This window comes from Dermacentor silvarum, chromosome 1 (genome assembly GCF_013339745.2).
Source record: "Dermacentor silvarum isolate Dsil-2018 chromosome 1, BIME_Dsil_1.4, whole genome shotgun sequence".
Taxonomy (NCBI): Eukaryota; Metazoa; Arthropoda; class Arachnida; order Ixodida; family Ixodidae; genus Dermacentor; species Dermacentor silvarum.
Window position 1 is genome coordinate 274,032,552 of NC_051154.1, and position 72,089 is coordinate 274,104,640.

Consider the following 72,089-nt stretch of genomic DNA (forward strand, 5'->3'; position numbering starts at 1 on the left):
AAATTCCCACGCCAATTCATAATGACAGTTTGTGAAAGAAATAATATAACAAAAATAAAGCGTAGTCACGCGCAGTTCACATCCACAGCTCAAGTAAGCTCATTGCGTAACGCAATACGTACACTGTACACCACGAGCTGCAATAAATTCGCGAACATTTCAGGCGCACTTCGCATGAACCTTAAACTACAGCGCACGAACATGCACATAAAATAGCCCACACAAAACGTTACAACATCGCTCTAGCTGTTCCCAGCAGCGCTTGGCAGGTGCGTGAATAGTTTCCAGACGCTAATGCATACTTTGTAAGTTCAAATGTTGGCCATTGACTATTATTTTTTGTAGAGTGTCAGGGCACCCTTCTGGGCGGAGCGCTGAGTTTGACGGTAATTTTTTTTCTATTTGGGGCGTGATTGGTGCACTGCAGCGTCAGAATATATTCAATATCTTATGCACGATAAAGGTCTCACGCTATAGAATTATTCGCAGGAGTGAATTTAATCCAATCCTTATTATGGACATCTTGTTACGGAGAGTTGTAAAGAATTGGCTTTATTTACAGATAGGGGATGATGGTGACCGTGCAATCCGGCCTCCAGGCACTTCGTTCTTATTCAGCGGTTCCAGCGGTTATTATTGTTATATAACGGGAATGGACCCAAAAAGTCCATGCCTACTTGCTCGAAAGGTGTACTGGGCGGTGTCAGTGGCCGCAAGGGACCTGGTGATGCGGTGGTTGGTCGCTTGTGACGTTGACATGTTCGCAACTAGCGACATAGTGTTTGATTGTCCGGTACATGTTGGGCCAGTAAAATCGCTCTTGCGTGTGGTGTAGCGTTCGCACGAAACCGAAATGATCACGGCCAGTATTTCGTAGGAATGTCTTATGACTTATTCTATAGTAGTCTTATCTTTCACCGCTCAAGGCCGGCTGATCCGGTTGATAACGCGAGCGGACCTCGCTCCAACCACTGAAAAAGCGCGATAAGCGCGAAAAGGCATTAGCACCGGAAAGGCATCGCTACAATATACCGGCCCTGGGCCGCGATTTTGTAGCGATGCCTTATGACTTATTTTAGAATAGTCATATCATCCACCGCTCACGGCCGGCTGATCCCGTTGATAACGCGAGCGGACCGTCGCTCTGACAACTGACAAAGCGCGATAAGCGCGAAAAGGCATTATTACTTTAAAGTCATCGCTACGAAATACCGGCCCTGATGTCGCATCGTCATGCCTGGCGCGTAAGACGTCGAAGCGGAGACTCTCGGGAACAACTGGACGAAAACGCGCTCCATTCCCGGAGTCATTAGACAGTTTTAGCTGAGCGCCACTTACGCTCCGCTCCGCTCAGATTTCACGCTCTGAGATACTGCAGGGAACTGCGTAGATTTCGCATTTGATAAGCGTGTCTTGCCGAGACGCGAGCGACGCGCTATCATCTCAGCTACAAAACGACGAAGAGGCCAAGTAGACACGCTGTCACGTCCCGCTCAGTCGGCTTTGTAGAGGAGTGATGGATGTGGTCGTCGTTCCGCTGCCGGTATGAGCGTTGTGCGCAAGCGAACTAGCGTTCCCACTAAGCGGTTGTGTGACATTTGCTAGCATATGCCGGTCTGAGCGGAGCGGCCAGCAAGCGCTCAGCTAAAACACTCTATTGCTCTGATAGAGCAACTCATCACGAATGGTGAAGCGACCGCTGCCTCGAGAAATACGAGCGGCGGCAAACAGCGGATCCAGGTTGAGATCATAGTGTTGCTCTCTCTGAAAGTCGGCCTCGTAGGGAACGTACCAGTAATGACAGCGAGACAATCATCAAAATTCTCAGCTTCGCAGTCGGAAGTCACAAGAGGAATGCGAGAAAGGCAGCTGCGTCGGCATGACGACGTCCGCTCTTGTATGACACCACGAAGTCATATTCCTGAAGGCGCCGCGCGCACCGCGGAAGTCGACCTGAGGGATCAAGCAAACGAACCAGCCAGCATAAAGAGTGATGATCGGTGACTATCCTAAATGGGCATCCGTAAAGATAACAGTGAAATTTCTGCATGGCGAAAACAGCTGCCAGACATTCCTGCTCCGTAACCGTATAATTGCGCTTCTACTTGATCAGACAACGGCTGGAATATGCGACGACATTTTCGGCGTCGTCGTGACGTTGTACAAGTACCGCTTCTATTCCGATTCCACTATCATCGGTGTGAACTTCAGTCGGTCAAGATGGGTCGAAGTGACGCAAGAGGTGTGCTGAAGTTAGTATAAACGTGAGTTGCGTCACACTCCGGTGTCCATTTGAAGGCTGCATCCTGTCGCAGATTACATATCAACGGGTGAACAATATCGCCAAATCGAGGTACGAAACAACGAAAATGGGAAAATAGACCAATGAGGGAGCGAAGTTCTCGTACTGTCTGCAGTGGTTTGAAGGAGCTGAGTGCTTCAATCTTACGAGGATCGGGTCTGACGCCATCCTTGTCGACTAGATGTCCCAGAACCAATGTTTGACGCTCGCCAAACCGACACTTTTTTTAGTTTAAAACTAGTCCAGCTTTTTCGATGCAACTCAAAACAAGGCTCAGGCGGGCGTTATGTTCTTCAAACGTGCGGCCAAAGATTACAACATCATCCAAGTAACACATGCATATCTCCCACTTTAGGCCACGTAATATCGTATCCATGAATCATTTAAAGGTGGCGGGAGCATTACAGAGGCCAAAAGCCATAACGTTAAATTCGAATAAGCCATCTGGGGTCACGAAGGCAGTCTTTTCCTTGTCTTTAAGTTCCATAGGTATTTGCCAATACTCCGATCGTAGATCAAGCGTCGAAAAATAAGAAGCAGCATGTAAGCAATCGATGACGTCACCGATTCGTGGTAGTGGGTAGACATCCTTCTTCGTCACAGCGTTTAGGCGTCTGTTCTCTACGCAGAATCTCCAGGAGTCATCTTTTTTCCGGACGAGGATTACTGGAGCTGCCCGTGGGCTGGACGACTCTTGAACAACACCTTTGTTCATAATTTCCTTGACTTGTTCTGCGATAACCTTGCGCTCGGAGGAGGACACGCGGTAGGGCTTCTGGCGAATGGGGTTTGCTGAGCGGTATCTATTCTGTGGCGAGCTCGTGATGATGGTAAATGAAGTGGTGCATCTCCGGGAGTAAAGTCGAATGTAGCACAATGTCGGGACAGACTTGTACCAATGCTTGACGTTCAGATGTAGAGAGCCTTGCTGATCATAAAGAGAATCAGCTCTTCAGAAGGCCGATAACTGCAAGGAGAGCAAGCAGGAAAGCGTTCTGCTGTGAGTACCATTATTGAGCTGCATGAAGCTTCATCGAAAAGGGCAATTTTCATGCCTCGAGGAAGGACAACTGGCGTGGCGGAACAATTCAACGCCCACAACGTTGCGACTCCTCTCCTCATGCATACGACAGAGCAAGCCACGAGTATACATTTTTTAGCGCAGTTGATGCTGAGGGGCCTAATCACGAGGTCAACGCAAGCAGCGTCAACCGTAGTAGCACAAGCACAAACGAGTGTTATGCACCATGACGGGGCAAGTACTTCATCAAGCACACTGAGTGTGTCTATTTCTTCGCCATACGCGCTTTGTCCAGAAAGCGTGGGTAAAACCACCTCGTACACATGTATTTCACCAATATCACAGTCCATAGAAGCGCCGCAATGTTGAAGAAAATCTGCGCCGAGAATACCATCGTGCGAACAGCGGGCAAGGACTAAAAACTCCAACACAAATACTTTCACTACCGACGTAACACTTACAGCGCAAACACCAAGGGGGTGGTGCCAATCGCCGCTCACTCCACGAAAGGTAACGGTACCGTCCCATGAAAACATATTTTTGTGGCCTAGGTGGTTCTTGGAAGCGAGGCTCATGAGAGACACATTCGCACCCGTATCAACTAAAGCAATGGTCGGTAGTTCCGTTAACTAGCACATTCACTTTGTTTTTCATCATCACAGTAGGCAGAGGGATTTCTTCCAAAGACCGTCCGGCGACCTCACCTCCATCGGCCGCGGATGCTAGTTTCCCGGCGGGGGCGAAGGTGCACGGCGCCGAGGGGATGGAGAACGACGGAGACGGTTAATTGGTGGTGTCAGGCTGCGGTCAGAGGCTGGCGAATCGCTGCGTCTGATCTCGCGCGACAAACGGTCTCTGGGAAGTGAACTGGTCCATGGGTCATGCGATGTACGGGTTCCAGGTGGCGAGAGTATCGGCGGTGTCCTTCGTGACTGACGGCGTTGGCGACAATAACGAGCTATGTGTCCCGTGGAACCGCATGCTGTAGCAGACGGGAGGTCCACGGTTCACTGTATGTTCCTCAAAACCAATGATAGTTCTCTGTGGGCGGTAAGCGAGTTCGTTCTCTTTGGGGTAACTCGCCTCTGGTGTTCGCTGGGATCGGTTTCTCGGTCGTAATTTGGGTCCTGGTAGTGGGGTCGACGTTGCTCTGGTCGCGTACCGGCATCATAAGTCACGGGGCCATGTGGATAATAACGTGGCTCTGCCCATCATAATCGAGCGTCAGATGGAGGGCCTCTTTTGTGGACAAGTGGTGGCTTTGGAGGCGAGAGTCCATAATCCGCTGGATACTCGGAGAATGATGAAACGGTTGTTTCAACAGCTGGTGACGAGCATGAGTGATACGTATCGCGGTGAGTCACTTGTGAGTGCAGGCAGAGCTCTTCGCGAACTATTTGACGGATCGTTGAAGCAAGATTGAGCGACTGGTCATTATCTATGCTTGCAATGGTCGTAACGTTGGCTAACCTGCCAAACTTCGGCGTAACGCGCCTCGTCTTAGGTTTCTCGAACGTGCGGTCGTGCCGGATGACGTCGGCGACGTAGGCCAGATTGTCTTTACCGATCAGAAAGCTATAAACATCCTCGGCGATTCCTTTTAGGATGTGCCCGACTTTGTCTTCCTCGGACATGCTGGAGACCACCATCCTGCAGACTTGTAGCACTTCCTGAATGTAGGTCATGCATGTTTCGCCCGGCACTTGCGTCAGTTTTAATAATCACACTAAATACCTTTTTTTTTCTTTTTCTTTTTCGTCACGGAGTCACCGAAGCACTCTTTGCTTTGCGAAACAATTCTTTTCCATGTAGTGAAGGTCTCCTCGTTGTTATGAGCTACACCAACGCGGTATTTGTAAGAAAGAACACAACGTTGGAGAGCTGAGAAGCCTTATTCCACTTGTTGTAGGCGCTCATCCGTTTGTAATGGATGAGCCATTGCTCGACGTCTTCGCCCGGTTTTCCGGTGAATGGACGTGCATCTCGTAGTTGTTGGACGGAACTGGAACTGGCAGGGGCTGGGACAGGACGTTGCTCTTCAGCGTCGCGGGACATCTCCAACTCCGCTGGGTTCGGTGGAAGTCCACCGAGGCGGTGGCTTCGACGAAGAACTTGCGGTCTAACCTACGCCTTCGGGTGTCGATTGCCCAGTACCTTCCACCACAACTATGACGGAGAGTTGTGAAGAAATGGCTTTATATGCAGGATATGGATGATGGTGACCGCGCAATTCGGCCGCCAAGCACTTCGTTCTTCTCTTCTTCCCAACTGCTTCTTGTATGTTCGTTATAATATTATTAGCACAGGCGGCCAGCCAATGGCGAAGAGCCCTTACAAACAAAGACCTTTGCGAAGTTTGCCCGTAATCTCTGCAGGAGCATGGCGCGTTTTTGGCCCAGCCTGTTCACCCAAGGAAACCCATGGCGTGCGCGGTGCCTACGGTCTAAATGCGGTAATGGATATAAAGGCACAACGTATTCACATTGTTATTGATAGCCGTCCCTCTATATGTCGAAATGCTTATTATACGTCTAAATGTATTTTCCTTTAAATGATGCTAATGTACGAGACCTAATATGATGTGTACGCTTGAAGCATACATCAATTGGAGTAAAAATTTACAAGAGTCAACAAGATGCAGCAGCGGCGCCGGGTGTCACGTTACAGCATGTATAACATGACACCTGGCTTTGAGGTTGCGCTTATTGCCCACGGAAATTTTCTCAACATAAATGCTACCTTCAGAGAACTGTGAACACTTAAATATTCCAACCCAAGATGCTGTTGCTGCTATTTACGCCGAAGAGCATCTCTCACCTATAAGTACGCGAAAACGTGCACATTTATTTATTTATTTATTTATTTAGAACTCCATTTATAGATGCTCAAGGCTGCATTGAATAAGGGGGGCAGTACATAAAGTGTGTGTCTAATGTACATTGAATGTCCTACAAACATCGGAAAGAAATAAAAGCAACGAAAACTAAGAATACAAATGAATTCATAAATATTTGCAACAATGGCAATGATTAAAGCTTCATAATAGGTCAGTTTTAATAATCACACTAAATACCTTCTATCTAGCACGCGTTTTCTATTCCCTATTCCCTATTCTCTCCCATTCCCCACGGCCTTTCGCGCGACGGAAGAAGTCGCGTTTGCTCCCCGCCTTGCGTTCGCTCGCCGTGAAAGCGCGCGTCCCTCGCGCGCTTTCCCTCTCATATACTGCGTATGTTATCGCTCTTGGATATACGGAACCTCACGGCGACGGCGACTGGCGATGGCGACGACGGCGATGGCGACGCTGACGGCAGAAATCCGCTTAGAGTGTGCATATAATTGCTATCGCAATAAAAGTAGCGGCAGACGCTGAGCGCGCTGCACTGGTGGAAGAAGAAAAGCGGTTGAAGGCGGCGGCACCACAGGCAGCAAAAGACGTCATATGGTAGTCATTTCACTCTCGATTACGGGAGAGCCAGTATTTTTTTCTGGGGGGGGGGGACAAATAAAAGAAGCGTACTCAAGCTGTGGATGAACGAGTTTGATAAGCCAACTTGCGAACATTGGAAGGGGCATTTTTTAAGATGGGTCGCAAGTATGCTAGGGACTTGGAAGCGTTGTTGAAATGGACGTGATATGATCGGACCGAGAAAGAATCTGTGTGAAGGAAACACCTAGGTACTTATATTGTGTGGCCACTGATACAATGTAAATATTGATACGAACAGAATACTGCAAAATGGTAGGTTTTCGCGAAAACGACATTAATTTATAGATATTTAACGCCATTAGCCATTTACTGCACCAACTATTAACATGTTCGAGGTCTTTTTGAAGATCCAGATGGTCATCTGTGCTTATAAATGAGCGATATATTATGGGGTTGTCGGAAATTATTTTTATACTGAAAGATACGTCGTGTGGCAGCTCGTTAATAAAGAATAGAAAAAGTAAGGGGCCGAGGACGCTACCCTGTGGCACACCAGCAGATACGTCAATTAAAATAAGAAGTTATTTAAAACGGTAAACTGCTGACGATTGGAAAGAAAGTTATGAAATTATGACGAAGGAAGGCAGTGCAATTTAAGAGCCGAGAGCTTTTATATTAGGTGACATTGTGCAACGCGGTCAAATGCCTTGAGAAAGTCAAGGAACAAGCAGTGTCGGTTATTGTTTATGTTAGCATGCAGACCTATCGTAAATCCAATCAACTAGGTTTCGCACGAAAGGCACTTCCTAAAGCCATGTACATTATGAAAAAAAATTATTCTTGAGGCGCCTGTAAATCTGAGAAGCGATGATATGCTCCAGCATCTTATCAAATGCGTGTCAAGAGAATGGGACGGTAACTGTCACACGAGTTTTGGTTGACACTTTTTTAAATACTGGTATAACTTCTGCCATTTCCCCTGTCTGTGGGAAGACCAGTCGCCAGTGACTGTCTGAATATGTGAAGCAGAATTTCGTTTCATCATTGATTAGAACCTTTGAATTTGTCATCTACACCACATGAAGAATACAGGTTGAGGTTGTTTATGAGAGCAACAACACCTTCTATAGTGTGATTTCAGTGGGTTCCATGTTCTGGTAGTTGAGTTCAGAAATACAATGTATGTTCGAGTTGTCCTCCCGTGTGAATACAGCAGTGAAAAATTATTTCGATCAACACTCGCTGTATGAAAGAGGGACATTGCTGCTGTTGTGTAAAGCGACGTGATTAGATATGGTACTACGACTTACTACTTTCCATAACTTGCCTGGATTGCTTTTGAACAGTTCAGGAAAATCATTGCGTAACAATCATTTCATACCAGTTGTGAAATTTTGGCAAGAAACCACGATGTTTTTCGAGAGTATATATTTCACGTACAGGCTTTTGTGACGCATGCTGAACCTGAAAACACAAAAAAAGAAAAAAAAACTTCCGGGGAAGGGTGGGAGGCGTTACAACAAGCCTCCCCCCTCCCTCCCTTATTCCTTTCCACATGCTCCTCTTCACTGTCACCCTCCCCCCCCTCCTTTTTTATAGAACGAAGCCATTTGTTCTTTCAAAATATCTACAAATATGGATCAGCAACATCGCCTTCAGTGTCGACAGGAGTTCGCAGGGATCTGCGCTGGCAGCGTTGCAGCTTGTCTCCTAAAGGCAACAGGAAAAGCACTGCTTCTCGCGCCCGAGCTCCTGTTTTCCCAAGACGTGAATCGGCTCGCCAGGTGCAACGTCGCCTCGCTTCTTTTTTTCTACGGATGCGCGTGGCAGAGGGTTCTCGCTAACGAGAGGGTCCTCTCGAGGGTTCTCGCTAACGCGAGAACCCTCGAGAGCTTAGACTTAGGTGCGCGATAAAGAACTTCGGGTGGTCAATTATTCTGGTGCCCATCACTTCAGTGTCCCGATAGCCCAATTGTTGCTTCGCAGCTTTAAAGCGATTCAATCAATGCATCAATCATGCCTGACAAAGATGTCCGAGAATGACATATGATCGCTGAAGGGATGAGCGGTGCTCGTTAACAACTGCTACTTCCACATTTCTTAAATCTGGAAGGTTTCTTAAGAGTGAGCGAGCTTTCTTTTAATTGTTGAGCTTTAAATTTTAATAAAGAAACTTAAGTAACCAATAATTGTGATGGATACTGTTTTTCACGTAGTAGTAATAATAATAATGAGAAGGAACAAATATTGGGAAACAAGATTACAACGTCGTTCGGAATATTTAGAGCGGGGAGTGATAGGAGATCTATCACTCCCCGCTCTAAATATTCCAAACGATCGAGCAAATGAGGTCCACATATAGTCGTCGACGCACTGGAACACATAGAGAGAAATGGGGAGGACAAGTTGCACCATACATTAAACGGAGTTTAGACAGCAGGAGCTTGATGTGGGCGAGTTGGTGTAAAGTACTTGGAGAAAAAACACCCCCATTTCAGACACATACGCGCATGATGAGTCTCGAACACGTACACAAGGCTGCGATGCGGGCCAAGGTAAACAGACGTACGGATGCAGAAAACACTCAGATGACACAGAGGTGTCCGAGCTTTTGCTATAGCCAGTAATTGATGTTCAAAAACGATCACCCAATGGTGGTCGCCTATAGGCTACCTAACTGGGGCTGGTGGCGAGTTGGCGTTTCTAAAAGTTAGCGAGGATGAAAACTGCACAATAACTATAATCGCGCCTCGTGTAACGTCATCACTGATTCCGCCAAAGGTCGGAAAAAAGCGGTGGCCTTGAAAGCCGCAAGGGACAGCATGTGATCTATTGATGCGAGATTGTAGGTTCTCTGCTGCATGCAGCGGAATAATATTTGGCTCGTATGTTCATGGAAGCATTGTCTCCCGGGGGTTGAATTAGCATCTCGTTATAGCCCCTTTTTATATACTATCTTGGCTCGCGTTAGCTGGGATACCCATGTATGCATGAAAATAATGTACATATCTGGGCAAGTTCCTTCCATGGTAGCTTTCATCCCAGAAGTCACTCGAACCACCTCAACAATTTCTTTTTAAATGTAATATCGCAGACAATGCACTATCTTCCAACTAATTGTACATGTGTTGTCTCTTCTGCTAACTATATACGGGGCCTCCCAACTTTCATGCACCGAGATTTATAAATACGCAAATGCCACGTAGCTGGGCAGAACCAGGGTAATGTTATTTGCCGTCACTCGGAGATACTCAGTTTATTTTTTGCATTCCGCCTAATTACATAATTAGTCCTAATTACGTATTCAACTTCTCACACAGTGTAATTAGATGAAAAGTGTCAATGGGAAAATCGTAGAGCAACATAAAAAACTCGCGATACAGCTTTTCGTTGCTCCATACGTGCTACATGAAAGTGTTCATCTGAGCGTAAAAGAGGCCGCGAATACAAGGAAAATTGCCGCGCGACTGGCCGCTCGAGGCACTTTGTCGAGGCACAACATCCCTACCCAACCCTAACTTCCCTGCCATCCCCACTACGGCGTCCCTCACAATCGCCTGCGCCGTTTCCAAACGTTACACCACACATTTTGAATTTCTGGATTATCACAGTGCAACCTGCGGCGCACTATTCGACTCACGCTGTGCTTCGTAAATGTCGAGGATATAGCGCTCTTGTTAAAGGGCATTTGCATCTGAGCTGAGGATGGCAGAGGTGCCCCGTGCAGTTGTGTAGATCTGTGGAAATGCCCTAACACGGGCTACAGCGAATGCTCCTTACTAGGGCCGCCTGATATACAGCCGAGGGTAAACGTATGCTGAGGAGTAAATGCATGACATGCGGGCTTCTCCATGAGTTCTGTAGCGCAAGAAACCCGAGATCTGGGCAGTGTTATCGTGTTTCCCAATGAAGAGGTCACTACGGGCAGACGAAAAGCGAGTTACGACACTTATCAGATTCGACAAATCTCTATTTCTAGCTTTCCAGTGTTTACAGCGCATCTATTTTTTGTCTTACGTTTCGCAGTGTGACCTGGGGCCTCAAACAAACATGGAAAATGGTTTATGTTCAATTTGTGCATTGTGATGAATATATAAGTACATCAACTATAAGTGGAAACGTTGGAATGTTCGTTCTTTTAATGTGTTGCAAGAGTTCATACTCTTCCATGCCAGCACGAGTTAATGTGCATTCTTTTTTTTTGCAGTGGATGCGAGGCGCAAATAAAACCCTTTCCTTGGTAATCATCTATCACTCTCTTCTCCTCCTCTTTTTTAAACTGGTATTATCCGTAAACGATCAATACTGCAAAAAAATTTACAGGGCGCATGTATAATAATCCTTCTAAGGCAAAGCGAAAATGAGCAACCCGCATTGCCCACGACGCCAACGTCTCCCGCACGTACGTTTAATTCAGAAAAAGCTAGAGTAGAGATGAACTCCTCTGTAACTTTGCAAAAGGCAAATGCGAAAAGAAAGTTGCAAGAATAGGCAAAGGGTGTAGGAAGCGGGAGAGATAGGACCACGGTGCTCATGAAACTCGTTTCTACGTCACGTCGCGAAGCATTTCCAACTAATGGGCTCCTTCAAGCGATTAGGGCGCACCGCGTGCCCCACGTCCGTCGATGTAATCAAGATCGACACGCCCTTTACGGTGCAAGCGTAGGTTCGCATTCAAGGAATGTCGCCGGCAATTGACATGGGAATGTCGGTACAACTCCACATTGCCCCAACAATCGCGGTCCCGTCTCGCCTACTGTAACTTGCTGGCACGGCTATATACTCCTATATTGCCAACTGCACGCACCAGAGTGGTACAACGCCGTCTGTTCTACAACTCTGGGAATATTCTGACGTTCTCTGCTGTAACGTCAAATGGAAGTTTTTCGCGCAATATCCGCCCTTATTATTCATTCTGATATTTTATTGGTGCTCAGTCAAAGAACGAAGAATACCGTGTAGTGGGAGGCTGCGTTGAGAAGTAGGCTGTACCTGACGTTCCTTAGCGTGCACCGAAATCTAGCTGCACAGATACTTATAGATTCCGCGTCGAGCCAAATGCGGTTGATTAGGCATGGCGATCGATCGAGTCTGAGACCTTTGTGATCTGCAACAAAACGCCGCGCCAATTCAACACTTCCTGCCCACCCTTTCGCCACCCTACCACAGGTGATAAAGCCGCGCGTCTGCCGCATTTCTCTCTTTCGGCAATGTCGCTGTGCCCCGAATGTCACACCGCCCTTCCGAAGCTGGAAGCTCATTAACACTAGACAGACTTGAGGCCTTAGATCGTGCTAGTGCACGCAGGAACCCGATGTACTGATGGCGCAATCGATTGAGCGCAGGACAGAGAACGTGTTTTGTTCTGTTCTCAGCTGTTAGAGAGAGAGAGAAAGACGTTTATTAAATAATAAAAAATAGAAAATTGTACATGTATGAAAAGGCAACCCCAGTGGTTTTTCCGGTGAAGTGCCTAGATTAGGTCAATGGTTTTGCTTCTCATAAGATAGATGAGCAAGCTGTCATATATAGCTTTGCGGTGTTGAGGGGTCCCTCTTGGAAGGATTCAGTCATCGAGTGTGACGATTGAGCTCTACAGCCCAGCAAGGCAGATTCTTCGCAGTGAGGATAGGCCACGACATGTCCAGAAATAGGTTGCTAGAGAGGAACCCAGGTAGCTCCAGTTCCGATATGCCTACGTTTATTCGCTCTTTACCTGTATTACATTACTCTTAGTGCTTCCACGGCAACGCTCTCGGCTACGTGTGCAATTTCTCAATGTACACGTCCTCTCATCTGAAACGTAATTGCTGTAACAGGTTTCTCCTCGCAAAGGATCTTATTGTAACAAAACCAACTCTTGGGGGTGTTCATATAACTGGAATGGTTATACACACTCCCTCGTGAATTGCTGCTGAGCATCGCCCTAAGCGCACAGAATACAGGCTTTGGCTCGTAACATAAGTACAGTCGACAACTTTGCACATGAACGCGCTCTTAACGAGAAAACGAAGGAAAGCGCACGTCTGCATTTTATTGCGAACTGTTACATCGTAGAGAAACTCGCCTGTTGTATACATATTTATTAAAACTGGCAGTACAAAAGATACTTTTTACAGAGAAGCTGTTAAGGGCTCAGTCTTGGATATTCGCGTCCGGATGTAGAAAAAACTCTCATTGGTCGTATGCTGTATGTGCGAGTGAAAGCGCGTGAGAGAGCCGCGCGCTTTCACGGGGAGCGAACGCAAGGCAGACAGCAAACGCCACTTCTTCCGTCGCGCGAAAGGCCGTGAGGGGACGGGAGGGAGGGAGGGCAGGCAACGTTTAGCTGCGGCACCAAATGCGTATCTTGCGACCGGGTGCAAGAGCAAATGGCGACTCAATCTCCCACGCGGAAAGGACAGCGGGATGGCAGCGCGGGAGAGAGGGATTGCGGCTTCTGCTCTGCGAGCAACTTGTACTTTGCAAGGCGCCGGGCGGTCGCACGCACCGTATCTTGAAAATGATCTGCAACACGGCTTCTACCATTGTATGGGCTGTGCTTTCGCCGCTCAGTTTCCGTTGAAGCGATAGATCGCATGAACCTTCGCTCGCTGCTGCTGGCGCGCTTGCTCACGCCAGCGTTTTCACAGCGGTTGTGTGCGGTCACACAAACAGCGCGCAGAACTGTTGTCGACGGTGGTGGCGTTTTGCCCGCGTTCGCACCGAGCGCACCCGGCGTTGGTGACGTGTTTATGAACAACGTGCCAACCTTTGCCATACACCCTATGACCATGTACCGTAGCGACCATAAGGCCATGGTCCCTGTGGTCACTAAATAAAGAAAACCACCGGATCATATATATTTCTCATTCTTTAATATAGCAGGGAGAGGCCTTCGTCCTGCAGTGGACATAAATATAGGCTGATGATGATGATGAATTCCCACCATAGTACAGCTTCGCTGGTATTCCATCTCCACCCCAGTGGAAGGGCTGTCAGTTTTTTTTTTCTTTTTTTAGAGAAGCGACGCTTGATGAAGATTTAATTTAATATGTGGGGTTTTAGTTCCCATAGCCATGACTTAGCTATGCGAAACGTGGCAGTATAGGGCACTCCGGAATAAAATTAACTACAATAGGTTCTTTAACCTCTTATAGCCGGAATTTCTTTAGCAGAAGAAAAATATTCGCAATGCACTTAGAAATGCGTGGGTGCTGGGTAATTAAGCACATCCAAAATTACTCGCACGTCATTTGCTACCCCGGATGAGATTTGCAGACTAGTTAAAAGAAAACTGATACAGGCATCTGTATAAGAATAAAACAATGCCTTTATATTCAAATGTGTTTACATTGATCAAACTCATATTTGGCAGGTGAATCGTCTCGCATCCTATAGCAATCTGTAAAACAGTGCAAAGATGGTGACTTCAATGTATGCACCTTATTCGATGCAGCCGTACTAGTTTCTAGATGTTCGCCCACGTTGGAAGCGCCATACGCAAAGCGTTGTTTTCTGAGTCAGAGGTGGCGACATGTTGGCGCGTCATTACTGTGTGACCACAGATGACGTTAAAATCAGGGTTTCTCTGGCTTAAGCGTCACTTTGGAACTATGAGCTCCGATTCAGTATGTCGCAAAATAGCGACGACAGGCTAGAAGAGTTTGAATGGCCCCAATGCTCGGTAAAAATATTTTTTTCTCAATTTCCGCGCACAAACCAATTGGACCATCGAATCCGCGAATCAAAACCTAAACCTCGTACTCAGCAATAGGATCTGATAGCACATGAGCTACCGCGGCGGGTGCAAAAAGTTTACAATTAGATGGTTCTGCCGCATTGAACAAAGCACCCAGTACCGCATTTGGGAATTGACATCGACACGGCCCGGCTTTCTCTGCACTTGGCCTCTCGTTTCGCGGTGCCGTCGCAGAAGCGTAACAGTGAACTGGGCGATACCGCCAGGGACAACACGGAACTCTACTCGGCCAGCGGAGAAGACTTCGAAGACGGTTTCGAATCCGTGAGAAGCCGCAAGGCGAAGCGGAGGAGCCTCAGGACACCTTCGCCTTCAAGTACGTCTACAGTGCAGGACATAAGCCGTCCTCGAACCCCCGCCATACTCTTGATGAGAATGGTTTCCTCGGACAATCTGCGGCGTCTGAATAGGCAAGCTGTCTCCACCTTCCTTGAGAAATTAGTTCCCAATGAAATCACGGACATAAGAATTAACACTCGCAAGAGCATTCTCGCCGTAGATGTCGTGCATTTAACCGCATTTGACATCTTGTGTACAGTGACCAATTTGACGGGGATCAAAGTGCGTTCCCACATTCCTGCCGACAAGTATGCAGCAACAGGCGTAATCTATGACGTAGATATCGCAATACCGAATGAAGACTTCCCTATCCTAGTCAAGACAGCCACTCCTGATACTACCATCATGCAGGTATCTTGGATTGGCAATTCACGGTTCGTGAAGGTAGTCTTCAAGGGCGACACCATACCATCTAATGTCAAGGTGGGGCCGTTTTCGCCACATCGTAAAGCCGTTCATTCTGAAACCTCTGCAGTGTCACAAGTGCCTTCGGTTGGGTCACGTCAGAGCTGTTTGTAATAACGCTGCAGTATGTGCACGCTGCGCGGAGTCCCACACCACGGAGTCCCGCCAAGCAACTGAATTTATGTGCAGAAACTGCAACGGATCACATGAAGCCACATCCAGAACTTGCCCAGGAATCAAGGAGTGGAGTATACTTAAAGAGATGCTAAGGGAAGGTTCTACGCACCGGGAAGAAGGCAATTCTGTGAAAAAACGACGCTCCCGCCGCCCCCGCCGACGTTCCCCAAAGAACGCGAATGGCCCCCACAGCGCCAACCTAGTCCAGCAGCGTCATCACCTCGAATTTTGAAACAGCTGTCCTTGCGCGAGACCAGACTCAACGTTATGAATGACAAAGAAGCCCAGAAAAGTGCTTATGAGATTGCCTGGCCTGCACTGCCAAATGCACGCCCACCTGCTGAGCTTGATCAATACTCCTTTTTGGGCGAGTTGGTACATCTTAACTCTTTGGGTAACAGCGCAAACAGACGACCACAAGAAGGGAGACACGTACACACAGGCGCTGAGCTTGAGCGGCGTACGTCGCCTTCATCGAACGTACCTCTTGCTTACGACAAGTTGCCTGAACAGGATGTACAGATGGTTATTTTGCTGAAGTCATTAATAGCATTAATAGCTGTGATTCGCACACTTTTGGGAAATGCACAAACTTCGACTGCTCGATGCGGTTTACAAGTACTGGATGCTCTCGCTCCTGTGCTTGAAAGCTTGCATTAGAAACATGGCTCGCCCACTTCTGAAGAAGCGACATTTTCAAGAAGACGTCAAGAATTCGTCAATTTTTCAGTGAAATGCGAGAGGCCTGATATCACAAATTTCCTATTTCCCCAATTTGCATATGTAAATCTGTTCCCGGTGCTAGTCATCTGTGAACCAAACGTGAAAAATATCCTCAGATTATCAGGAGACGAAACTTTTACCTCCGCCACATGTGACAAAAGCAGGAAGGTCATCGTTTATGTTCGCAAAGAGCTCACCTACGTGGCCCATTCCGTGCCCCCATTCTGTGCCTTAGCATAAAGAAGAAGAGACTCCTTCACACTCGTCGCTAGCTACGTTTCCCCATCAAGCCGTTTAGTCTGCAACAGGCTTGGAAATGTTTTGACGTCGACCTCCAGTCCTTGGGTAATCACAGGAAATTTTAATACTCATCATTCACTTTGGGGAAGTACAAGAACCAATTTAAGAGGTCAGACTCTTGTATCTTTTGCTTCGGACCATGACCTCTGCCTTTTGAATGACGGCAGTCCAACATTCGTGAAAGGGTCGCCGTACAGCAGCTGCCTATATAGACCTGACTTTGGTGTCTCGGTACCTTACTTCGAGCGTCTACTGGTTTACTGACTTGCAAACGCGCGCAAGTGACCATATTCCTACTCACGTTGCCATCAAAGGCCTAAGCAATATGTCTTCCCCTGTGGTCTCTCAAACAATTGATGGGCCCGCATTTCAAGCCTCTTTGAACGCCGAATGCCAGGGCGGCCTTGCACGTAGCATAGAGATTGTGATTGCGGATGCGATGCATGCTGCAACACTGGTGCTTCTCATGGTCACCTACTCGCACGGACTTCGACATTGAATTAGAAAGGCTTCGTGCAGTACGTCTGCGCGCCGAGCAGAGGTACAGACGCACAAAGTCGATTCTAGACCTTAGGGTCTAGAAGAAAATACGTCGTCACATGGACAAATTAGACAACGAAACATGACAATCATTTTCTAATTTGTTGGACCCCCGCAAAGCACTATCTCGCGTATGGCGAACTCTCCAGGGCCTTCGCTTTTCTCCTCAGTAACGCCACCCCTTTAAGGCACTGGTTCTCTCCCAAGGCTGTCGAGCAGTGGATGTTCGAGAAGACTTTTGTGAGGCAATTGCAAGTGACAGAGTGCTACTACAAAAGGATCTTGAATTGTACCAAGTTCCCTTCATGCAAGTTTCGGCAATGGACGAACCTTTCTCCATGGAAGAAATGGAGGCTGCTCTAGCCATTTGCAGGCGTTCCTCTTCGCCCGGACCCGACAACATAACGTGTGCTGCCCTCCGCCAACTTGACCATGAAGCACGAGATGTCCTGCTGCATCATCTCAATGTTTCGTAGAGTGATGGTGTTGTTCCCTCTGTGTGGAAGCGTAGCCGTCTTGTACCCATCTTAAAGCAAGGAAAGTCTCCCCTTGAACTGAAATCATATCGGCCTATTGCTCTCGCGAGCTGCGTTGGAAAGTTGGTGGAAAGGATGATACTGACGCACCTCGAGTGATTTCTTGAAGATAACAATGTTTATCCAGACGCGATGACAGGTTTTCGACGTGGTCATTCGTCGGTCGACAACGTCATTTATCTTGTGTCTTCGATTCAATAACAGAAATCATCCAAACGCCTCTCTGTAGCGCTGTCTTTAGACTTGAGGGGCGCTTATGATAATGTCTCCCATGAAGCAATTCTTGACGCGTTCGTGCCTGCTGAAATTGGAGGCCGCACTTCTTGATAAATTAGAGCTACCTGACTCAAAAGAACTTCTTTGTATTCACCGAAGATGGTCAAACTACCGACCACTACACAGGCCGTGGGGTTCCACAAGTTGGCGTTTTAAGCCCAGTTTTATTCGACGTGGCTCTGATTGGGTTGGCGGAATCCCTGTCACAGTCTGTCAGTCTGTCAATTTACGCAGACGACATCTGCACCTGGGCTTCCGGAGTAACTCTCCCGCAAGTTCGCGCAAGGTTACAAAAGGCTGAAACGATGACGACTATTTATCTTCAGAGACGTTTCTGCAGAAAATGCGCATTAGTCGCCTTCATGCGAAAATCGATGGCTGAATACCCTGTGTCTATTATTGTCCAGCCTATCTTGTATCAGCGCGTTCTATGCTGAAACTATGCAAAGTGCTCTTCATGGGTTTCCTGCCTTACTGCACTCCGGTGTTGCCAGGCGCCTGGAGGACAAACCTCAGAGTGCTTGAGAGCATGCAAGCTCAGGCACTCAGAACTTGTCTTGGCCTACCACGATGCGCTTCAACAGCCGCAGCAATTGCCATCGCCAGGTAACATCCCATAAGAACGAATGTCGCCACAGACACCCTTCGAAATCATCTTCGACACCTTTCGTGACTACAATCTCAACTGCTTGCTTCTCTCTCGGAAAGTAGACCAGCTGCAACTTTTTCGGGCATTGTAACCTCCTATCGATCTTCTCTTCCATGAGACTTCACGCTTGCACCAAGACCACCTTCTCCTTTGTGGTGTCTCCGGCAGCCAGAAGTGCGGCTCTCCATTCCAGAAGCTGCAAAGAAGTCCGACTTGCCTACTTGTCCTCTGAATCAAGCCGCTCTACATCTGCTCCATAATTCCTACTCTGATCGAATTCACATTTATACAGATGGCTCTTCGACTCTGACCAGCTCTACTGGTGCGGCAGTTATTCCGTCGGCATCATTCTGCAAGAAGTTCAGCATCAGCCACGTCACAACATCGACAGGGTCTGAAATTACAGCCCTCTGTAGCGCAGTGCTTTATGTGCACGAAAAATCACCAAATCAATGGGCTATATTCTGTGACTCAAAGGCAGCCCTACAGTCACTCTTATCGCTCTGCGCCGCAACCCACATGAACAATTGGTAGCAGAGATACGATTACACTACCATCAAGCGGTGGACAGAGGCCACGACATTGTATTTCAGTGGCTACCTGGACACTGCAACATCACTGCAATGAATGTGCCGACAAAGCTGCCCGTGTGGCACATAAATAATTTGAAAGAATCCCAATAACATTGTCAAGAACGGATGCAGCGTGGCACCTCAGCAGTCTTGCCCATATTATAACTCTAAGAAAATCGAATACACCGGAGTTTGCCAACCAGCGCCTATATGCCATGGAACCACAGATGCAATTACAACTTTTACCGGGTTTTAACCGACGAGAAGAAACATTGCTGTGCCGCCTGCGAATAGGAGTTTCTTTTACAAACTCCTATTCATTCCTAATTGGAATGGCGAACTGTGCCAACTGCAGCACATGTGGTGTTGAGGCAACCGCCAGACATCTCTTATGTGACTGCCCCAGATACGAAGATGAGAGGAGTGCCCTTCGGACGGCTTTGGGGCACTCAGACGACAGACCTTTTACGGAGGAGATCTTGGGCCCGTAGGCTCGTGCGTCTGCTATGTGCAGGGCTACAAAGGCGCTGCTGCGTTTTTTCAGGTGCACTGGCCTGTAGGACCACCTGTGATGAAACTCAGCGACGAACGCTTGACTGTGTAAATGTGCCGGGTGTGAACTTCTGTCTTTCTTCTCCTCTTTCAATCCTTTTTCCCCTTCCCCAGTGTAGGGTAGCCTACCGGGCTCAGCCTGGTTAACCTCCCTGCCTTTCCCTTATGACTTTTCTCTCTCTCTTTTTATAGCAAAGCATATAAGAGACCCACTCCACCGATTTCTTTATCGGCGTCCGGAGCCGTTCCTGTTGCTTCAGTCACACACTCGGCAGCGCAATCGCAAGAGCTGTTGGGAGCTGGTGATTGAGAGTGACATTAAGGTCGCTAAAATGGGCATTGTGACGGGCTGGCCGGAGCTAGGTGCTGCACAAAATTGCGATGAAACGTGGCGGCTGTCTTAGGTGGCACTGCATGGGATGAGAACGTCTCCACCGGGGCGGCCCTTCTTGCCTTTTCATTCAGAATTCTTCAATTTCGCTTTAAATTTCGCATGCACGGAGTGCATATGTGATTTTATGAATTTGCCAAGCTTTGCGTATGCGTGCGAAGAATGCGAGAAGCAGTACAATGACAGCCGGGAGTGTGTTGTATATGTAATACCGCTACATGACCTCGGCAACGTCTGACACATGGTGTGCTTAACCTTTAAATACGTAAGCATTTCTATGCCTACCCAATGAGGAAACCGTCAGTCTGTCTATCACGTAAGGCGAATCGCTGTAAAGAAATAATGCATGAAACAAAAATTAAGCAAGTGTTACAGGTTTGTAAAACGTTAAGGCGAAAGCCTGATTGCACACTTGGCACACTTTTTGTCAGGATTAAGTCACGTTTATGAAGAATTGTGGCAACTGTCCATTGCAGCGCACGGCAGAACTTACCGAAATTGCCGCTCCTATATACTGGTAGTGGGCTGGTACAGTCAGCGCCTTTGCGAAGGGAGGGGCAGTATGGGGATGCTGGCATGATGAGCGGCATCGGAGCCAGCTGTGGAAGAAGATGACGTCGAAAGCGCAAGCACGAGCGCGTCTCTGTGACTACGTGACGCGTGCAATCAGGCACGCACTAGGCACACCCTTAGTAAGCCAAAACCATGGAGCAGCCGTGGCTTCGAAGAAGTGTGCTCGTCGTGCACCCTGGAATCCTGGGTTCGATTCCCACCCAGGCCGAAATGTACCAAACTTTCTTTTCAACGCCACTCATTTACTTTGTTTACAGGGGCCTCCCTGAGAAAGGTGACGTCAATCCGAGCATTTGTTGACGGGATTTTACTCTTTGCGGCGTCGGCTATTTTTCGTCACGGAGTAGTTTCGCGAAGGTCACCGCCAACATATAGACACCTGAGGTTTTCGCCTTAAAAACGTTGGCGGTGGTGATTTAGAACCTACGACGCCACGCTCAGAAGCCGAGCGTATATTACCCACTGAGCTAAACACCCACGCTTGCAGAAGGTGCATATATCTGAACCACATGAATGTGTTGTACCGGTGGTACAAGACAAAGGTGAATAGTTTCTGTGAAGGCTTTTGTTGAAAGATTTGGTGGCGGTGGAATAAAAGTCATCTTTAGGACCAGATGTGGAGCCGACTTAGAGCATTGTAGACATTAGGGAAATTCCGACTTTGCGATAATTTAATGCCAAACACGGCCCATTCCCGACACGTTTCGGCGGTCGCATTATGTGCCTTCCGTTGGGCGTTCCTTAAACTACCGAAATGCCACCAATCTACGAGTTCTCGTGTGCTTTGCGTCACGCAACATGGAACAGATAAGCAGTCGATTAATTGTTAAGGATGATAAGGACCGATTAGGGCTGATAAGGGCCGGATCATGTCCAATAAGGTTCATAAGAACAGATCAGAGGAGATAAGGATCGAACCGAATGCGATAAGGTTGATTGCAACCGATAAGAGCTGATAAGGGTCGGATCTAGTCCGATATGGTTGATAACAACCGATAGGAGTTGATAATTGTTTATACTGGTCAGATAAAGTTTGATAAGAGTGATAATGAGAGCAGGCTGCCTGGAGAGGAGCAAGTGGCACAATGCTTACGCAACATAGAGAACTCATGTGGAGTTGCTGCGTGAATTTTTCTTTTCACCCTTACGCGCCGCGTTAGATAGTGCTAATAAATCTGAGTAGTAAATAAAAGAATCCTAAATCTTGTTTCAGTTTAATCTTATACGGGAACGGCGCCACTGAAACCCGAAAATTTTGTAAACTCGGACTTGGCAGTGCTATCGTGCCACACTGGCTGCATTTCAATATTTGCGGGTACCAAAATTGTTTTCCTCCACACAGATCAGCTGACGATCCAAAGAACTGAAGCACATTCTATGAAACACAAAAGCTCAGGTTATCTTAGTCAGCCGTCAATTAGTCTGCGAGAAAAATAGTGTCACGCGGTTGGACGACAAGGCGAACAAGGTGACAAGGTGGTTTAGTCCTGGCTCAAAACCGTTCAGTCAGATCCTCTACATTCTCGTCTTCTCCGTGTGTTTTCTCCCCAAAACACTAGGTGGCATTAGTCCCCCCCCCCCCCCCCCCCTTCTGAAAGCATCGACTCGATGCCTCACCGGCACGAGAGCTACTGTGTGAAGTACGGCTTACGCCGTACGACATGCACAATTTCGGGCCGACGCTGTCGACGCGAAGACAATGCGCCGTCCGGAAATACCTTGTACGTAACGTCACTGACACGTTTCAGAACCTTGTACGGTCCGAAATAGCGGCTTAAAAGATTTTCCGACAAGCCGGGACGTCGAATAGGGGTCCACACCCAGGCTTGGTCGCCGGGGTGGTAGGCAACGTCTCGACGGCGGAGGTTGTAACGTCGTGCATCGGCACCTTGTTGGTAACTAATGTTAACGCGAGCCAGTTGGCGGGCTTCTTCGACGTACTGAGTGTAGTGCTAGGCGTCTGGAGCAATCTCATCGTTTGTGTCCCACGGAAGCATAGCGTCGAGCATGGTTTGCACGTTGCGTCCGTAAACAAGACGGAAAGGTGAAAATCGCGTTGTTTCCTGTATTGCCGTATTGTAGACAAACGTGATGTATGGAAGAATCTCGTCCGAAGTTTTATGCTGCACGTCCACATACATTGACAGCATGTCTGCAATGGTTTTGTTTAACCTCTCCGTCAGTCCATTCGTTTGTGGATGGTAGGCTGTTGTTTTCCAATGACTCATGCAGCTCAGTCTGAAAATGTCCTCCATCATGCGTGCTGTAAAGGATGTGCCCCTGTCCGTGATCACACATGACGGGGCGCCATGCCGCAGGACGATGTGGTGTACGAAAAACTGCGACTTCGGAAGCCGTGCCGCGGGACAGTGCTTTTGTCTCGGCGTAACGAGTGAGGTAATCCGTTGCAACGATAATCCATTTGTTTCGAGCGGAGGACAAAGGGAAAGGTCCTAGAGGGTCCATTCCCACGAGGTCGAACGGGGTCCTAGGTGGAGAAATTGGTTGTAGTAGGCCCGCAGGCTTCACAGGTGGTGTCTTGCGGCGCTGACACTCGCGGCAGCCTTTCACATAGGGGTGATCACGGTCGTGGCCAGTAGTACTGCTGGCGCACCCACGCGAGAGTTCGCGAATAGCCCAAGTGTGCTGACGTGTGTTCGTCGTGGCATGCAAAGAGGATGTCGTCACGCATGTCAGTAGGCACAACAAGGAGAAAGGTTTGGTCACTGCCACGGGCATTTTTCTTATACAGGATGCCACTTCTGAGAGAGAAGGTGGATAACTCGCGAGCAATATGCCGAGGAAGTTGAGATCCTCGGCCTTCCAGGTATAGTCGATAACAGGCTGTAATTCTTTGTCTGCTCTCTGCCTGGACATGAAGTCAGCATCAGAAATGGCCCCGAGGAAACCATCGTCATCCTCAGAGCTCAGAGCAAGGTATCCCACAGGTGCGCGGGAAAGCGCATCGGCGTCTTCGTCTTTGCGCCCGGACCTGTAGACAATAGTGATGTCAAACTCCTGCAAGCGCAAACTGCACCGAGCAAGACGGCCAGACGGATCTCTGAGATTTGCCAGCCAGCACAGCGAGTGATGATCAGTCACCACTTTGAAGGGACGGCCGGAATTGTGTCGTTGCCCACACGACTGCCAGGCATTTCTTTCTCTGAAGTAGAGTAGTTGACCTCGGCTCGAGAGAGAGTACGACTGGCGTAAGCTATGATGGTTCTCAACACGGCCATGTTTTTTGTACAAGGGCAGCCCCTAGTCCGACGTTGCTAGCATCTGTGTGGACCTCTGTATCTGCCTCCTCATCAAAATGGGCAAGTACAGGTGCTGTCTGCATGCGCTGTCGTAGCTCTGCGAAAGCTGTCTCATGCTCTGTGGTCCAGAAAAAAGGTACATCATCTCGGGTGTGTCGCGTACAGCAGTTCGGCTATCTTGGCGAAGTCGGCAATAAATCGACGATAGTAAGCGCACAAACCAAGGAAACGTCGCACTGCTCTTTTGTCTGATGGTACAAGAAAAGCGGCGACGGCTGCAGTTTTGCCCGGGTCGGGGCGAACTCCGTCTGCACTCACGGCATGTCCAAGGAACTTCAGCTCTTCATAGTCGAAATGACATTTTTGAGGTTTCAGCGTGAGTGCAGCTGAGCGAGTCGCTTCCAGTACCACTCTTAGGCGCTTCAGGTGTTCTACGAAGGTGTCAGCGAATATGACTACATCATCGAGGTAAACAAGGCAGCTTTACCATTTCATGCCCGCGAGAACGGTATCCATCATCCTCTGGAAAGTGGCCGGAGCGGAGCAGAGGCCGAAAGGAAGACCTCGGAATTCATAAAGGCCGTCTGGGGTTACAAACGCCGTCTTTTCTCGGTCGCGCTCATCAACCTCAATCTGCCAATAGCCACTTTTTAAATCAATGGATGAAAAGTACTTCGCATGCCGTAACCTGTCGAGAGAGTCATCGACCCGAGGGAGCGGGTAAACGTCTTTTTTGTGATGCTGTTTAGCTTCCTGTAATCAACGCAGAAGCGTAGTGTTCAATCCTTCTTCTTCACTAGAACCACTGGCTATGACCAAGGGCTGCTGGATGGTTGAATGACTCCATCGTCGAGCATCTCCTTTATTTGCGTCTGAATCACCTCGCGTTCTTTAGCAGAGACACGGTAGGGATGTTGTCGGATAGGGCACGCATCATCCTCGGTAATTACTCGGTGCTTGGTGAGGGGTGTTTGGTGGACTTAAGACGAAGAGGCGAAGCAAGACTGAAATTCCTTTAAAAGGTCGTGAAGTGCAGCTTTCCTCTCGTCCGAGAGCTTCGAATTCACGTCGATACGGTCAAGAAAATTGTCATCACCATTAATTTCCTCGGATGCGAAGCACTCTGCGACGTCGGTGACAGGATCTGCATAGGCGACGGTAGTGCCGCGGAAAAGATGTCGATGTTTGTAGTTGAAATTTGTGAGGAGTATTTGCGACCGCCCGTCACGAACACGAACCAGGCTTAGGCAGCGCATACACCTTGAAGCAACAATAGAGAGACGTTGTTTTCGGCGACCGCGTCCCCGTCGAGGCTCTCGCACGTGACTTCTACTGGAACAGTCACTCGTGGCGGCAATGTCACGCTGTCGTCAGCAACACGCAGCGCAGCTTTACGGCAGCTATCGGCGTCTTGCTCTGTGGCACGTAGTGTCGAGAAGGTCACGCTGCGCCCACGAAGATTTATAATTGCGCCGTACTCGCGAAGAAAGTCCATACCGAGGATGAGTTGACGCGAACACTCTTGGAGGACGAGGCAGGTGACTACAAACGTCGACGCACGAATTTTTACTCTTGCAGTACAGCGGCCCTCCGGAATAACAACGTGACCTCCAGCTGTGCGAATGCGCGTTCCATTCCAAGGGGTCATGGCTTTCTTAAGAACCGTTGCCAATTTCCCACTAATAATTGAATAATCGGCACCTGTGTCCACCAATGCGCTGACCTGTCGACCGTCTATCAGCACAGGTATGTCAAGCGAGACTCGGTCACCAAGTTCAGATGGGGTAACCGGCGATTCTTTGCCACTGCACTCATACAGGAATGTGAACGATGTGTTGTCTTCCTCAAGCGTAGAACCTGCCGTTTTCAGTGAATCTGCGACATTCCGTACAAGCGTCAATGAGAGGTGTTCTGCACTTTGAGTTCCAGCGACCTCGCCCCCGAAGGCCGCTGCCTTCAGTTTTCCCGACGGGGGCTTGGCGAGCGGCCCTGTGCCGTCGCCCCGAAACTTGGACGAATGGGTGAGGGTCGCCTCGGAGATGGTGACCGCGATTGACGTCGTGTGAAAGGTACCCGTTGCTGGGCCAGATACTCATCAATTTCCCTTGGCCTCTGGCCAACCTGAGGACGAGGCGAGTTGATGGAGAAACCGCGCAGCCCAAGTTGTCCATACGGACACTCGCGGTAGACGTGACCGGCCTCACCGCAATGGTAGCAGAGGGGTCGTCTGTCCGACGTGCGCCAGAGATCAGACTTCCGCGGGGGTGCACGGCGACCGTCGACGCCCAAGCCAGCGTGCGCAGGTTGAATTGCGCCTGGCGGCGTCGTCTGAATTGAGACTGCGGGGCGAGAAACAGGCATGGAGTTTCGCAAGCATTCCGCATACGTACGGGGCTGAATATCTGCGAACATGGGGGCCGGTCCCGCATCAGTGGGCACCACGTTGGGCATCTGTGGGTATCGGTGGCTGTGCAGTGCTTGTTGAACCTCATCGCGGATAACACTGGCGATGGAGCCAACCATTGGCTGTCTCACTCCATGCAGCTTCTCCATTTCCTCGCGGACGACAGAGCGAACAATTTCGCGAACCCATTCGGTACTACTGCTCCCGAAGGTGGCCAACAATTGGGGAGCTGACGTGGCATTCACCTGCCGGTTGAAGCGGGCAGACCGCTGATGAAGAACTTTCTCCATCGTCACAGCTTCAGTGAGGAACTCGGCCACACTTTTTGGAGGGCTTCGCACCAGACTAGCAAAAAGTTGCTCTTCACACCACGCATCAGATGGTGGCGTAACTTTTTGTCCTCTGGCATAGCAGGATCCGCTCGTTTGAAAAGTCGAGTCATATCTTCGACGTACATGGTGACGGACTCATCCGGCATCTGAACGCGGGATTGTAGTTCACGCTCAGCGCGTTCGCGGCGGTCGGTGTTCTTGTAGCACTCCAGAATGTGATGTCGGAATTCACGCCAGGATGTTAACACGTCTTCCCTATTTTGGAACCACGTGCGGGCGGCGTCCTTTAAGCTGAAGTAGACGCGCCAGAGTTTTGTGGCATCATCCCAGCAGTTGGTCGTAGCGACGCGTTCAAACTCACTCAGCCAGTCATCCACGTCCTCATATAAATCTCCATGAAAGGCAGGGGGCGACAGCGGGCTCTGAAGGGTACAATATGTCGGAGGAGGAGGCGTCGGAACTTCCGTGGTGATTTGAGACGACGTCATAGCAGGCTGTCCTGGTGTCTCTGGTGGTAAGCCTCGTTGTCGACGGCTTGCTCTGTGAACTGGGGTGTTCACGGGCGTAGGACTCGGGTTCCTGCTGCCGGACGAGGTCTTGCGCATGGAATGCGTCGTCGTCGTCGTACCCCGCATCTCCACCAGTTTTGTCACGCAGCTGGACGACAAGGCGAACAAGGTGACAAGGTGGTTTAGTCCTGGCTCAAAACCGTTCAGTCAGATCCTCTACTTTCTCGTCTATTCCGTGTGTTTTCTCCCAAAAACACTAGGTGGCAATAGTTATGATTCTTCGATCATGTGATTAGGTTTGTTTGTTAGTGGTCTGATAGTCGTTTGGCGCGCTGCATGGCTTCATTTGTTCTTTTCACATTTCTTGATTTATTTTGTATGTATTTGTCATATTTATTCGTTTGCGTTCTGCAGTCACGTTCACTTCATTGCATTTACAAACACGGGTGCTGTAGAACCGATATCGCGAACCCTCTTCGAGAAGAAATTCGTGCCAGTGCTCGCGCTCTGTCATTCGAATTTATCGCGCTCTTAATTTTTACGATAAATATCAGGCATGGCATGGAATGTTTTGCGAAAGAAAGTCAACAATGTCAGCTCACACAAGTTTCTTGTTCGCAGAGTTTTCTTTTCCTTCGTCTGACACTCCGGCGTATTCGCAAACAAGAGACGACGTTTTACGTACGCAGCGGCAGATAACGCGGCATTTCCACAGCTTCACTATTGATTATCCGGCAATAAGTGCTTTTGATGAACGCTGCCTCGGAGTTCGGTTTACAAACGATGCTGTCGTAAGTTCTGCGTATCTCCGTTTTATTTTCCGTGGCAAAGCAACCTTCGGAACTCGAACAAATCTTTTCCACACACGATTTGTACCATTTTTTTCAGCCATGTACAAACCCCGCGTACCTGCTTTTCAATTAAGGCATGGCGCTGCTGAATCTCTCTCCACCGAAGTTTAGTGAACAGTGCACTTCGGGAATCATGTCAACATATGTTGCCCGATGGAACGCAGCCTCAACGCGCACGCCGACCCCTCTGCGGATCGCATGCATGACAGCGCTCCTAGCAACACTAGCGGCGCAAAAAAAATTAATCTTGTTCTGTGCGCTCATCTCCCATGGCGCGCATGCGGTGCCCGTCACAATGGCCCTTCTTGCCACCACAGTGAGGTCAAGCCTTTTCTCTCTCACCCGATCTCGTACGAAGCAAATGTTGCATCTATAGTTCAGCCAAGGTCAATTCACATGGTTGCGAAGGCGAGGTTGAAATGCGATTCCAAACCAATGAGCAGTGGCATCAACTATGGTCGTACGATTAAAGCGCGACTACATTTCGCGGGGCAATACACTAGTTGATGAAAATTATGCATTCAATATGTCACCAATGGAAACAGTTGAAAAAGTACAGAGAATCTCATTAAAATAGGAAAATGTTAAGTCACAGGCTGTTTTCTTCCATCTACGAATAAATATGAGTACGATACTTTGGAACATTATTTTTGTATGTTTGTGTTATGTGTGGGCGTATTTGTGGGGAAATGTGATGATTCAACTTAACTGTGTCTTGGAATGGCCACCTTCAATGTAGCCTACCTTCCCATTTGTCGGCACTTATTAAACAACATCAAAAAGAAGAAGAAACGTGTCTTACCTCAAGCACCTCAAGCTTTGCCACTCATGCCAACGCATGTCGAGTGCATCGCAATTAGGCACTCTGGCACTTGAAAAGTTTGTCTGGCGCTGTGTGAGAGTGCTTCAACAATCGCAAAGTACCGCAAAGGCACCAGCTCAACACCAGCAGCCAGATAGAAAATACGCAAGTACACGCAAAGCGAAAACATCCAATGCGTTGTGCAGTCGAGCGCTTCGCATTAACATAGATTGCCACGCGGCGTGGCCTCTACATATGTTTTTTTTTTTTCTCATCAATTTTGGTGTTTCTACCTGCAGTGAAGGAAAACAATACAAAATCTTCGCACGAAGCAGCGATTGCGGCAGCAAGCTCGGAAATTATGGCAAGGTGTCATTACCTTATTGTCGCCTCCTATAATATTTCGCATTATGAATATGGCATTTACTCGGCTTAAGCACGGAGGCGGTTTTCGTTGTTCAGTGTGGTCCTAAAAACGTCATGGTACAGGGACGTTTCTAATCTGCAAAATTTGGAACGGAAACAACGGTGTCTGATGGCGACTCAAATTGCGCGCAAAACATCACATCTAAGCAATGTCAGGCAGACATACGGGAGCCAAAACTATTTAAAACACTGCAGTAACTAACACTAGAATTTTCTTTTACGATAAAAAAGAGTCTTAGTGTCGCCCGAAAGGCGAATCATCGATTGCGATAGCAAACTAGTAGAGAGCTATACGTAGCAAGGTCCCGGAACAGGACGACTTTTTACCCGCCGTGGTTGCTCAGTGGCTATAAGGTGTTGGGCTACTGAGCACGTGGTCGCGGGATCAAATCCCGGCCACAGCGGCCGCATTTCGATGGGGCCGAAATGCGAAAACACCCGTTTACTTAGATTTGGGTGCACGTTAAAGAACCCCAGGTGGTCGACATTTCTGGAGTCCCCTACTTCGGCATGCCTCATAATCAGATCGTTGTTTTGGCACGTAAAGCCCCATAATTTGATTTAAATTTTTATACGAAGCAAAGATGGCAGTTTCATGGGCCGTATTAAGTTCTGAACATTCGCTTACTAACTAAAAAGACAAGTACGGTGTCACGCTTGCACAGGTAAACATGAGCACATCTCCCTCGATGACAGCGGAAGCTCGCTGTGAAAACACCGGAATGAGAAGCGCGCCAGCAGCAGCGGGTAAATTGACCTTCGCGTTGTCTGTCGTCTCGCTTTAACGCGAACTAAACGTCGAAAGCACAGCCCATACGATGGTACCGGCTCTCGGCGCATGCACTTTGTCCCCATTGCAGATCGCTTTCAAGATAGGGCGCCCGCGCGGCCGCGCTGTGAACAGCAGCCGACTAAACAGCCGACGGAGCAGAACCCCCCTCCCTCTCCCTCTCCGTCGCCTCGCCCCCGTGCCTCGCGCGCGAAAGAAGACCCGACGCTTCCGGCCTGCCTTCCTCCCTCGCGTCCGCTACATTGAACCACGATTGCCGGCTCATCCTCATACGCTTTCACTCGCACACACAGCGTACGGCGCGCGGCGACGATTATATCAGCGTTGGACTTTATACGGAAGCTCACGGCGACGACGACGCCGATGGCAGAAATGCGTTTGGAGTACCCATATAATTGCTATCGCAATATTATAGGAGCCTTATTAGGGGTAGACTGTGCAATTTAGAGGAGCTTACACAATAAGGAAAAACTGCACCCTTAAGGGTGTTTTCTCGTGTATATAACTCACGCCCTTGCACTCATAGAAAAAATATTTCAAAGTGAACTGACACACCCATTTGATAAGGAAATTTTTCGAAATGGCATCCTTTCCCTCAATGTTGGTTTTGCCGAAATGCAAACTATGTTTTATTTTTACAGCGACATTATTTATTCTATCATTACCCTGTTATTTCGGACGCCCGCCAAAGTAATGTCGAAGGGTATTTCAAGATGTTCTTTTTTAATACAAAAAGCAGCGCAGCATGGATTCGATCTGTAAACCGAGACATTGCCAGTCGGAAGTGTTGCCTCTGGACCACTGCGCCGACAACACCGCAGTGAATAATACATCACCTTCAGAATGCAGTTGCTCCTCTAGCTGCTCTGATTGGCTGACACCACACTCTTCAGTGCTTCAGTTTATCTGTAATACAGCACCAACGTGAAACAATTTAAATCGAAGCTAGCAGTAACATGTGAAAGGCAGAAAGCGGGACGGGACAACGTAGTTGCGTCTTTTCATTTTACGACCGGGGCACTCCAACTCCCCAATGAATGTTGTGTTCTTATCGGTAGTAGATACCTACGCCATACAGCTGCGAATGTTTATTCGAACCGATGCAGCATGAAACATTGCAAGACCTTCTGCGCATAATCTTGCACCGGCCCCGGTGCTGCACCAGAAAGAACATGCGCCTAAAGAATTATGGATGACGCTTAATGATTAGCCTGACGATTGCCAGCTGATCTATTAAACAACACTGAGATGGGACAATTTAACCGAAGCTAGTGGTAAACAGCAAAACGCAAGGTAGAAAATGAAAGAAAAAAAAAGCTATCTCTGTCCACTTTATCACCGGGGACGCCATGTACACCCTTGCAATTTTTTAACAATATCATGCGAGCGTCGACCACAAGGCGTGTCAGTGGTCTTGTAGCGGTGAGGGGCACTCTTGAAGCGAACAGCGCAGCAGAATACATCGGAACTAGGATTCACCTTGCAAGACCGCACATAAAGTTGCCAATCCCGCCGTCCTTCGCCGCTACAAGACCGCTGACACGCCGTCCGGTCGACGCTCGCGTGATATTGTTAACAAATTGCAAGGGTATACATGAAGTAGCAGCTTGATATTCACAGCCTACTGTGACCCTAGCACGTGCTCGAACAACGACTTTGCGCAGACCCCCAGGAAATAGACATTTATGGCTTGTTACATGCTTGAAATGTTGAAGGTTCCGAGTAGCCCTAAATTCTCCGAAATGTGTGTTTCACTCAAAACACCCTTTTAGCTCCCTGAAATTAATGAAAGGGTTCACTATGGTTGTTCTGCTGACAAATGCACCTGTTTTCGAAAATTTCAGGGAAAGTAAGCGTGCACAAAGGGTCTTTCGACATTCAAGCCGTGTACCTTCGAGGGTGTAAGTTTCCTGAGTGTGTTGTTTTCTAAGTAGATGAATACAAAGAAATACCAACCAACAAAACAATCAAAATGGCGCTTTATAAAGTAGACAATCCAACTTCATACCAGTAGTTTTTATGTTCTAAAAGCAACCCTGATGTGAAAATGACGTTAAGCATTTTCTGTGGAATGCACAACCTATACTGTACAGTCGAACGCCTTTATAACGAAGTGTTTGGGGCCTCTCAAACAATTCGTTATACAGGTCACCTCGTTGCAAAGATCGCGCACCACACAGCCCACAATATAGAACCGGTACAGAAATATCCTTTCGTTATAGGCACCCTGCGCTAAAGCTTCGCATAGTAGACAGCAGTGCCAGAACACACAGCCTAACGACTGATAGAAGCAAAACTGGAGGGACGCTGCATACATTCGCCGTGACACTTTCGATCGCTTATCACGGGGCAAGAGTGTCCGAGTTGCGAAAACGTCGCAAGTGCGCATGCGCAGGGCATAACACTCAGAAGAACGACGAAATTACCGCTATCGTTTGGAATGGCGTAACATCCATTTTCATCACCTCTCTAGCGGCCGGTGTCGGCGACGCTGGGGTGAAAAATGAAAAACGTCGTAGCGCCCTCCGAACAGTGCAGGGGGCCCATACAGGTCATTTCGTGGTAGAGGCGTTCGTTGCAGAGGCGCTCGACTGTACCTGGTTATCGCGTTTGTGTTATCAGCTAGTAGCGCTGCACTAATAAGAGTTTTAGCTTTTCGTGATACGTTGGACCAGCTGCGCATGCGCCGCCTGTCCGCGGGACAATGGCAGACATGCGGAGTGATCATCGTTTTATCATACCGTCATCGTTTATCGTGCTAGTACGTAGAATCAAATTAATGAGGCAGTGAAGAATATGGTTTCTAGAGCGTTCCGTCTCGCCAGCGCATCCCGAACGCTGATGCTGTGGCGCCATCTACTAAGCGAAAATCAAAGAACTTTCGTGGCGCGGCTCCGTTTATTTAGGCTTAGTGGCGTCGAAAGAAATTGCTGATCTCAATAATAACAATAAAATATCACTAGTGCTTCATCCTCAAGGTGACACAGGGCGGAGTGATGTTTGGATGTGCAATTTATTGTTGCGTGTACTTAGATTGAAGTGCACGTTAAGAACGGCAGGTTGTCAAAATTATTTCGGAGTCCCCCCTTAACCGTGTCTCTCATAGCCGAAGTTTTGCGTTTGGAGCGTCAAACCCCAACAAATAATTCATTGTTTAGTTAGCTATTTATTTATTCATTCAAATAATCACTCAATTATTTGTTGCTGTCACGAGGGAGAGCAAAAAGAAAGCGCAAATATAGATTGTAGTGGGCGGTATGGGCTTATCTGGGTGCTGCCATGTTTTTACGCAATCTCAGTAACCCGCATCCTAGTCAAAGGTATATGACACACATGCACAGTGGGCCTAACATATCCCACATTACCGCAATGCATCACGCAAAGCCAGCACTCTAGTACAGGTCGGTCCACTCTTAGAGGGAACACGCGAGCGCGTGGCCGTCGGCCCGCGCGGCGCTAGCTGCCGGCGAGATTTGTAAACGCGACGCATGCGCATAGTCGTAAGGGCGGCGCGTGCGCCGCTTCGGCTGCTACTTCTCCGCCCCTGCGCTCGACAAGCGCTGGAGAACGCATCCGTTTTTCCGCGTTGGGATTTATCTAGCCGCCACTCTGCCTGCTGCTCATCGGGATTTATTCAGCGAGCAGAAAAAAAAGAAAGTTTTGTTTGTCGCTGCAGTTTCTCGCGAGTTTTAACTCGACTCGGTTCTTGTTCGTTGAAGCAACATCCACAGAAGCTCCATAGTTAGGATATTTGTGATATTAATTGGACATGAAGTTTTATGAAAGATATTCTGGTGGGCATAGAACGACACGTGAAAGTAAACGTGAAGGAGAAAATTGATTATATTTTTTGCGACAGAGGGTATATGGCGACAGAACTAGTCACACGACTTTAAAAGGATGCAAAGCTGGTAGTGTGTTGGCACAAGTTCATGCTCTGTAAAACGCAAAAAAAAAAACGCACACGTTTGCAAGGGAAATAGGACCAAGCGCTGCTCACAGCTGAGAAAATTTACCCGAATAATGGTTGTGGAGCAACCCGTTGCTGTGGAATTCTGCCAAAGTGATAACGAAGCCTGTCACTTCCGCAATTTTGTGACAATGCCTAACCGGTAAGCTAGTCGTATGTTTCTCCCGTACTGATCGCAGCAACTGGCCACTTATCATAAGATGCAAAACAATTGAAGCGCGATGCAGCGAGCATACCAAGTTTGCCCATCCAACCATATAATGTCCGCCTATTCAACAAGCAGGTGGCAGGGTTGGTATCAGTGCTTCACAGTGCGAAAAAAAAAAGCCGGATGGGCCAGCGCTTGCTAGCGCTGGGGCGGAGAAGTAGCAGACGACGCAGGGCACGCACCGCCCGAATGAATCTATGCGCATGCTCCGTGTTTTGAAATCCCGCCAGCAGTCAGCGCTCCGCGGACCGCTGGCCACGCGCTCGCGTGTTCCTTCTAAGAGTGGACCGAGCTGTACGTACCAATTAATTTGAGAGCGATGCGTCCGAGCAAGAGTACCGCCCTGCGTACTTTCACAGTGGCGTCGCTTATAGGAAAGCTGGCGCTTCCATGAAAAACCGCGTGTCGATGAGAAAATGGTCCCGCTAAGCTTCGCCTATAGATACATCTTTAAATATGCAGGCGTTCGTCTTTCCCGAAATGGCTCAAAGGACGCGGTCATATTGTTATCCGGAAATTGCCGAAGCCAGAGAAACCCGCCGCGCTGTTCCATGCTGTTCACTAACATCGGCATAAGAACGGTTTCGACAATAAACAGTATCCTTTCAGAAAATAGTATCACTTGGCATTAGATTGATCTGTTGGCAATTTTCAAATTAAATACTTCAACAGAGCACGTTTATAATCAAAGAGGTGAGCGACCAATATTTGAAATAATAATAAAAAACTGCTCGTAGTTGCACGACGGGAGTTGACACTAACTCAATAACATTGAGTTAGTGTCAACTTTGTACGATGAGTAATACTGCTTTTTTTTAATTTGTCAGCGACATAGCTGGAACGCCTACATAGTACAGCGACGTATTTGTTGCCGTATCAACTGGAGCTGCGCCAATAGTATGACGGTGCGATTTTTTTTTGTCATCTCTCAAGCAACCTGCCTAATATGTGTTATTACATAATACTGCACTTAACCTCCTTCAATGGGCTTCAAATTATCATTAGTTCAGGAAGGCTGTTCTTAATCGGTGGCTTCAAGGGACTGCGTAGTAAACGTTATTTTTAAGAACGTCTTATAGGCCATGCATAAATAATTATTTGTTAGTTATGAGGTTTTTCAACTTCAACTCTATTATGCTGAGATAGAATATACAGGGTGTTTCAGCGAACACTTTCAAAAATTCTTAAAGGTTGCCTGTGGCAGATAGCACAATTCTAGTTCATGAGCTGGTCTACTCGAAGAGGCGGACATTACTTGGACAAGAACTTGAAATGCATAATCGATTAATTAACGAAAAATCACTAATTAGGTTTTTAACTAATAACCGGATGGCCCATATTGCAATTTAGAGATTGTAGCCGTGGAGTTCGCAAGGCGGATCCACTTGGAACAAATGCTCGGGATGACACCAGTTTCCATATATTAGTTCCCGAACTTTGCGGAGAAATGCATTGACGTTGCAGTTAGTTCCTTAAAAAACGTCGCTTTATGCATTGAAGCCCAAAAGTAACTGTAACGCCAATGCATTTTTCTGCAAAGTTCAGGAATTAATATTTCGAAACTGGTGTCATCCTGAGAATTAATTCCAAGTTGATCCGCCTTGCGAACTCCACGGCTACAATTTGTAAATTGCATTATCAAATTGCAATGGGCTTCAAATTACCATTAGTTCAGGAAGGCTGTTCTTAATCGGTGGCTTCAAGGGACTCCGTAGTAAACGTTATTTTTAAGAACGTCTCATAGGCCATGTAAAAACTTAATTAGTGATTTTTAATTAGTCGATTATGCATTTCAAATTTGTGCGCAAGTAATGTCCGCCTCTTCGAGTACACCAGCTCATTAACTAGAATTCGGCTATCTGCCACAGGTAACCTTAATTAAATTTTGAAAGTGTTCGCTGAAACACCCGGTATAGCGTTTAGAAAACTGGTTGGACCCATAGCCGAATGCAAGTTTCGGGTAAAATGAAAGAGTAATAGTAAGGCATAAAAACACAAGCATAAAAAGAACATAACACGTTTTATATAATTTATAGGTACGCGCGTTTAATAAACAAATATAAACACAAGCACTTAAGCTATAAAAACATCAAAGTACCGCGAATATCAATACTTACAAGCTGTAGTAAGGAAGTCTTATAAATAAGTTGGCATCAGAATCAATTCCAAATGTACCACCATATGTTTAAAATGACAAATTATAAGAGCGGACACAACAATATTAGTAAAGCATAACTGCGAGTCGGCCTAGTTGGAACAGATTCATTTTCTTAAATTTTTGCACGCAAACAAACAGGGACGAAGAAAAGGAGACACAAGGACGAGCGCTTTCGGCGCTCGTCCTTGCGTCTCCTTTTCTTCGTCCCTGTTTGTTTGCACCCAAAAATTTAAGAAAATGAATATTAGTAACATCAGGAATTGTTGTTAAGGCCAAAAGGGTATTTATTAAGCATTGAAGAAGAGTTGTTCGCCTTTCTTATTTCTACCGGCAGTTTATTCTAAACTTTCAGACCAGTAAATTGAATCAAACGCTGACAGTAAACATTCCTAGTAGGAGGAAGATTAAAAATTTCAAACGTTGTGTTTCTGGTTGCACGAGAGGATGAGTAAAATACAGACAGATGAAACGTAAGGTAATTCTTGACAATGCTAAAAACACATGTCGCAATTTTGAATTCATGTATCATATGATATGGCAATGCATTCATTCTACTAAGCAAAGCCTGACTATATATTCATTAAAGCTTGAGTGAGTAATTATTCTCAACGATTATTTCTGTAGTTGGTGGATCGGTTCAAGATAATTTTTGTTAGTCGCACCCCAAGATTTGTTAAAATACGTTAGATGGCTGTGAATGAAGGCAAAATATAAAATACGCAGTGTTTTCTATCAAATTGATGCCTGCGAGAGTGCGTAGCATCCCGATGTCAGCTTTGTGCAGCCGGCGCCTATTCACTCTTGTTAGTGCAGGTTGTTTTCAAATAACACGTCGCGGTATTTAAAGGAACTAACTTGATCCAACGGGATATCGTTTATTAATAACCGAAAACTTTTGGGAGGCAGGGACTTGCTACGTGTGCGAAATACAACATATTTAGTCTTTTTGACGTTAGTTGTAAGTATCTTTAATTAAAAAATAGGGGTCTGCGAATATCAAAATTTTTAAATACGAATCGAACACGAATACTTAGCTTCGAATATCGAATCGAATATCAAATAATGATATGCACATGCATTTATTAGCTAGTTGGTTTTATTTGTATTAAAACATTGCAATTTCAGTGTTCTAGACTAGTAAACTATTCTACATAAACATTATGTCAAAAACTAGACTAGTAAGCCGTTATACTAAAAGATTGTGTATTTGGCTCTTGTTAACTTGGAAAATTTAGTAAATCCCAGTAGCTGTCCTCGCCAGCCTATGCCTTATTCATCATCATCATCATCATCATCATCATCATCATCCTCATCAGCCTGTATTTATGTCCACTGCTGGGCAAATGCCTCTCCCTGCGATCTCCAATTACCCCTGTCTTGCGCTAGCTGATTCCAACTTGCACCTGCAAATTTCCTAACTTCATCACCCCACCTGGTTTTCTGCCGTCCTCGACTGCGCTTTCCTTTTATTGGTATCCATTCTGTAACTCTAATCTAATGGTCCACCGGTTATCCATCCTACGCATTACATGGCCTGCCCAGCTCCATTTTTTCCTTTTAATGTCAGCTAGAATATCGGTTATCTCTGTTTGCTATCTGAATACACCAATCTCTTCCTGTCTCTTAACGTTAGGCGTAACATTTTTCGTTCCATCGCTCTGAAATGCCCGTAAACTCGGAGGCATTTGACCGTGTGCCAGTCGTCACTCATCGCCCTTGCTGTCAAGCAATATGCTCAGAATTGGGGGTGGAGCTGAAAAAAAGAAAAAAAAAAGAAAGTGTAATCTCGCTGTCCGCCAAACCGTGCCCCTTCCTAGTGAGAAACTGGCTTTTCCGCAATAGGCGACGTTTAGTGGCTAAGTATGCTTTACAGGCAAAATTTCCCTAGCAGCGCGAAGTTATCACAAAATTCTGTACAAATCACCCCAATATTCTTAGGTTAAATAGAAACAAATGCTAAGAACCTTGATTTCTCCCGCACAGCCAGCAATATAGTCGATTTGATTCGAATATTCGTATCTAACCAAATATTCGAACATTTTCGAAGACCTATTTTTTGAATCGATAACGAATATTAGGTGTATGAAATTCGATGACATCGAACTTTTCGAATATTCGCACATCCCTATTAAAAGCAATAGATGGACCTTCTTCAACTCTTCGTTTTTGTTAGTTTCTATATCATAAACGTTGTCGGCTGTAACCACAATGCAAGTGTCATCGGCATACATAAGGACTTTACTTGATTTTAATATTAGTATTAGGGGATTATTATATAAAGAAAATAACTTTGGCCCAAGGACGAATCCTTGCGGGACCTCAGTACTCACATTCTTAGAGGATGATGTAATATTGTTCATACTAGCTACCTGTACGCGGTTGTGAAGGTAACTGGTTAGAAGAATAAATGCGGTTGCACGGAAACCCTAATGCTTTAGTTTATTCAGAAGTATAGTGTGGTCAACCGTGTCAAAGGCTTTTTTTGGGTCCAAGCAAATGACTCCAACAAGCATGTAATTTTGCAAAGCAGCGTTAATTATCTGAGTTAGCTTTAACACTGCTGACGAAGTAGAATAAGTTGGACTAAACCCATCTTGGTGCGGTCACATAATCTCATACTTATCTATAAATTTATAGAATCAGCGGGTAATGCCAACCACGCAACCATATTGGAAAACATCGAGCGATTAGGACTAGGGCAACGGACGTATAACTATATCTAGAGCTTTCTATCAGATAGGAAAGCAGTCTTTTCCGTCGGAGGACTCACGTCACCCGAAATCGACATCGGGGGGGGGGGGGGCGGCACGCCGCAAGGCTCTGTCATCTCCCCGATGCTGTTCAATCTCGTCTTGATGAGACTCCCCGAAAAACTAAATCGCATAGAGTCCCTCAATCACACAATATATGCGGACGATATTACTATCTGGGTCTGTGATGGCAGCGACGGATCAATAGAACAACACTCCAGACCGCAATAAGCACAGTAGAGGAACACCTCATAGGAACAGGCTTCACATGCTCTGCAGAGAAATCCGAACTTCTCTTATACCGCCACACACTTAGGGGCAGGCCTCCCAAAGGATACGACAGAAACAAGGCTCATGAGGAAATCAAGCTACACACCAAGAACGGGCGGAATATCCCAATAGTAAATCAGCTCAAGGTATTGGGTCTAATAATCGAGAACAAAGGTACAAACGGAGAAACCAAAAGGAAGTTAGACACAAAGGTAACGAACACCATGACATTAATCAAACGAATTACTAACAAGCACCAGGGTATGAAGGAAGAAAGTATCATACGGCTCATACAATCATTCATAATCAGTCAGATCACATACATAGCAGCCTTCCACAATTGGTTTGCAGCTGAAAAGACCAAAATTAACATCCTCATAAAAAAGGCATACAAACTAGCACTAGGGATTCCAATCAGTACAAGCACAGATCTATTCCTAAAGTTAGGACTCCGCAACACACTGGACGAACTCATAGAAGCGCAACAAACATCCGAGGTGGAACGACTAACCAAAACCAAAACAGGACGGCATATACTACGCAAGCTAGGAATGAATTACCACAATCAATACGGGAAAAAAACGACGATAACGAGAGAAACTCGCGACAAACTCCTAGTAACAAATATACCCAAGTACATGCATCCCGTTTACAACAAGGGCAGACGCACGAGTAGAGCAGAGAAAATGATCCGAAGCTATGGCTCAGACGACAGAGCAGCCTTCGTAGACGCGGCTGAATACACACACAGAAATAGCTACGTGGCAGTAGTCGTAGATCACACCCAAAAACCCCTTACAAGCATGTCAGTTAATACCAAACATTCCGAGACAGCAGAGGAGGTAGCCATTGCACAAGCATTGGTCTCCACAAATGCTCAATACATAATTAGTGATTCTCAGGCGGCCATTAGAAACTATGCTAAGGGTAGGATCTCTCCTGAGGCGTGGCACATCATCATAGTCAACAAAGCAAAATTCTCTAACGCAGAGAAGAACGGCAGGCAATTGCTCTGGTTCCCAGCGCATACGACTCCAGCAATTCACGCAATCAACCCCAACGAGGTAGCACACCGCGAAGCTCGAGGTCTTACTCGCCGAGCTGAGCAAGGAGTGACTTCCATTGGTCAGGGAAACGCGGAGGAGGAGATCTGGAGAGAAAAAGACAGATTAACAAGATTTAGCGATATTACAAAATTTTATCAAAATCAGAGGCCAACATTACCACCGCCTCACACTAAACTGAACAGAACTGAGTCCGTTGCTTGGAGGCGATTACAAACAGAAACCTATGTGAGTCCCGTGCAGTTAAAGACTTTCTACCCCGAGATATACGCCAGCGATATATGCAAGCTATGCAAGTCTGCTAGAGCCACCCTTCAACACATGTTGTGGGGATGCCCAATATATCAAGAAAAAATGGCAGTCTCCCCGGAAGATCTACGGGCGCCGTGGTCGGCCACGCTGCTCAGCTCATAACTTCAAGACCAACTTTGGTCTTGCGGGCCAGCGAGCCATGGATGCCGTGCGGGAGCAACAGCTCCCAGTGGCCATCTAGGCGGCCCCAGGCCCGGGCCTCCCAATCGCCGGATTTAAAATAAAGTTATGTCACTCACTCAGCGGGCAAGGATTTTTTTCGAAAATGGTGTCAATGATACTGAGCACGGAAATTGGTCTATAGTTACAAGTGTCAGTGCGACCTCTATCTTTGAAAATACGGACAACCTTAGCAGTTCTTCGCTGGGACGGATACCTAAAGCAGTTCAAAGAATGATTAAGCAGACGACACAAAACCGCCCTAACATATATGTGTTCTGTTGAATCAGGCTAACAGTAATACCATCTAGTCATCTAGTCCGGAAGCTTTAGACGTTGACATATTACTGACTGTCGCCATGACATCCTCAAGCTCAATGGTATACGTGGCAGAAACGTTGTTTTCTTTTATATATATATATATGCATATGTATGCCCACGAGTAGTTTATCTTTGCGCTATTCTTGTACTTTGATAACGTTTTTTTTTCTCCTTGATTCCTGGGCTTGTCTGACTTTTTTATATCGTTGCCTCAGCATTTGTATTGTTAAAATATTTCTTGGCTAATATTCTGGGATAAGCCCAAGTTTGAGTGGCTCAATTGCTACATTTTACACAGCCAATATAGAAAGCGAATGCTACACGACGTGATTGGGCACTCAAAATATGAATACTTCTTTGTTTTCTGTTTTAATTAAGTAGGTCGTGACTCTAACTACGTGGTTACCACGGACAGCCTTCCTTTCCATGTTTCTTTCATTTATAAGGCAACTAAAGTGGCCATCCATACCTGACGTGTAGTTGCCCCGATAAATACGCCTGATAAAACCACGCGAGCTTCGAAGAAATGAGATTGCCTCGTGTCCCAACGGAACGCTAAGCGCTGTTCCCTCCACGCTCCACATCCCTCAGCGCCTCTTATCCTTTCGCCGTCCGAGAAAGCGTGTTGCCGGGATAGCTTGAGCGGAGTACCGCATCGCTGTCAAGCGTTGGCTATTAATCCAACAATTTCAGCTGCAGGTGCAGTTAGCCTGGCAGCGACGTGACAGAGACGCCAAGAGATTCCGCTCCGCAAAGAATAAGGAGTATTGTTGTAGCTGCAAGCTGAACTAGTCTTCTCAAATACTGCCAGTAATCGGAGCTCCGCCTGGGAGACACTTGTCAAATGTGGTTTAGAGTCTGAGCATTCGGTGAATGTAAGAAACCAGCTTGCCTTTGCGGCGTCACTTAAGCCCGTCCCAACACATACACACAAGGCTAACGAAGAGAGCGATTTTGCACATGGCGCAATGGCCTGGGCACCATTAATCTGACTTCACCTCGCTAGACCACCTATACGAGTCACCATTCAATCTGCTCCAGATGCTAATCGTGGAAGCATTTGAGGCGCAAGAGTCGAAACACATCCCTCTCATAATATCCTAAATTTCGGCTCCGCAGACCACTGGACGGTACGAACGCTTGTGAATGTCAGCGAACATTGACCTGCGGGTGTGTTCACACAAACGGACTTTAATGTTCTTTTTATGGTTCCTTTGTTTCTTATCTATATTTCCGTTTTTTTCTTTTCCCCAAGTGTAGGGTAGCCAAAAGGAGCATGGACTTGGTTATAGCTCCTTTCTTTTCCTTCTTGATTTTTAATTCTCTCTCTCTCCTTCCACTCCGCATTCCTCTGGCAATATTGGAGATCGTATTAAAGCCAAACTTAAACTTGTCGACTAGGAACATAGATAATATCGGCTACCAACGCCAAAAAAGAAAGAAAGAACGAAAAAAAGAACAGAGAAGGAGAAGGAGAGTTGCCATGCCATGGACGGCGGCGCAGCGCGGAATTTACTGCGCGGAGCTCAAGCCCGGCCACCGCACTTGCACTTGCGACAGCCTCAGACGGCTCCCAGGTGAGCCGCGGAACTCAGCGAGGGGACTTTATCGTCGGTCGGTCTCTGTATGCACGCGGACGAAAATCGCAATGAGAAACGGGCAGAAACGGGGTCGCCTCATCCTTCGTCGAGGCAGTGCGCTGTCGTAATGGCGCTCATCTGGGTCATCGGGGGGCGCGGCTAAGAGGCTCTTCTCCGTGGGGCCTCTTCAATATGCCCCATCCGCGGCGGCCGTAAATCCACCTAACGAGAGACTCGACACGGCCGCCGACGACGACGATGACGCCCGCATATGGCGGCGCGCTGAAGCCTCTGCAGGCCTGGGCAGGCGAGACGCGCCCTTCTTTCCGGCGAAATTGTGATAATCACATGCGCATTTCTTTTCCTTTTCTGTTTTGCTCCTACATGAGCTCAGTAGGTTAAATGTCAGTAGTGGATTCAACGCAGGCACAAGGTGGTGCACAAAAAAATAAAAATTTTAAAAAGCCTAACGTGGCTGGTTATCGCGCGCTGGCCCAAACCACAGCGCGACCCATTTCGCCAGTGAAGCAAGCTGCCGAGCTGGTAAACGTACTGCGCGTTAAAGTGTGCTCAAATTGCACCTAACTATCCCAACAGGAAGGGTGAGCTTATTACAAGAAGTGTTGTCAGAAAGCTTAATTCAATAATAGGCAAAGAAGAAACACCATATAACTTGCGCGAACATTAACTTTTACTACTTAATAATAAGCGCGGTGATACTTTAATCTTATTTTAGTTGACGCGTTTCGCAATGAATCTTGTAAAAGTACAAACATGAGACTAAACGCGTGTGCGATACTATACATGCAGCTGTTAGCAGCGTGGTGTCGTTTTTACTGTTGTTGAGATTTCCTTTCTACGATAGCTGAGTTTTCTTAATTGTTATACGTATGCTTATGTTAAAACAAGCAAGCACGTCGCTTGCTTGTTCCCTTATTGATTTTTTCGGCGTACTTCATCAGCATTGGTATAGAAGTTCTGGGATTTTCTAATTTAAAAGAATTTAGTTGTCTGTTTAAAGATTGTTGAACGACTAACTGACTCACTGACTGACTCACTGGCGTCGATATTTATTACTCGCGCCGTGCCGTCTAGTATATATCAAGAACCGCAGGTGTCGGTGCCGTTAGAAATGCGCATAAATGACACCTGAGGTAAGAATCCCAACACCTTTCGCTCCGTTTCTCGTGCACTGTAATTAAACGTGTGGCTCCTTGTAGTGCATCAGGTTCTCTCTGTATACTGACGCTAAACGTCAGCCTTAGCAAATGAAAAGACATAGGGGAAGATTATTTTCATGTTTCCTCCAAAAACATTGAAGTGAAGTAAGGATATTCATAGACTGCACGTCCATTTGACTAAGAACATTGTGAGAAAGGTTGCCTTGACGAGAAAGAAAAAGGTAAGCTGTTACAGGGTGGCACGTTCCGCCTCCGATCTATCCTGTCGCCGGAGGGCAGCGATATGAGTTTGGCAGAGCAGGCGCCGCAGCCCAGTCTCCGGCGCAGACTGAACGGGGCGAGGCTGCCAATATGTCGTATCTTGGCAATACGTAAGAAGCTTCCCTAATTCTGCGGACGCTTAGCGCTTGGGGGCTTAGCATGTCACTTGCTCTTCGAACGGAAAGTAAGACGTCGTGAGGGGTTTCTTTTACTCTCTCCGGATCTGGCGCGCTTGAACGCATTCGCGGGAGAATCACCGCGTTAGGTCTAATGTACCACTATCGCGCTCCGTATGAGCTATACAACGCGCGAGCGCATGGTAAAGCGCTCTCCCAGGCTGGATAATAACGCCCATTGGAGCTGTTTTCCCGACTAAAAGGGGCCTTACCACTTTTTGTCGAAGGGGAGAAATGCATTTGAAGTTAGAATAATTTGAAGTCAGAAATAATTTGTCGCAAGAAGTACTTCAATGTGTTCAGCAGAAGCGGAGTTGCTGGCAATCAAACACGGCCTCCGCTGTGCTCCCCTACCTTTTTCACTGCCTTGCACGGCGAAAGCTATGGCGGAGCAGGGTGTGCCCACAACGCTCCGCTTACTGAACGTCACCGTGGCGCGCAGTTCAAGTTTGATTTTGGATGTTAACGTAAACGCCACTGCTTCCGATTTTGGCGCCTACGACGCGCCAAACGTAAGGCAAACATGGTTGTCCTCAGCGAGCCGCAGTGAGCTTAACCAGTGAACTCGTGGCGGCACCCCGCGGCGACCGTGGTATCTACTCCTCTACGCTACGTAGGAGACCGCAGCTACATGCAACTGCAGTGCGTATGCGCAGCGTTTTCGTTGTGCACGACAGGGCTTGAGTATGTGCTCGCGCGCAATGCTCCAGTCCGACCGTGTTAACCTGCTGCGAACTGGCCTTGTCCTTCACCAGCTTGACCGACGGATATTAGTGACATCCAACTTCGCATTTTGAAGCACTATCTGCGAAGGCGTCTGACCAGTCGCGGCCAGGAGTGAGCGTGTGCGGTCAAACGTGCGTGTGGTCTGTCCTTAAGTTTCACGTGGTTCGAGGGTATAGTTAAGCGTTCAAAGCTAGTCTAAATTAGCGGGACCCGACCGCTACGACACCGATAAACAGGGTTACCAAAGTTTCATTCTTACGCGGGCGACCGCGACCGAGTGGAAGCAGACTATAATCGGCTTCTTCCGGAAGTTCCTAATTATTAACAAAATTCGAAAACAGATTTCTGCTTACTTCAGCCTGTTCATTAAACTCCGTCAATAAATATACACAGTAAAAGTAGGAAGAAGCGCACTGATCCAAACAGGTCCAAACACCCTTATTGACTGATGTCAGCTATTCACCAATAGCTGCCGCGTTTTCCGGACGCTTTATGACGAAATAAACCGTCAAGAAAAGATTGAGGAAAATGGCTTCTGTTGAAAAGAAAGCGTTTGAGAGAAATGTGACTTCGCGCTCGGCTTACGAGTTTCACGCGCCGCGCACGACTGAAAAACTTGACTGAGATGTTCACAGCAGCGTACTATTCTATCCGCGGACTATGTTTTTCCGCTAAGCCCGAGAGGTGGTTCAGGACCAATTTAAGGTGTATTCACACGACCGGACGGAGGAGGAATTTTCGCAGCGGATGGCGTATCACGTGACGCGCGCGTCATCAAAACGTGCCGCCCTCGCCTAGTCCGGCCTCCTCCGCTCGCGGTCCGGATTGAAAATGCTCGCCGGTATTTCCACCGTCTGTTTGGCGGTCGTCTGACGTCAATTTAGCGTAGTCAGCGTCAAATCTGTCAACATTGGACAGATTGGCGTGGCTACGATGGCGTGTTGTCGGCTTGAAGCCACGAGTGTTGTTACTGTGCAACAGTGACCGCACGTGCTTTTTCTGTGATGCAGCGAGAAAGGCGAGTCATGGTTGCGCGTGCATTTCTATTTACTCAGACCGCGCAGCCTGCGTGACCTCATCATGAGTGAGGTGCACAAGAAAACGCTAAGTGAGGAGGCAACCGTCACTTCTTTGGCTCTTGTTGAGGGATTCACAGCGCTATGGAATATAGAGCACGCCGAGAATGCAACCGTGCAGCGGCTAATAAGCGTTGGAGTCGAGAGTAAGCACGCGGATTCCGCAAACAGCGCTCCGGCCAAGCGGCCAAGGTCGATCCAAACGGTCGCGAAGCTTTGGGCGAAAGGCGGTTCAGAACGAATTGTCACCGACATCAGCAAGGGTGGTTATGGGAACAGCGATTAAAGCGCGACCATGTTTGGAGGGAACAAACATTGGGAAAGAAAAAGGCGTTTTTAATTAAAGTGAGATACAGTTAGATTCATTCAACGAAAATAAATTGCCCAATCAATTTTATATAGGCATGGCATTTTACCAAGTCATTGACCGTAATACGAGGCACAGGAGAGCCATACATACTTGGATTAGACCTGGAGAAGGCCTTTGGTAGCGTCTTGCACTCCTTTGTCTTGAGCCAGATATCTAGCCCCGGGTTGGGCAAGTACTTCCACGACTACACACGATAATTGCTTGCGGACAGAGAAGCCGCTCTCTGGGCGGGAGAGCTCGTTTCGGACTCGGTTAGGCTGGGTTTCAGAGGGACGCCACAGGGGTCTGTCATATCCCCGACCCTGTTTAACCTAACCATGATGGGTCTGTCGAGGAGACTTTCCGAAGTCGAGGGTATTAATCACACAATATATGCAGACGACGTCACAATTTCGTGTACCGGAGGCAGAGATGGACGGGTGGAGGCTGCGCTGCAGGAAGCCATCGAGATCACGGAGGAATATCTTAAGCCGACCGGCCTTCGGTATTCCCCTCGGAAATCAGAACTGCTCATTTACAGGCCCAGGCGAAGGGGGCCCAAACCGAAGGGTTGGAAGCCTGTACGGACAAGTGAGGATGATGTCATCCCCAGGGTGGACTCCCTCCGGGTCCTAGGTATGACGATCGAATCGAACGGCTCCAATAATCTGACGGTGTCTAAACTAGCCAAGAAAACGGACAATGCCATCAGACCCATAGGGAGAGTTGCCAACCGGCAGCAGGGTCTTGGAGAGGACAATCTTGTGAGACTGGTGCACGCATTTGTGATGTGTCATTTAACCTACGTGGCGGCCATGCACAATTGGCAAAGGACGGAGAGGGACAAGCTCAACACGTTGATCAGGAACACTATCAAGAGGGCCGTCGGCCTCCCCATGTACACACGCTCGGAGAAACTGATGTGTTTTGGCATGCACAACACGCTGGAAGAGATCGCGGAAGCGCAGGAGAGGGCACAGTACGCCAGGCTGTCCACCACCCAAGCGGGTAGGAGCATCCTGCGGGAGCTGGGGGTTCCTCCGGCGGAAATGGAGTCCTGCTTCGGCGGTCTCCCTCGGGAACAGCGGGAACGCATTGTCGTCGCTCCAATTCCAGGCAACGTTCATCCCGGACAGAACGTGGGTCGGAGACGAGCTAGGGCCAAGGCTCTCCTGGGCAAGACTCGGGAACAGGCTCCGGATTGCTGTTTTGTTGGTGCTTCCCGGTACCCCGACGGGACGGCGTTCGTAGCGGTGGGCATCGATCACGATGGGAAAATCACGAACTCTGCGACTGCTCGAACGAAGTCGGCCGAGGTGGCGGAGCAGGTGGCCATAGCCCTGACCCTGCTTGACGACAAAAGGACCACGATCTAGAGTGACTCACGGACGGCTGCCCGAGCTTTCGCCAAGGGCACCGTTTCGGAGCAGGTCCTGCGCATTCTGCGGGACAAGAACATCAAGTCGCACACGATCATCTGGCTCCCCGCACACATGGGGCAGATCGAGGGCGCCCCGCCCAACCTCAACGAGTCGGCCCACAGAGCTGCGCGGGGAGTCGTTGACCGCGTAGCTACCGGGTGGCCCGGCGCTGAGGTTATGGACAATCGGGACCCTCCCTCCTCATATAACGAACTTACCAAACATTTTTATATGGGACGGAGGCGCGATCCTCCGCCACATAGGAAACTAGGCAGACCACAGGCGTTGACACTATGATCATTCCAGTTCGTGGCATACCCTAATCCCGCACTGTTACACAGAATCTATCTCGCTGTTTTGCCTCTCTTGATTCGTTACAAGGTGGTTCACGTCTTATCCATTTGACTGAAGGGGCAAAACGTGCTTGTATTGGGTAGCGGTGAGAAGACAAAGATAATGTTCAATAGCCTGGCAAGGGAACAATAATTCAGAATCGCCAGTCAGCCTGTAGAGTCTGCAAAACAGTACGTTTATCTAGGTCAGTTACTCACAGGGGACCCCGATCATGAGAAGGACATTTAAAGAGGAATAAAATAGGGTTGGAGTGCATACGGCAGGCATTGCTAAATCCTCACTGGGAGCTCACCACTGTCGTTGAAAAGAGAAGTATACAATCATTGCATTCTACCGGGGCTAACATATGGGGCCTGAAGCATGGAGTTTAACAAAGAAGCTCGAGAACAAGTTTAGGGCCGCACAAAGAGCGGCGGAGCGAAAAATGTTAGGCCTAACGTTAGAGACAGAAAGAGAACGGTGTGGATCAGAGAGCAAATTGGGATAGCGGATAATCTAATGGACATTAAGAGGGGAAAATGGAGCTGGGCCGGCCGTTTAATGCGGAGGGTAGATAACCGATGGACCATTAGAGTTACAGAATGGGTGGCAAGAGAAGGGAAACGCAATCGAGGATGGCAGTAAACTAGGTGGAGTGATGGAGTTTAGAAAATCGTAGGCTCAAGTTGGAATCCGCTAGAGCAAGACAGGGATAATTGGAGATCGCAGGTAGAGGTCTTCGTCCTGCAGTGGACATAAAAATAGGCTGATGATGATCATGTAAAGCTTGCTGTTAGATAGGGTGCAAGCAAACGCGCACTATAAACGGGTAAAGGAAATGTTAACACAAGTACACTGTGTACACGAGTAGGAAAAAGTCAGAAATTGCTTTCAATCACTTTCATCCGGGAAGCAACCCGCTCCATTTACTCATCGGTAACAATAGCGCTGGCCGAGTTCAGAAAGGCTAACCGATGTTTCTCGTACGTCATAATATGACTCATTGACATACATAGGCAAAACTAATTGGCACTGGAATTGGCTAACCTTAGGATACCATTTGCCATCATTGTCCCTTGGGGCGTAAAGTTAGCTCCCGCATTGTTGAAGAGCTCTTCAAGGCGACGAAGAGAAGCCGATACGGTTATCAAGGAAAGATGCCGCTAGAAAACTAATTCTCACCAGTGATATCACGTTCTCCCTGTGGAACGCAGCAAGTTTTCAAAACAACCGGCTGCACAACCTAGACTCTTCTCTACGCATCTGCATCCCAGCTGGACTCTGCCGTCGCGAAGCTACCCTGCTTTGTCGAATATGACTAGGAGTGGCCTTTACTAAGTATTTTGCATTCCGAATCGGATGGACCCATGACGCCTCGTGTGATGGCTATGGCAGCGAGGAGACTCTTCAACACCTTCTCTGTGACTGTCCTCGCTACACTCGCAATCGCGATAGCGCACTTTGACCAAAGATCTCTAACAGGGGAACTTATTTTAGAATGCCGACATCACAAGCCGCCGCAGCGGAGAGCGATTAGGGCACTGTTGCAGTTTTTAAGGGCAAAAGACTTGGACAAGCAGCTGTAGCCTGAATAGATGTTTAGAGCGCTGCAAGTTCTACTGTGCTGTGCGGTGACGGTGGGCGGTGACAGTGACCGACTGTGATGGTGTGTCTGTGCTCCATTCTTTCTTTATCTCTACTTTTCTGTCACTTTAATTCCCCCTCCCCTCTCTCCACAGCGTAGGGTAGCAAACCGGATCTTCCCATCTGGTTAACCTCCCTGCCTTCCCCCTTTCTTTTCTCTCTCTCTCTCTCTCTCTCTCCCGCATTGTTTAGAGTTTTGTCAAAAACCAACCAGCCAGGGCCACTTTTTCACTACCAAGACAAACCGTTTTTTGTTATCTCTTTTCTTTGTTTTTCTTTTTTACCTGTTTCTTTTTTCTTCTCTCGAGACAAGCTATCAGGGTTCTGGAGAATAAATGGATTTAGAAAACACTATCCTCCTATACAGCATACATCAGGTGGCAGCATCAATTTTGATTCGACCGCGAGACATTGATTGACATTACAGCTTACCCATGGGTTGGGGACCACGCAGAGAAAGATCCGTGAGCTAAACATCGAGTGCGCAAGGCCTATACAGAAGGTATTCATTTCTACCCCCATCCTGCGCTGTTGACGTTCGCTTCCCCTCTCAGATAGGATGAAAAGTAATGGTCAGAGCAAAACATCGTAAACCCGGGCCGTGGTCGAGTGAGTCTCTCTCTCTTTCTTTCTTTCTCTCTAACTCTCTCGCACTTTTCTATTATGAACTACGTGGCTCCTACTTTCCTTGCAACCACTGATTTAAATTCTAGGGAAGGCACGAAAGAATCTTCGAGATTTCGCTGTTAGGTGACGACAAATCCATAGCTGCGGCGGTTTCCCTGACACTTAACATTATTTTTCGTTTTAGCGAAACCCGGATATGTCTCAAGTTTTAGTCAGCACTTCCTATAATATATCCCATTCTGTAGCTGAACAAATACGTCCTAGCCATACATTGTACGCCCGGCTTTTGTTCGTCCAGAAACTGGAAAAATTTTAAAGGTGTTCTATTACCGCGGCTCATGCAGGCATCCGTGGCCTTATGGTTAGAGTATCGGGCTTTAGCTCTAGAAGTCTTTGCATCGCCAAATCTGCGTACTTGCAGCGAGATTAGAAGTACGCATATATACGTTGGCATATGCAAATGTCGGCAAGTCGTGTGGTAGCCAGTAAAATCGCCCAGAATAAAACATTGCCCACTATCCGGCACCTAAAGTAGAACTCCAGCCACGGCGATAATAGGGCAGCGGGACACGGTGTGACAACTGGGCTCTTCTGCAACATTTATGCATGGTTTCTTAGCAAGGCCTTGGGCGTCACACAGACTCGGGGAGTGGTAGCAGTGTTAGTTCACTTGTTAAATACTCTGTGTTGCAACAACTTGGGTGTTAATCACATAGCTATATCAAAACCATTCATTACTATTGGCTGTTCAATTAGCAGGTCTGTGTTCCTAAGAGCTACTCATGAGCCGATTATGTATATAGAAGCAGTATGTCATATCACTGCACATATGAAGTATTATGCCCTCATTTATTGTTTTTTACCAAGAATATAGGTGAGCTCACTGACGTCCTAAATAAGCTCGTTGGTTGGGACTAGGTAGTTAGGTACGCGGACGACTGTTTTTGCATTGTGAAAAAAGAAGGTGCTCAACGATTTCTAGCGCATCCGAACAGTATGAAGCACTCAGTCACATTCACCGTAGAAGAAGAACCTATTGGAATGATATATTCCTTGCATCTCATAATTACGCGCCAAGACGCTGGTCTAAACTTCACCGTCTATAGAAAACTGTGCAATTCCGGGAAGTAATGTTTCCTGCGTATAGGAAACTTGCCCATTTCGGGAGGTATCCTAACTTAGAATCTGTAACCCCGTCTGCGCCCAACCGTTCGGTCATTACAGCGCTAGTCAACCGAGCAACAAGTGTATGCTTCCCGACGGCAGATTTTAAAGAGGAGCAATGGGCAATACAGAAGCGCTTGAAACGGAACGGCTACCAGACGCGTTTAATTCAGAAAACGGTCCGGTAAGTCATGAACCAGCTAGCAAAGAGAGCAGCTATATGTTCTATATTCAAGAAATAAGCCAAACACTAACCATAATTTTTTGAGAAGCCCGCCATTCATATTGCGCATGTCGTGACTAGCAAGTTAAAGAATAAGGTCATAAAAGTGAAAGATTTTATGTCGATGTCAAAGTATCCGGGAGTGGTTTCCAATATTTCCTGTGCTTATCCATTTGACTGAAGGGCCAAAACGTGGTTGTATTGGACAGTGGTGAGAAGACAAAGGTAAAGCTCAGTAGCCTGGCAAGGGAACAAGAATTCAGAATCGCCGGTCAGCCTCTAGAACCTCAAGGAGTACCTTTACTTAGGTCATTTAATCACAGGGGACCCTGATCACGAGAAGGAAATTTACAGAAGAACAAAATTAGGTTGGAGTGCATATGGCTGGCATTGCCAAATCTTGACTGGGAGCTTACCACTGTCGTTGAAAAGAAAAGTGTGCAATCAATGCATTCTACCGGTGCTAACATATGGGAGTGAAACTTGGAAGTTAACATAGAAGCTCGAGAACAAGCTAATGACCGCGCACAGAGCGATGGAACAAGGAATGTTAGGCGTAACTTTAGGAGATAGGAAGAGAGTGGTGTGGATCAGAGAGCAAACGGGTGATAACCGATATTCTAATTGACACTAAGAGAAAAAAATGGAGGTGGGCAGGCCATGTAATGTGTAGTATAGGTAACCGGTGGACTATTAGAGTTACAGAATTGGTGCCAAAACTAAGGAAGCGCAGTCGAGGATGGCAGAAAACTAGGTGGGGTGATGAAATTAGGAAATCTGTAGGTAGACATTGGAATCAGCTAGCGCAAGACAGGGGTAACTGGAGATCGCAGGGAGAGGCCTTCGTCCTGCAGTGGACACAAATATAGGCTGAGGTTGATGATGATCATGATGAGCTGTCTAGAGTAAGGTAGATCCTGGTATGTGAAACGTGCCGCATAACGGGACAACATGCGAACGTGAAGGCACATGACTTGTCCAGCTCCTTGCAGCTCGACTTGGCTCGGTTGGGCGAGTCGTTCTGGACGTGCCACTGGACATGTGCACGAACCGCCTCTTAAAATGTACCACGGAGCAATAGAAAAATGAGCGCAGCTTGCACTAGTGGTGTAAAACTGGAGCAAACAGCGGAGCTTGTGATCGACCAAGCTATTGACAAGGTCGCCATCCCGACGGCGCTGGATACTCAAACGCAGACTCTCGCGTTCTCGTTCTCGAAACTCGGGATCTTCGACTCGACGACGTCTCTTCTCGGCTGTAGCTTCGGCACGGTATTCCGGATCGGCTCGCCACCGATGCGCAGATTCTCGCTTGGCTGAAGGCCTGGCGAAGCGTTGACATGTCTAGGCGAAGCGAGGCACATGTGGTTGCTAGGCGACGCGAAGTGACGTCATGACTAGATGGAGCAGGCGCGCGGTCGTAGCAGCTCGGCGCGGCGGTGCTAGCTTCCTTTACTGGGGCGGAGCGGCGCCGAAGCGAGGCGCAGCTGTGCGAAGTGGTTGCTAGGCAACGCGTGGTGACGCCATCGCGAGGCGCAGTTTCTGGTCTACGCTATAGGGGCCAACATCCGGCTTAAACATCTCCGCTGTTAAAAAGGGAGACCAATATAAAAAATAGGCAGAAACCATCGACGATGATTGTGCACGTAGGGCAATAGCCGAGCGAGCGAATGAACGAACGAACGGGAAAACGAACTAATGAACGCGCGAGCGACCGGCTCTCTGTTTCGCGAGAGCCCCCGAGCGACAGTCCTCCCCCTACCCCTCCCCGACACTTGGCTGCCCAGAAGCACGCACCTTTTCCATCGGCGCCTTCGTATAGCTAGTCCGACCTCCGACCATCAACCACTGCAGACCACGAATACCAACCGCGGCCAACAACGAAAAAGGGCGAATAAGGCAAGGAAAGCTTGTCGCTTTAATACTGGATACAATAATAAAAACGGAGATGAGGATCGCCGTGGCGCACTTAAACCACTTTGCAATCTTAAGATTTCGAGCACCATAAACACCCTTTTGCGAAACAAAAATTTGCCAAAATTTAGGTGTTAGGGTGTTTCGATTGCCAAAACATCTTTTCGTTTCTGTAAAGATCTACTGTTCACTTAAAACGCCCTTTAGGTGCTAAAGATGCTACGACCTGTCAAAGCGCCTTTTCTTTGTACATGTCACCACCGGGCTCATAATTGAAACTTGCTAGTCCAAAGACATTCAATATAGTGCGATTTTATGCTAACAGATATGTATAGTTTGGAGGTGCCTGACTATATCGAAACAAGCATTATGTGGCGTAGAATAGAGATGCGTCCACTGGTACTGCGCGGCATGTCGGAACTTCATGGCTAAATAAGCATGCTATAAGGTATGTGAGTGAAGGCAGCGCGAGCAGTGTTTGCATGCGAATGTTTCGTGCATATGTGTGTTGTGTGTTGGGTTTCCGAACTGGTTTTGGCACGTAAAACTACCAAAAAAGAAGAAGAATTTCAAAGTGGTTTGACCGTTTCCGTATAATTATGTCAATCTGAGCAACAACAACCGCTGTGCTGTTTTAGTGTGCTTTTTTATTAAGCTGAGCGTGTTTTAGTGACATCCATTTATCCATGCAGTCACTATTATGTTTCAGTGGTTCTCTTGCTAGGTGATGGTTCCTGGTGACTATTCTCGGGAATAGCAAGGTGCAACAATGAATAGCGTGCGCATGCATGACCTCTAAGAAATGAGTGTAAAGGCCTACCTTGCACTCTTTACAGAAAAGTGATTTATGGCAACTCAACGCGCCCATATAGAATGGGTGTTTTGCTTTATGGAAACGCCTTTTTGCTTTGGTGTAAGGGTGTTAGTTATATAGAAACAGTGAAACAACCTCGATGGGGTAAGCTGGTTTCGTGTGCGGGGGTCGTGGCAAGAGAGGTGGGCCCTCGAATCTGTTCTGACAGAAAGCAGGAGAGCAATGTTGCTTGAGGCCGCTTCAGGTGCTGGCGGAGGCAATGGTAGAGAACCTTTACGGTTGGGGAGGGTAGCTTGAATCCTCGCACGCCCGCTTTAAGATAGTTAGCTGCTTCCATCTCGGCTACTACTCCCAACTTTTCAAAAATTATTACAGTGGTATGCTCCCTGCACTGCACTTTCCAACTTATAGTGTTTAACATAAATTTCCGATGACGATTAGTGAGAGGCCCCTTTAGCTGGACCGAGAAATGACGCCCGATGTTCGATTACATCGCTTCTCTTTCTTTTCTTTTTCTTTAGTTTTCCCCGGACTCTTTAATTTACATGCTATCTTATACAGGTCTTTTGTATTGCTAATTCAACCCCTCAAACATATTAGAATGGGTTGAAAGATTTGTTCATCTTTAGCGGTCTCGGTCATTCAGTGGTCACCATCTTCTATGATACAAGAAAACTTTCTTTTCTAGCGAACTTATACCGCAAGAAAATATAAGAAGAGCATTCGATGGTCGCTATCAGCGGATAAACTCACACGAGCACAAAGAAAAGGACGACTAGACTATAGACATAGCTAACCGATCAACCCCTCATAAGGAACAGTGGTTCATTTTACGTATCTAACCTCGAAGTGAAGTGAAAGAACAAATTATCAGTACACGTAATTTACAGGGTATATTTAGTCTCTTCCATCCCAATGACCACCTGCCGGCGAATAAGAAAGAACATGATAGGCTGCATTTTCTTAGATCTCGCAAAGGAAAAAAAAAAAAAAACAGGGGAGGACTGCAAAATTTGTCCTTATGTGCTTTATCCATCTAACTTGTGTACATAGCTCATCTGTGCAATCAAACTTCTCACTTGTTGGAAACGAGAAGTATGTAGTGCATGTAGAAAAATAAAAATAAAAATAAAAAAATACTGCGGCAGGGTTCAATTGCTAGTTTTATTTTTTGATGAATTTCAATTTTTATTTGGCAAAACGGTCATACTGTAAAAAAGTTGAGAAGCATGTGGATCCTTAGCACCGTGCTATAGTATGCATTCATGAAGAAATAGTGCCAACAACACCTGCATAACCATAGAAGGAGACCCCGTTATTCATCAGTTTAGCACGTTACCAGCATACTAGATTAGCATAAAAACACAAGAATATTAACAACGAATACAGTTCTATGAAATAAAGTTTAAGTATCACAAAAATATTTATGCTGTTTTACCTGAACAGGAAGATTGTTCCATAAAGAACAGCCAACACTAGAAAGCCACCTTTTCCGTACACATATTTTACTAGTGGCTTCAAGAAGTTACCACTTTCATAGCATCTTGGCTTGAATAGGGAACGCATAAAAACTGAACAGTGAAGTGGGACACTGCTAGTTATAGAGCTATACACCATAATTGTAGCTTCGTAATTTATTACCTGCTGTACGGGCATTATTTGGCATTAATTAACACGTGGTCTGTAGGGTCGCATATTTTAGGTTCACTTATAACGGATTGCACGTTTTTGCAAGACCACAAGTGGTTTTATGTAAAAATCGTATGTATGACCCTAAGCTTCTATACAATATGATAGTTCACTATGAAATGGGCAAAATAAATCGTTCTCAAAAGTCACCACATCAAACAAATGACCACAGTCTAAGGCATACAATGCCGAGCTTTTTGCGCGGAACGCCAATATGCATTTTCCAGTTGAAATAGTGGTCTAATACAATGACTAATTATGTTAGGTTACTCACTCTCTCTATAAGTTCACCTTCAGCCTGAAGCACAAACAAGTCCAATGCTATAGCTTTGTGTGAAAAAACTAATCACCGTATATCTTGATTTCTTACCGTTTAAGAGCAGTTTATTGGCCTAAAACCAATCACAATTAGCCTCATATCTTCGTTAGCGGCACCGAAAACTTCAGCCATGGACCCATGTGCGCAAATGAGAGCAGTTTCATCTGCATAGATGACAAGAGTGAACTTATATGTGTCATTAACGGAAGGTAAGTCACGTAGGGTGAAAATGAAATGGGGCCCAATACTGACCGTTGCGAGGCTCCCGATGTAACTGGGAAACAATCCGAATTAGTATAGAAAAACCGAACTATTTGTTGTCTGTTTGTAAGATAGACCCCCCCCCCCCCCGCCCCCATAAAATGCATAGCGTTCGAAATTGTGAAGTAGTGTATCATGATGAACAGTATAGAAAGCTGTTTTTAACATCCCTTTTTTTTTTTGGGGGGGGGGGGGGATGCCAATTACAATCATATTATTGTATATGTAGGAATTCCCCATTCCTGAAAGAGATAACACCGCAGTGGAGGTTGACCTTTTGCTCCGAAAGCCACGCTGGCTAGGTGTTAACACAAATTATTGTTTGACTTTTGATCTTGTTTAACTTTTGAGGTGCCAATAGTCTTTTTTTCTTTATCAGTTGTCAAAAAGCGTTCTTCATCCACGGACGAATCGGCTCATGGTGATACCTTTTTGTCCGCATGAATGTAGGCTGTTATATTACTACTTACTATGCCATATTGTTGGTGTGCATCCGTAAGGTCTAGCACAATATCATTAACTGATAACATGCGCCGTTCCAAAAGGCGAATATTGGCTGTGTAACGATAAGTTGTTTGTTGGGTAGTTTAAGCAGTACAGGGAAAAGAAATAGCAGTAACATAATGGTTGGAAATCAGCGTGTCATAAACTTTTCACTTGCTGGTTGTTGTGTCGAAATTGCACAGTATTCGGTCACTTGATGTTTATGAAGAAGCAGTGACCCTGGTGGGGCTCGTAATGACGTTATGAAAACCTTCAGAGCTCTGTGTGAAGAATAAGCCGCATCCAGAATCCTCGTGATGCTCTTGCTTGGGTAACACTGCAGGGCAAAGTCAGGCCATGAGCGTAGTGACAGGCTCAACTGAATACGGCACGGGTTGGCTAATTTATAAAATGATCAATAACTGAAGCGGGCAAGTCGTTATTCGCTCAGCTTTCAATCTAATTATCTGTCTTATGAATGCCCTTAACTCAATTTGTGAATCTCATTCAGAGTGTGAACTCCAGAAGCAAAGTACACATGCACCGTGTATATAACACTTAAAAAATAAAAAGAGGTCCAAACTCTAGTGCGCCAAAACGCAGTTCCCGAATTTCCTTTCGAAACACTTCTCTTTTTAGCATTAAATCAGTTTGCGCGGAAGCCCAACAAATATGTGCTCACTACAAAGTGGAGATGCGTTTTTATTGGCTCGCGGCTTCAGTTTCGACATGCCTTGTTACTTAGTTAATTAAGCATAGTCGCCGTCTACCATGTCCATATACTGAGTGACGGAGTGAAAATTTCGTCAGTGGTCGTGCCAATCAGCACAATCGACCTACAATCAGTGTCCATCGTGTGGAAAATGTGGCTAATTTGTGAGATGGTGAGTAAAACGTCACAAATTTGTTTTTAAGCGCCGTTTTTTTCCTACCATCTGGCGGTTTCTCATTGGTGAGTTTGTCGGTCGGTCGCTGGTCAGGTTCTCGTCGAGTAGATTTCACCTCCCTCTTTAAACGAAAAAAAGAGAGTGCGTCCTGCGGCGGGATTTGAACCGCGCCCCTTCAGTCCTTTTGAATCTCGCCCCTTCAATTCTTGTTTTTCTCCTTCATTGCCGACCTTGACATTATCTTTTGCAGCAAAGCTGTATATGGCTATGTTCTGGCGGATCGCGTTCGTGGACATACATACCCGAATTGGATATGCGGGTATGAACCAGGGACAAGAAAGAAAGAAAGAAGGAAGGAATTAAGGAAAGGAGGAAATCACGTGTGGCTCATACCTGGGCCACACATTTCAGCTTCGTTGGTTTACCAGCTGTACGGAGTGGATGGTCGGTGAACTTTTTCTTCTTTATTTCATTAGGCCACAATCGCACGTGTACTTCTATGGTGCCAACGCTAACTAGGCCTTTAAAATGATCGCCGCGTGTTTATGATGATGATGATCCTTCAACGGGGGATCAGCCATGAAGTGGCTGGGACCTTTAAAATAAATAAGGAGAAATGAAGAAATACGAGGCAATATAAGAATTGCCACACTGCGTGGTACGGGTGCGGGATGGAGCATGTGTGTGTGTGCCAGTTTCCTTTATGCCAAAGATGCGAGAATGAAATTGGCAAATTTATAGCATTTGATTGATTAACCGCTTTACTAAAGCCTGGCTTCACATAGATTCCAAATTGTGTGGGGGATCTAATTTACGAAATTTCTCCATCGAGTAGAGAATGTGGTCCATGTGCCATAATACACCCATAACGCATATTCTTAGAAGAATTATCAAAACTCATTTGCAATTACGGAGAACGTCGCTGCTGATGGCATGGCACGCGCGGCTCGCAAAAAGGATGATTGCAACGCCGGCTGTCGCGCGTCGCAAAAATAGTTGTATTATTGTGTTTCGTAGTGTTGCCTGAAACCATGCATTTATTGCTTCTCAAGTAACAAGTGGCAAAGATTGGTGTTGCTCATTTGTTTAGTTGAAAAAGCCGCGGACAACCGAGAATGACATTGAAACCACTCATAACACAGCCGACGTATCTTGCCCCTGCTGGGCGCTGCCGGCTTACTCGGAACATTGAGGACCAGCGTTGCGTACTATATATTTATGTACACATGACGGGTTTCTGCGACGATTTTATGAGTAATAATAGTATGTAATTTCAGACTAAGTAGTTATTCGCATTGATAAAATTCAAAGCAGCCGTGGACCAAACAATTGGCGCAAGAATATGAATTGGTATACAGGCACAAACTATCACTAATTAACAGTTTAAGGCACGACTATAGGGGTGCGTTGTAATTACAGAACTGGAATCAGCGTGCATTTCAAGCATATTCTTGAGCTAGGAAAGCTGTGCCTTGCTCCAGGTTGAGTATTAAGTATTAACATCTTACACTGAAATGTATTGCTGTTCCATTGTGATTTCTGCACTGTGAAAACACGTAGTACGGAAAACTTCTCTGAAACAGCAATACATTTCGTGGCAACTATTAGTCCCCATTTCTCGATACTGGTCGTAGAAAAAAATAGTTCTAGATCATGTTTTGAATGAATGGTGGGGTTTGACGTCACGGAACTGCACAGTAGGTTAGGAGGGATACCGAAGTGGAGAGCTCCATATACATTTTGGCCACCTTCTTTAAAGAACAACCAATGCACGGTAGACGAGCTTTTTTGTGTATGTGTATTTCACCCGTATGGTAATGCGGCCACCACGGCCAGGGTCGAACCCGCGACCCCGTGCTCATCAGTGCAAAATAAGAGCGAGTCTGATAGTACATCCGTGAAATCAACGAAGCTCTCAGTGGCACTGTTACGTGCGTTAATAACGCATGTAGAGTACGAACAGACAGTTCATGGCGTTTGTGCCGTATATGGTATTTCAGTGACCATTTAGTTATGGTAATGTTCTGTTCATTTTTTATAGTATAGTAATCTGAATAATGTAAGTCTGAATCCTCCTCCAGTCCACTACATTTTCAGGCATGGAGTGCGCCTGACACCGGCAAAAAAAGTATCGCCGAGAGCTAGTGGGTCTATACTAGTCAAGGTGCAACCAAATTAGGAAGACCCACTAAGTTTCAACAAAGTCACTCCCTCACCAAAACAGGAATTGGCCTCCCTGGTGCAGTATTCGGCCACTACCCCCGTAATGACTCCTGCAATTTACCCATGGCCCTCAGTCCCCAGCGGCTGCAGAGCACCTGACCAAGGCGGTGCTCAGACCTGCGACGCGGCAGAGAGTGCTAAGAATCTCTGGGTCCGGACAGGCGACCAATCGAAACTGAACCTGGCAACGTCCAACACGCGCACCTTATCGGGTGAGGCTAGCTTAGCAGGGCTATTTGAAGAATTATCAGGCATTGCCCGGGATATTATCGGCCTTAGTGAGGTGAGAAGAACTGGTGAGGCTTATACAGTGCTGACTAACGGCTACGTCCTCTGCTACAGAGGTCTTCAAGACAGGAGAGAATTCGGAGTAGGATTTCTAGTCCATAAGGAGATAGCGGGCAACATTGATGAATTCTACAGCATTAATGAGAGAGTGGCAGTCGTAGTAATAAAGCTGACTAGGAGGTATAGAATGAAGGTTGTACAAGCCTACGCCCTAACTTCCAGTCATGATGATGAATAGAACAGTTTTATGAAGATTTTGAAGTAGCAATGAGAAAGGTGCAAACTCAGTATACTGTAGTCATGGGCGACTTCAATGCAAAAGCGGGGAAAAAGCAGGCTGGCGAGCACGCAATTAGCAACTACGACATCGATTCTAGGAACACTAGAGGAGATATGTTGGTAGAATTCGCGGAAAGGAATCGGCTCCGAATAATGAATAGCTTCTTCAGGAAGCGCAGCAACAGGAAGTGAACCTGGAAAAGCTCTAATGGAAAAACAAGGAATGAATAGATTTCACACTCTCTGCCAATCCCAGCATTGTGCAGGATGTAGAAGTGTTAGGTAGGGTAAAGTGCAGTGACCATAGGTTAGTGAGGTCTAGGATTTCTCTCAATTTGAAGACAGAAAGAATATAGTTAGTCATGAAGAAACAGGCTAACCTAGACTCCGTAAGGGTAATAACAGACCAATTCAGGCGGGTGCTCACAAACAAATATGCAGCTTTAGAACAGGACGGTAAAGACAACATACATGTAATGAATGAAACCGTAACTAGGTTGATCTCAGAAGCAGCAATTAAAGTGGGCGGTAAAGCACCAAGGAAACAAAGCTCTCCCAAGTAACAAAGGACCTCATAAAGAAACGGAAAAACATGAAAGTTTCAAACTCGAGAGATGACATAGAATTCGCTGAACTGTCGAAACTGATCAACAAGAAGAAAGTAAGGGATATCCGAAATTATAACGTGGAAAAGATTGAGGAAGCAGTAGAATATGGACGCAGCATGAAATCAGTGAGAAGGAAACTAGGCGTAGGACAAGGCAATATGTATGCACTCAAAGATAAGCAGGGTAATATAATCAGCAATTTCGATGACGTAGTAAAAGTAGCGGAAGAATTCTATACTGAGCTGTACACTGCCCAGAGCAGCCAAGCTACGTTCATTTGAAGTAGTGATGAACAGGATACTGAGGCCCCTTGTGTAACTAGCGATGAAGTTAAAAGGGCCTTGAAAGACATGACCAGGGGAAGAGCTGCTGGAGAATACGGAATAACAGTCGATTTAATCAAGGATGGTGGAGATAACATAGTTGAAAAGCTTGCGGTCCTTTATACGCAATGCCTCACGACTTCAAGTGTACCAGAAAGCTGGAAGAAGGGCAACATTATACTCATCCATAAGAAGGGAGACGTTAAAGAATTGAAGGATTATAGACCCATTACCTTGCTTTCAGTACTGTATAAGATATTCACCAAGGTAATTTCAAATAGAATCAGGGCAACACTTGACTTCAGCCAACCAAGAAAACAGGCTGGCTTTAGGAAGGGATATTATACGATGGATCATATCCATGTCATCAATCAGGCAATAGAGAAATCTGCGGAGTACCATCAACCTCTCTTAATCGCTTTCATACATTATGAAAAAGCATTTGATTCAATACTGATTTCAGCAGTCATAGAGGCATTACGCAACCAAGGAGTACAGGATGCATACGTGAATATATTGGCAAATATCTACAAGGATCGCAGAGCAACCTTGGTTCTGCCGCAAGAAAAGTAGAAAGTTACCTATCAAGAAAGGGGTCAGGCAAGGAGACACAATCTCTCAAATGCTATTCATTGCATGCTTAGAAGAAGTATTCAAGCTCTTAGACTGGGAAGGCTTAGGAGTGAGAATCAACAGCGAATATCTCACGCAACCTTCGGTTCTCAGATGACATTGTCCTATTCAGCAACAATGGGGACGAATTACAGCAAATGATTCAGGACCTTAACCGAGAAAGTGTAAGAGTGGCCGGGTTGAAGAATAATATACAGAAAACGAAGATATAGTTCACTAGCCTGGCAAGGGAAGACGAATTCAGGATCACCAGTCAGCCTCTAGAGTCTGTAAAGGAATACGTTTATCTAGGTCAATTACTCACAGGGGACCCTGACCATCAGAAAGAAATTTACAGAAGAATAAAATTGGGTTGGAGTGCCTACGGCAGGCGTTACCAAATCCTGACTGGGAGCTTACCACTGTCATTGAAAACAAAAGTCTACAATCATTGCATTCTACCTGTGATAACATAAGGGGCAGAAACTTGGAGGTTAACAAAGAAGCTCGAGAACAAGTTAAGGACCGTAAAAAGAGCGATGGAACGAAAAATGTTAGGCTTAACGTTAAGAGACAGGAAGAGAGCGGTGTGGATCAGAGAATAAACGGAGACAGCCGATATTCTAGTTGACATTAAGCGTAAAAAGTGGAGCTGGGCAGGCCATGTAATGCGTACGATGGATAACCGGTGGAGTATTAGGGTTACAGAATGGATACCAAGAGAAGGGAAGCGCACTCGAGGACGGCAGAAAACTAGGTGGAGTGATGAAGTTTGGAAAATCGCATGTGCAAGTTGGAATGAACTAGCGGAAGACAGGGGTAATTGGAGATCGCAGGGTAGAGGTCTTCGTCCTGCAGTGGACATAAATATAGGCTGATAATTATATATATATATATATATATATATATATCCCCGTTGGCGCCGGTTACCAACCAGTTGTAGTGTAAAGCGGGGAGTGGTCTTCCCCAGCTTGTACTTCTATCAGAAAACCTTGCGGCTTACTTCAGAAGTCAACAGTCGTATACGCATGGTGCCCATGCTACGCAAATCTCGTCGAAATCCTGCGAGTTCAAAACGCTGTAAGGAGAGCGAGAGAAGAAAGGGGAAAGGCAGGGAGGTTAGCCAGATGAGAACACCAGGTTTGCTGCCCTATGCTGGGGAGAGAGGGGAGGGGGAGCTAAAGTGACAGGAATGTAGAGTTAAAGGCAGAAAGGAGCACAGACACACAATCACAGTCGGTAACTGTCACCGCACACTGTCATCGCACAGCACAGTAGCACTTGCAGCACTATAAACATCTGTTCAGGCTACAGCCGCTTGTCCAAGTCTGTTGCCCTTAAAACTGCAACAGTGCCCTCGTCGCCCTCCGCTGTGTTGGCTTGTGATGTCTGCATTCTAAGATAAGCTTCTCTAGTAGAAGTCTTCGGTAAAAGTGTGCTTCGCCATAAGGGATTCGGTGCTGCTTTCATTAAGTCAGATGCAGATCATGGCCAGCCTATTTTACGTCTACTGCAGCTCGAGAGCCCCTGCTATTGATCTCCAATTACCCTTGACAAAATGCATCCTATCGATTGGTGGCATGTAGTAGATGCAGAATATCAGGTTCCTTTACTGCCAGTTGCCCATGTGGCATCCCAATTCATCTAGTATGGTGTGATGCCCAGGGTTATCGGGAAAATGCACCCCTTCCCAAATGTTGGAGCCCCTTAATAGCCCGGCACTGACCGGGACTCAGCTAACCTATTTTAACGGTAGATACCCGGCACTAGCTCTAGTTTGCCTCCTACAGCTGCGGTGGATGCGCTACTACGAGGCCGTCTGTGTGGAAAAGTGGCTCCCAAATACCGCGCCAGTAAGGATCTGTGGCGTTAGTATTTCAGGTGAGAACATTCACATGCAGCCGAGCGTCAGGCCGGGGAATCCTCGCTATTTCTAACGATGGAAAAGCGCCCGAGCAGTTCACTCACCATGGCCTCCTGAATGCTCACCAGCTGCTGATACTAACCCCCGTATTCAAAAAGGCATCTTAAGTTGAAGCCCATGCTTGACTTGATCTAAGTGACGCCTGGCGTGAACGTGCCTAGGACGCTCATTGCGTTTCCTCCGGCGCGTTCACGACAGGCGTCAGTGAAATCAAGTCAAGCATGTGCTTGAACTTAGGATGCATTTCTGAAAACGGCGGTAAGCATGCGCTCGTGTACGTGACACGGTGTATTTCTTCGCCACTCTATCTGATCTCTCTATTCCCTCTTTCCCGTCCCCCAGAGTAGGGTAGCCAACCAGACGCATTTCTGGTTAACATCCCTGCCTTCTCTTTTCCTCCTCCTCCTCCTCCTCCTCCTCCTATATAAGCCAGCAATTTCGGATTGATTTCAACCTGACTGGCATTGTATTTCATTAGAAATTCGACAACACATCGGTATTCGACAACTCTCAATGCGTGAGTCTACGCTATGACAGATCGATGCACCACAGGTGGAATACTAAAACAGGATAATGTTAAATATCCGGACATTTTCGTAGCCCTACTCCAGAACATTTATATCTTATTTGTAGGAAATCCCGGACTGCCTTGAAAATTGTTGTATGATTATGTTATTCAATGGTCCCTGCCACGTTGAAAATATCTTTTCGGTATTAACATTTTGTCATTGTTGCATGTGGTAACGCTAAGCAGGCCTATTCGTTCAGTGCTAAACTAGCTGCAAGTACCAAGTTAGCTGTATCATCTAATTCTCTTCGCATTCGCATTGCTCGAGAAGGCGCATTACACAGCTTATCTTGAAGCTTCCAGCGGCCAGCTGACAATAAAACACAACACAGGTTTGCTACTTTCCAATTTCTCTCCTAGCTGCTTACGATGCGGCGCTACTCGAATGCAGTCGTTAATTACCATGCATACGCAGTCAGGCTAGCTGATTCGCTTGCAGGCTCTGCAGACACAGCTGGTTGAGTTGGCTACCACGGCTGCAAGGCAAGGTGTTTATGAACTTGCACAGATAAATGAGCGTATATACCTTTAGCACTTCAGCATTGCTCGGCAGATGGATTTCAAGCGGTAGCCTATTTCCAAATGGGCGTTATTCCTTAGGCGAGTTTTGTATGACGCATGACACAAAGAGCAGCAGTGAAATAGGGATGTGCGTACTCGAGAGCGTTCGTCATGGAGGCCGGTCATCAAAGGAAGCTCATTGGCGGGCCTGCAGTGCGTGCGTCTTTCTCTGTGTCCACTATTGTACCCTGCGAGCCTTTGATAACAAACGGGTACAGGTTGGATCACGAACGAGCACGCCGTTGTCAGGGCGCACCTACAAAGAGGCTCTGAAATGGTAGCCCCGCTGGCTGCACTACAATTAGGCCAGTCTTTCGAATGTGGCCGCCTCTGCTGATGAGGCGCATGCCTCCATGCGAGAATTCGTGCTCGGGAGAAGCTATTAATGACACACGCGAGCACACGTGGTGACATTTGAAGTACCAAATTATTTTGAACCTCGTCTTAACTATCCTCGTATCAGTAGTGATGCTGTCGCCGTTGCGAATAGGACCAAGCGCTAAATACTTCCATATCCGAAATAGCGCATAAACTAGTCTAACTATTTCGCATGGTGGCTCTGGTCTCTCGGATTAGTTCATTCCCGGCCTGTGGATTCTTAGTCGAAAGGAGAGTGTGTTCGGGTTAGCTGTTGAGGTATAGCAGTTAGAAGACAGCGCGGGCACATGACAACACAAATAGAACCGGACACTGCAAATGCTGTTGGTATAGACTTGTCTAAATATGAGCATCTTCACAAGGAGCCGGTGCATTTTCGACCTGGACCTTTGCAAAATACTCCAAGACCCATTGGCACTGAATCAACTAGTTGCTTCAGCGCGTGTGGGCAGACTACGTGGCCGATGGGCGGCAGAATGGACGAATAACTCCGCAGAACGGGGGTAATGGAGCAGTGGTTTTCGCCCGATTTATTGCCATTCCTAACAACCGGTCGCCGCAGCGCGGGAAGGACTGGAATAGAAGTCCTCGGATTAAAACAGAGGCGGGAAAAAGAAAAGAAAAAGAGGAGAAGAGATAGATTAGGCAGGTAAGGAGTAAAATGGCCGCTTGGCTACGCCATGCTGAGAAAAGGAAAGGATAAAAAAATGTAGCTCACGAACACACACTATGAATGGCGTAGTGGTAAGTGGCAGGCACGTTAGTGGACACGGACAGCCGGGAATAGCGGAGCATTCCACAATTTCCCCCAAAATTTTGACCGCTATTTTCACGTGTAAAAAACTGTGATAATCGCTGCAAAGATAAACAAGTAAAAAATAAATCAATTTGTTTAGATGGGTTAAATTGAAGGCTTGAAAGCAGAATAATATGTCTAGAGTGCGACTGCTCGAGTACGCAGCGGCATGTGCCCTCATATAGAACATGTCTGTCTACATGCGCCAGATATACGCGTTGGTCTAGAGTATATTTCCTCCCGTATCCTTCATAAGCATGGACCCTCATACTTCCTGCTCAGGCGGCTACCGTGTAGCAAACTCGCCAGTGGCGATGGTATTCGTGAGATACTATAGATTTTTTAGCCGTCTTTTTGCCATTTGTTACACCTTTCGTGGCGGACCTTATAAACTGCGCGAGCAGGTTCTCTAGACACTACTCGAGGTCGGTTGCCCACCTCCTCACCCATTTTCAGAGTTTCCCGCAGCAATGTGCAGGTGTACCTGCAAGCTGTCTTATTTCTCTCCACGCTTGTCTACCTTGGCTAATGGTACGTAACCGCGGCTTGTTCCTCGGTGCTCAAGCGCAGGGGCACCTCCCTGTTCGTGCGTGCGTGACCTGAAGGATAACTGCGCTCTGCAAATGAAACTGAACGACAAAGAGATGAGATTAGCAGAAATGCGAGCCAATAAAGCATTATCAGTCTAATATTTATCCAATTGTTTGTGTCGTTTATAGACCACCTGCAGCTACCGCCTGCAGCTACCACCTGCAGCTACCGCGAAGTTAGCTGCGCATACACCGAAGTGCGGATGTGGTTCGTATTGCCATAACAGTTGTTACATGCACACTTTCATCAGCGCATACGTTAAATATTGGAGGCCAACTGCGTGTGTGTGTGTGTTTAAGTCTGTTTTTTTTTTTGAGGGGGGGGATGTTTGCAGGTGTCTCCATTGTGTCGGAATCGACGTGTATACCTATTGAGCTGTTTAAAATCAAACTTACGAAGCGAGTTACACATTTTTGGGTGGCTTCTTCATCAGTCCCATTTCATCGCGCTCTTCAGAAATGAAGCTACCAACCAAGACCCTTAGGGGGTGTACAGTGCAGTTGGCTCGTAAGAAGAAGACCATCAACCGTTTCCTCGGATCAAAGAATCCGGCCTCTTGCGTAACGATAGAGCCCGATCTCTTCCCGAGCGGCCGCAATGCTCAAGCGCTGGTCATTCGCTGATAGGGCCAACTCGGACGAAAACAAGAAAACTAAAACAAAGAAAGGAGGGAAGGGCTAGAGGATGCGGAGTGTGTTTGCCCTTCTCTATATAAGTATCACTTCCCTACTGTTTTCCCGCGTTTCTCTCCGTGCCTTCTCTCGTGCCGTTATCGTGGCAGCCGGAACCAGGGCCGTCATGGAGCGGAAGTGGCAGCGTGGTGCTTCCGCAAGTGGGCACAGTGGTCGTGCAAGGCGGCAGCCATAATTTACGCGTTTTAACGCCGCTGGGACGGCGTCGCGGCTTTCACTCACAAAACGTTGCGGACGCGAAGGGAGGGTGAGGATAATAAATTACTTGCGCTGAAGCCGACCGACGATATTTGCGAAGAGGCGTTTCGGGTCGCTGTCTCTGGCTGACCTACAAAACCCGTACACGAATCCCATGGCGGAGCCTCAGGCGAGGCAATAGGAGGAGACACGACGGGGTCTATAGACGCCGTACTGTGCTTACTCGATTGACGTTGGACGCCATCAGCGAAACAGACAGTAGAGATAGACTCACGGTGGTAGAGAGAAAAAAAAGAATGGATGGATAGGGAGGCTAACGAGGTTTCACCTGGTTTGCCATCTTACACTGCGGGAAGCAGAAGCAGGAAGAAAAGAGGTACAAGAAGCGGTGAGTGCGTACCCACAACAGTGTTCACTGTGCACTTAACGGCGATCGCAGAGCCCAGTCGACTCTAAATATGTAGATTGGCTGGGGTGGCTTCCTGCGCGGGTGACAGCCGATCCCTAGGTCGGAATACATTCGCCTTTGTGGATGCCCCTGCCGTCCAGTCGGCTCCAAAGCAGCACGCAAAGTCTATCTTTCGTCATCGAAAAGAGATGTAGTAGATGAGGATGTGGTTTATTCACAGTCATAAAAGCTGTGCTAAGCACTATCCAATATGCCGATGCGAAAACAGTAGCCTGTTTGCAAAGGCGACCTGCAGTCACAAGCGACACAGTAAAGTCAGGTCGCATCGAGGTAGATGAGGTGGTAGTCGAAGGTGCAACAAAAGATAATAGAGTACAGTCGCGAGTTGGCACATATCGTTGAATTCTTATTCAGTGGTCTAATCGGTTGCTATACGAGAAAATGTGCGAAATTGCCGGGCTTTATCAGGCATTGACCATGGCACAGATACATGCTTGATTAGTTGGTGGCCAGAGCGCGCTGCTTCATTGGCCCTTCAGTTGCCTGTGATGCCGCAGTGGCCTGGCAGCGACTGAAATTTGTTTTTGTGCTCATTTTCAATAGCGTGGTGCTCAGACGTCCTAACATGCGGTGCCTTCTGGTTCAGCTGTTCCGGCATGAGATAGGACACGCTCTATGCCCACATCCACGAACGCCGCGGCGTTAAACTGCAGCCCATCCACTTTTCGCCGGACTATATCCGCGGCTTTGTTGGCACTGACACGTTAACGCCCACCCTCGCGTAAATGCCACAATCTCTTCCTGAGTAGTCATGGAGGTGACACGTTGTTTACCTGTTCCAGTCGGCTTTCCCGTATCATACCTGGTTTGGAAATAAAGCTGCACTGTTCAACCTCAGAATGGCGACGCTTTGTTTCCTCTCCCTGCTCCGAGGTGAAAACGTGCTTGGATAAACACGGTGTTTTACAAATGTTCAGCCGTGCAAAGGTCTGAGGCGAGTCTGACAAGCGCAGCTGTCGGCGGCGTGATGACGTCTATACCGTGACGTCATCCACATATCATCGAAACTGAGAGTGGGGTGAAATAACAACAACAATAAAGTGTATGGGTTGGGTGGTGGGGAGAGGGATTTTCATAGTTGCCTGTAGGATCGAAAAAGCAATAACATATAAATGAATGCGAGAAGATAGAAAAATATTATTGAGCGATCTCGCAATAAATGAATAAAAACCGACAAAGCTTCTCTAAGCACTCGCGCGCCCTATCGGTCAGGTCTGTTTGACAGACATCCGTTTACGACTACGCGCAAAATGTGCATAATAAAGTATTTAAAACATATACTTAATATCTATTCGTACACAAGTTCTGGACCCCTTCCCTTAACATTTCCCTGAAGCCGACAGCGTTGAGCGCCTTAAGGGCTCTTGTTTTTTTTTTTTTTGAGTGCCAAGGGCCCTTTTTAGGTGCCTCAGACGCCCAAAAAGGGCCCTGAAGCTCAGGGTACACTGCAGGACAGCGTGACACGGTGCGTATTAGCCCGTTAATTAAAACGCTCATACTTTCAATGTTTGGCAGGGAAACCTATAACCTCCTTTTGCCAGCAAATATTTTAATCTGCTTTCTCAGCTCTTCATCAGTAATTACATCAGTAATTACATCAGATTATTACATTTTTTCTCTTCTCAGCATGGCGGCCGGTTTGACTGTTTCTGCTTCGTACTGCTGCGTAGCTTCAAAGAATGCATCTTCGCACTCGGTTTTTTTCTCCTTTTTCTGGCACCGATAAAAATATGAATTTAGGAGCCAGTACAACTTCGAAAAGACGACAATGCGACCTGCATAACCGGTAAGATGAGCGTTGTATCGTGTCGTTGCATCTCAAGTAGCCTTTAGCACTTTTTTGTTTTCTTTTTATTTATTCACTCTATATGCTATGATGATATACACGAGATAGTCTAGTGTGCGAATCTCTTTCGTTCACCAAACTAACGCACGCATATCTGTGACTGACTTTTGCTATCCGGTAGGTAAAGGATACCGGCGGTGCGGCCCTTTCTTCACCCGTTCTGCCAAATGTTTATTTCTTTCCGCACTTAACGTGTTTTTGAAGGCAAGGTCTTCTTAGCTGACTACACACGGGTTCGGCGTATCAGGGATCTGGATATCTTGTAACCACTTCCAGAAAAAAAAAATGCCGTGTCGCGCCTCCAGAGCGTCGTAGCGAGTCGCAATAGGTATCAAAATGTAGGTCTCAACGAGACAAGAAGCAAGCATTATACACTGAGTAGGTAATTAACGGTATATTCTAATTAGCACCAATATACTAAAAAATTAACCACATTGCACTATGCCCCTGTAAAGTGTGCGCCGCTGTAGACATAGACATGTTGACGTAAAGCTGTAAAGCCGTCGCACGGCACGCTTTTGAGAAACCGAGCGAATTCGCTTGGACTAAGTAAGCAGGACTCGAGCGAGGCAATGGTTTCTGGAAGGCGGCTTCGCTGGTGACCACACGAAGCAAGAATTAGTCACAGAATAGCTAAAATGAACGGTACAGGCATACATAGCGACAATATATCGAAAATAACCACATTGTTCCATTGACTGCACTATCTCCGGGATCAGCCCACTTGGCTTCTTGGTCAAAACAAGAAAGGGTAAACGAAGTGCCGACGCTAAAGAAGACAAGGTCGGCGTAATTGCGCGTGAAATACGGTAAGAATAAGATACGAAATGACCGAATAATGAACATGGAAAATAGAAAATATAGAGAGATAGAATTAACATTTATTCATCAAATCCCCAAGTACGTCGCCCTTGTCTTCTTTAGCGTTGACACTTGGTAGTACCCTTTTTTTTATCCTCAGCCTGATTTTTAATGTAGACAGTATCAGAGCTGGGCGACACTTCACTGCCCACAGTGCAGCCAAGAAACCACCATCTTAGTTACTGCGGAAAAGCAATAATGTCCTTGGACAGCGAGTTACAGCGTTCCTAACGCCGAGCTGTAGTCTGTAACTTTAAGTCATTGTCATCATCACGTCGCCTTGTCATTGTCTTCTTGCTTCTATCGTCACAAGCATAATTAATTGCTTGCTTTTGGTAAGCACGCTGGACAATCTGGTAACCGTTTGAACAACCCCGAACGACGCTGAACAACCGGCTACCGGCAAAATGGTTCGCATAACATCGGTTTCCACAGTGCGGTGATGTCTGAATAGTTTGTTTATTTTGGCAATCTTAAGTAAAATTTGTTTCTTTTCTCCTTTTTTTTCTCTCTTTTCTTTTCACTTGTTGTTGTTGCTGAACTTCTGAACTGTCCTCCGATGAATCGCTGAGTGGACGGGAACTTGCGAATAATAAAACGACGAAAAGCGCAGAAATATTTTAGGAGAGCTT